General features: G+C 42.4%; 2 protein-coding genes across 2 annotated transcripts in view; one reads left to right on the top strand and one right to left on the bottom strand.

The window, feature by feature from the left end:
- Window positions 1-16,221: 16,221 nt before the first annotated feature.
- Window positions 16,222-48,897, bottom strand: UTP6 (UTP6 small subunit processome component). The gene is made up of 19 exons (XM_063453397.1): window positions 48,742-48,897; window positions 45,711-45,795; window positions 45,136-45,177; window positions 43,508-43,600; window positions 42,659-42,706; window positions 41,957-42,020; window positions 41,482-41,600; window positions 40,094-40,171; window positions 28,932-29,013; window positions 28,246-28,327; window positions 26,147-26,328; window positions 25,855-25,934; window positions 23,479-23,556; window positions 22,698-22,877; window positions 22,397-22,480; window positions 21,097-21,206; window positions 20,509-20,575; window positions 19,233-19,305; window positions 16,222-16,443 (listed from the first exon to the last, which is right to left on the bottom strand). Exons 1-19 carry the CDS (start codon window positions 48,831-48,833, stop codon window positions 16,286-16,288), a joined length of 1,797 nt encoding a protein of 598 aa, XP_063309467.1. The 5' UTR covers window positions 48,834-48,897; the 3' UTR covers window positions 16,222-16,285.
- Window positions 48,898-61,539: 12,642 nt separating this feature from the next.
- Window positions 61,540-72,089, top strand: part of SUZ12 (SUZ12 polycomb repressive complex 2 subunit) — a 57,001-nt gene continuing 46,451 nt past the window's right edge. Inside the window, exon 1 of the mRNA XM_063456179.1 lies at window positions 61,540-61,778. Coding sequence (XP_063312249.1) covers window positions 61,658-61,778 — 121 coding nt within the window. The 5' untranslated portion in view covers window positions 61,540-61,657. The remainder of the gene's footprint in view (window positions 61,779-72,089) is intronic.

Below are 72,089 nucleotides of genomic sequence, written 5' to 3'. Positions count from 1 at the left end.
TGGACAGGTGATCATATATATAACATGATCAGTGGTACATGTGATGTAATGTGGTATTTTGATTTTCAAGCCACTGTGAGGATGGGCAAAAAGTTGTTTTTCTCTGATGCCCTGGGAGAGATGCACTCGCGTTTTATCAATTGTTTCACTGGTTTCCTAGCAACCGCGGGGCACGTCAGCACGCACGAATCACGGCCAATCACGGCATGTCACATGATCGCGAGTACACTTCCGGGTATACACGGCGGAGGTGAGGGAACTGCATCACTATTGCTGAGTACATTATTTATTTCTCTATATATTGGTTATATTTATGGGGGTACATTGATCCTGAGGAAGACCCTGAGGGGTCAGTGCTGTGGAGATACATGGGCCCATGTCTATCACTGCTTACATTTTAAATAACTGGATTAAATATTTCCAGATCATCGTGTATGACTTTACTTTTTTAATTTATACTTTTCTTATCAATAGTTACAACCAATATTCTAAACAGATACTATAGTTTCCAGTATCATTTCTGCTTTATTTTCCTTGCTTTTCAGGAATAGAAATAACGATGACACTAGCGAGGAGAATAATCAGCTCTTTCACGATGTTGCTCTTCTGTCATTAGAAAATAAAGAGATGGAAGAGAAAAACAAACGTTTAGAGGAAGAAAACATGAATTTGAAGAAAAGTCTGGACATTCTGGGGTATATGGTGTTTAGATTATGAGGCATTGTAACAATTTGCAAAATATAGTGTGTACATTATGAGGAATAATGTTAGAATGTACAGCATAATGCTTCAGACTAATCTGCATAATGACATAATAACACGCAGAACTTTGTTTAAAGGGACACTGTAGTCACCAGAACAAATATAGCTTAATGTAGTTGTTCTGGTGAGTATAGTCAGTTCCTGCAGGCTTTTTGCATTAAACATTGTCTTTTCAGAGAAAAGGCAGTGTTTACATTAAAGCCTAGGGACACCTTCACTAGAGGTGCTTACTTGGTCAGTGCAGTACAGTGTACATATCTGCCGTTCAGCGTCTCCACTCTAAGCATGGAGATGCTGAAATTTTCTCATAGAGATGCATTGATTCAATGCATCTCTATGAGAAGATGCTGATTGGCCAGTCCAACGTTTGGCCCTGCCCCCACAAATATGGGAAAGCATTGGTTTGGCTGAGATAATTAAGTCTGATGATGTCGGCCAAAGAGGTGGATCTTGCGCTGTGCCAGCCCTGGAGGACCCGCGCAGCGCTGGAAAAAAGGTATGGTTTAACCCTTTCTAACATATTTGTGTTCCTGACCCTATAGTGTTTCTTTAAAGTACCAATATAAAGTGCGGAATACAGATGTACAGGATGACTTATAGAAATATTGTGCAAAATGTAACTGAGTGTACAGTATGAGGTATCAAAATAATGTGTAGAAGTACAGTATTAGATATCAGAATAATATATAGAGTGAACAATTAGATATCCGAATAATGCACAGAATAAATTGTATGATATGTGACATCAAAATAATGTATAATCGGGGGGCGGGGCCGGGCCGCCGAGCTGAGCGGTCGCAGGGCAGATCAGCTCCTGCTAAATATGTCCTTTTTGGCCTGGAAACCATGCTTTAGGAGGGAGTGACAGGCCCGCGACTGCGACCCCCGACGTCCTTGGGCTACCGGAGCTAGGAGAGGCTTGCTCCTGCAGTTTTAGTCCCTCAGGGGAGAGGTCCCTGCGGCCACAGGCGAGACCTTACCCGGCGGTGAGTGGAGTGGACGGCCGCCGCACCACTATCCTGCCCACTGGAGCCCGACAAGCACGGATACCACCGGCGGACCCGTTCCCGATTCCCCCCCCTCTGGACCGGGGGGGTGATCCCGGTCCTCACCCTGAAGCTGCACTCGGAGACACCACAGCGCACGCCCCAGGCCTAGATCTAAGATGGCGGAGGCCATGTGCGCAGACACAGAGCTGCAGAGCCTGATGCAGACACCATTTGGTCCGACGCGCACAGCAACGAGCACTAAACGACCTCGGACTAGGAGGACAGGGCAAACCCCAAACACGGGGCCGACCGCGGGAATAAGGAAGCGGGCAACAAATGAAGGCAATTACCGGAACAACCACCGACATGCACACTGACCGACTGGAGAAGCTCCCGCGCAAACCCGCTGGCGGCACCTACCGGAAAAAGAACACGCTGGATAGCAGCCCTCAGACCTGGGCTATATGTGTGCCCTGGTGAGACAGAGCTCCACTTTATGGCTATGAAGGAGAAGCTAATCGTGCCACCCAAAGGAAGGACTATCTGCTTGAGCACATGAGTGGCATCGGGTGAGGACTTTTGCAACCATAGGGACTCTTTTCACCACAGCTGAACATGGTCCTTAATCACATTCATTTTACATCCCCTGACTTGTGGTTCCCTGCAGCACTGTATCGTTTTGTTTTTTCATTGTTGTCTCTGTCCTATTTCAACAGCCTTATAATACAAGCAAGGCAAGTGCCCTGTAGGTAGTCAGACTACTGACATGTCTCCCAAGCGCTTAATATGTCACATAGGTGCAGCACTACAAATCACCTAGATACCTCTCTCATGTAGTCAGCCAGCGCAATGTATGTCTCACGTTTACTAGGTGAATGTACCCGCAATGTTAACTTTACTGTAACCCTTATCTTAAACTCGTAACCCACATTTGTAAAACAGCTAGACTAAGCCAGCTCAAACTTTGCTGAATAAAACTGCCAGCGATGCTACCTTAAGTTCAGAGACACATTCAGCTGTTTAGACCCTCTACTGTTTATTGCTTGAAATACCTCTAAACAAAAATTGTGCTAGATTTCCCATGTACCCATATGCTGAAATGTTTATAATGCGTTGGAGGAATGCCTTTGGGGTACCTCACGACCATATGTTATAAGCTTATGCACTACAAAAAATAAAGAATTAAAAAAAAAAAAAAAAAATAATGTATAATCTGGAGCGGTGGTAGGCAACTTTTGGCTCTCCAGATGTTGTGGACTACATTACCCATAATGCTCTAACAGCCATACTGCTGGCAAAGCTTCAAGTTAGATGTAGTCCACAACAAATGGAGTGTTGATGGTTGTCTACTCCTGATCTAGAGCAAGGATCTCAAACTCTGGCTCTCCAGCCGTTGATGGTCTACAACTCACAGAATTCTTTGAATGAAACAAGCAGCCAGAGAACTATGGGAATTTTAGTTCAGCAACATCTGGTGGGGCCACCGTTTAAGATGCCTGATCAAGAGTCTACAGCATGTGTCGGAATAATGTTCAAAATGTAGAGTATAGAGTATATGTGGTATCAGAATAATACCGGAGTTTGAAGAAAGGCTAAGGTATTCTGAGGTATATAGAGTTCATACTGGACACTCTGCCTTTTGTATTATTCCTTATAATGTACACTCCACAATGTAAAGTTCCAACATGTGCAGCGTGAAGATATAAAGTAAGAGGATTTGAGATGATGTGCAGAATGCAGAGCGGACAGTATTTGTCAGAATAATGACTGGAAAATAATAATAATTTTGAAAAATCAATGGCACAGCTCAAAAAAATCCATTACCAAGTGTTTAATCGCTACAAACATGACTTTACCATAAATATACAGGAGATGTTAGTTAGAATAAGGCTGGTAGAAAGTCAAAATAAAAAAGGATATAACAGATCATAGTCTATAAATGTAATAACATAAAAAATATACACAAAAAAATCACTCACAAACCATAAGCACAGCAATCTGTGCTACAAGAATATTGGCCTCACACCTCCTGTCCAATCCAACGTCTAACCAGATCAAATCCTTTCTTCCTTAAATAGAACAAATTAATGTTAGTAGACTAGGTAGCTTGAGGACATTCAGTGTCTTTACACAGAGTTAAACTATGTCTGGGAGACAGGCTGTGTGGGAAACAGGCAATAGAAGCAGCCATTACCCTGCAATGTAAACATTGCCATTTCAGTGAAATGGCAATGGTTTAAAATTGTAGGGTTAAGGGGACAGGGACACTGCACCAAGACCACTTTATTTAGAAAAAGTGGTCTAGGTTCCTATAGTATCCCTTTAACTATCACTTTAAATGAATTGTCCTCCATGCCTTCAGACTTCTTCAGAAGTGGATCCCACCAAAAGTCCAGTTCTCCCCAGCAGGTAGTGCTGTGACGATCTCCATCATCTCTACAACTATAGCCTTGTCCTAATCACTGCATTCACGAAGCTTGTGTAAATTCCTTCAGGAAACAATAGTGTAAACAAATATTTATATATGTATTTTGTATCTTTTTTCCCCAGGAACAGAAACACTGAGTGGTCCGATGACGATTATGTTCAACTGCTTCAGAGTTATCATACACTTATGAATGAAAACGAAAACCTTAAAGACAAAGGGGCAAAACTGATGCAGCAGCAGAATATGGGACATGGCAGTAGGCAAAATATATCAAATGATTGTATTATTTCATAACCAGGCATTCAACTGTTCTACAGCACCAACAAACTGTATTCTCCCCTCCCCCCCAAATTTTAAATAGATAAAAAAAATAAAACAAACTATAACAATTTATACAAATCAAAGGTATCCCTCTTGCACAGAGGGGTGTGTGTAACAATAAAAAGTGCTGAAACGTGAATTAAAATAAGCAGCTCTATACACTTATGTGGAAATATCCTCTTATCCACAGAACAATCCTGAAAATGATAAATCGTTGTAAGAGAGAGAACCTACACCTATAAGTCGAGCGCTAAGACAAATTAAAACTTACCACATGTTACTTGGTTAAAAGTTTGGTGTGGAATACATGTAAAAGAGTAAAAAAAACAAAGGATACAAAATAGTGTAATCCAGTGTATAGTATGACAGACAGGCTTCCAGTTCAACAGGCTACACATTGGTTTGTCTCGCTTATGTTTTAAACATGAGAATCACTCCACAACGAAGTGGAAGAGTGGTGCTGCCATGAAAGCACATCGGCTTGATTACAAAGCCAGTATTCAAACACAGGCTTCTTTAAATGTGAGCGCCCGGTCTTTCATACTATACACTGAATTACACTATTTTGTATCCTTTGTTTTTTTTACTCTTTTACATGTATTCCACACCAAACTTTTAACCAAGTAACATGTGGTAAGTTTTAATTTGTCTTAGCGCTCCACTTATAGGTGTAGGTTCTCTCTCTTACACCGATTTATCATTTTCAAAACCTATAACAATTTAATTGGAAGGATTGTAGAATTCCAGTAGGAAATATGCGAAACAGAATTTCTACATGTTCCATTCTGAACATTAAAAGGGAATGTTGAGGGTTTCCAGGTTTATAATACAGCAATTGTAAGAGACCTAGCCATTCATTACTCGTAGGTTTATTTACTAAATACCGAATTATAGCAAATTAAAAGCAGAATTCTAAAATGTAGGCAAAAAATCTAGAAAAGGTCTCCTACTCCTGCTATAGTTGCAGCTGGACTATGTTAGGCTACATTTTGCCGGTCAGATTTGAATTTGCTACATTAGGAGTTTACTGAATAACCCTGTCAAAGTTTAAAATGCTAGAACTCATCCACGTAGTCGTGCTCTTTAGACAAAGCATTACATTTCACCTATAAATATCATGATATGCTATCATGTGATAATAATCACATTAATATATATAATTATTATTAATCCCATCTGCAGATTGGGATGCTATAACCATATATATTCTTTAGTAACTAAGATTTCTAAATTTCGAAATCTGATCGTGATTTATCCAGTCATATATCATGCTATTAGAAAATTTTAATTAATTTAAATTAATTAAATGAAACCAGTATATTTACCAGTTAAAGAGATGTTCTCACCAGATGTTCTCAGGTAGCTAAGTGTCAAGGAATGTTTCTTTCTCGCTCTGACTCTGCTTTTCTTTCTGAGCCTGCTTCCGACTTTCTCTGCATTCCCCTCTCTCTTCCCTTTGTCTTAACTTTTAAAGGGAAAAATTCTCTGTTCGTAGACCAATAGAAAAATTGGAGGTGTGGTTACCTTCTAGATAACCATTTATGTATTTGGTCTATAGAGGGCAGTCTCGTCCCACTAAACATACCTATCCAGGAAAGAGTTAACTTTTCCTGGTGGCTATTTTGACGTCATTTTGGCTTATCTATATGGTTGCCATATTTTATATTTACTTGTCATTTCAAAGGTTTCTTTGGGATTTTTTCCAGACATTGTGTCGGCATTTTCTGTAGTAATTCCTAAAATGACAGTTCGTAAACTAATTTTGACCCCTGACTTACAATGGGACTTTGTTAGATATAGAAAGTAAAATTTAATTATTTAATCTTCTCTGTCACAAATGTCTGGGTTTAGAATTTGTTCTATTCCATTAGCAATTAGACAGTCTCTTATCACTTGGTTTGTTTATACTAAGCATTCCTTTAGCTCTGGCAAAGTGGTTAGTTTTACAGAAAGGATAGAAATTTCGTGTCACTTTGTTAACTTTGAAAATAACAAAATGGAGTCTGGTCTGTTCAGAGTGACTTCAGAATATACACTTTTAATTTCTATCATAGCACAAAATGTCTGCCGATATAAATACCCTGACAATAGTAACTGAACAAAGATACACGAGGTCTCTTGTCTCTCTCTCTTGGCTCTCTCTCGATGTAATGGTGCAATGATGTAACTCTCCCATCAGAAGTCCAGCAATTACCATCTGCTGTTGAATGTCTATTATCCTGTAACATCCTTTGTTGTTTTATTATGTATCAGTAACTAAGAACAAACCTGAAGAAACCGTAAGTCAGATTGCGTATTAGTACTTTTCATTAATATAGACATATATTAATGTGGCGAACGTTTGGCCCAAGACTATATATATACAATAGACGTATATATATCAATCAACTGACGACAAGAAGAAATTAAGAAGATTTAACATCAACGGTGACGATCCGATTCCAACCAGATTTTACAAGCACGTACTGGACCGACCATAGTGACCTGCACAGAATATATACCCAGAAACAGGCCCACACCAACTGCGTCTCCCCCCGCTGCCCCCTCGGTAAGTGGCCCAAATGACTATTCACACGCACGACGAACAGGGACACCCACATCCGCTCCTCAAACCCTTCTGCCCGGACCGCCCAAGACACCAAACAGGGCAGAAGGGTAAATGGGGACCAAGCAACACACACAAACCTACCCCACACGACCGACTAGCGCAGGAACCACCGGGACTAACCCCGGCTTTCAGAGGGGCACACTTGCCATAAGCACCCTGTTCAGCCCACATTATCAGGCTCAACAAGCCACATAATACCCACATTCACGATAATCATGTAGTGTCATACAGGCACCTCTCCATACAAACCCTCGAACCCAAACGAGACTGACCTACTACTCAGACTCCCGTAACAAACCAAAAAGTGCTATGATCTCACATGTCATAAAAATGTATATGCATATATGTTTAAGCTTGCTTGCTTGTGGCAACACAGATTAATGAGTTACTGAACCTATGCACGATGAACAAAAAAAATAATTACCCTGTCACGCTCTAGAAATTAATATTTTCAGAAATTAGTTACAAGGATCTGGGATTGCAATTTAATTATAATAAAAATACAAACATGCTTGTTGTTGCTGACCCAAGCAAAGGCACAGAATATCAGATCTTTTTTAAGATGTTAAAGGGCCACTACATCTTAAAGTGACCACACACCCTTTTTAACATTCCAAAAACCTGCAAAAGACTAATTTAGAAGCAACAGGCAGGTTACTGCCAGACCAGGAAGGATCGACTAATCAGAAACCTCTCATTCTTTTTTTTTTGCCATAGAAGACAAAAGACATTGGTTTTGTGAACATCATGGTGTGCACAATAATCCGCTGCGCATGCTCATGGCTCAGACTCTCTCTAGAACTGAAGATTGAAGAGATATCAGAGACGTGTTCCCTTAGTCCACACAATGTCAAGCATCTTTGATGGGAAGAAAGACGGAAAACCTTATTCGAGGGATTATTGTTAAAGCTGCAGCTATTTTCTGTGTGTTTGTATAAATTGCATTAATTATTAGAATGTGTGCAGCGACAGGGGAACTAAACCTCTATCACCAATACAGGAAGAGTTAGCAGTCATGGTGCTTAGTGACCTATTTAATGTGATTGTTATTGCTGTAAATAACCGTTTTCTTCTGCTTCTGTGGGTGAAATATGTCATATAGTTCCCTCGGGTCTCGATGGATGCATTCTTTGATTTGTGTTTGCTTGTTTGTTAACTAGACCTGCCAGTGAACAGGACACCAGAATGATCTTTGCATTGGTCCTGTATATCATTTTATAATGTTTATATTCTAAGATGTCTTGTTTCAAATGAAACTCATCTGGCTTTTAACAACAACAAAAAAATAGCAAAAGATCTGGAGAAAAAAACAAAACAAAAGGCAGAACCCAAATCTTCAGTTTTCCTATTCATTGTGTAGTTTGCTCTTTTTTCAACCGGTGTCTACTCCAAATGCAAAGCAAGGCGTTGCCAGTCATTTCTAAACAAGGTAACTATATTTACATAGTGTGAGGCAAGACCCATTGTCAGAATCAACCCTTACAGCGTATATATATGGGCACAGGCCAACATTCAATGCTGTAACCAAGTCCATTGTCTACAATTATTTCGGCCTTTCGTTTTTCCTTCCGAATGTTAATCTATGTGGAATCCTATTTAACACTCGCCTGCCCAGTCTATTCTATTTCTTCTGCAGTGAAGGTTCTATTCAGGCCTTTCCATACTTCATTATTTTTGCAACTTGCAACACGGACACAGGATTTTTATCGTTTACTGGAAGAACGTTTATCAATATAAGAACATTATCCAGAACAAAAACTATAGGTATGTTGCATTGCTTGGAACTTTTGTCAAACTTGATAATATTGGATATTTTGTAATCAGATTTACTTTGATCATTTTGATAATTTTGCATTACAAATACATTTTATAAAATTGCATTCCCTCTTGTTGTTTCTTTATTAACCCCTTAAGGACACAGCTTCAGAAGCTGGACATACCCTTAAGGACACAAGCATTTTTTGCTGTTTGTGTTCAACTGCAATTTGCATCTCTCTTATTTAATGTACCAACACGTATTATATACCGGTTTTAGACGTCAAAAAAGGGCTTAAATTTGATGACATAGACATAGATAAATTCTCATTTATTACAAAACAATTGCTAAATAATGGGGGGGGGGGGAACAAATATTTTTTTCCAAGTTTTGTCAATAAAGTGTGCATAATATGTCCAGCTTAGGAAAAGTAATTCAAAATCAATTCATTTATTTGTCTTGATTTACAAAGTACATAATATGTGTAGGATTTCAGTTTATTTTGAAAGTTACAGGTCACAAACTACAAGGTCTAAAATAAAATTTCAATGGGAAACAATTTTAGAAGTTGGTATGTTAGTCTTGGAAGTTTAATACCCGTCACAGTGTTATTTTGACACGTAGCCATTTCACTGCCAATCTCTGCTTAATATTGGAGTAAAATTGTGTTTTTTGTCTATTTTGACATATACACATATAACAAGGTATTTGTAATGTGTATTTCGTAAAGCTGGTGTGTGCTATCCCTGTACAGAATATTGTGATCGGCTGCATCTGCTGAGTAAAACTATAACCCCATTGTATGCCTTTGCCACTATTCTGTGAAGCTACAATGCCATATAGGAGACCATGCTATTTCAGTTTCTATAGTTGGCGTTTTCGGAGATGGTCCTATGTCTGATTTTGTGGCATTATAGCCATTTGACTGTTCAAATTACCTCACAAAGGCCTTCCATTTGAGAAAGCAGACACTCCAGGGTATCTTATTAGCCATTTATTATACCTTAACTTGCCACCATTTTTCAGCCAATTTATTTAAAATGTTGTGGTGAGAAAAAAAGTTTTTTTTTTTTTTTTTTTTTAAACATACATGTTGCATTTTTGCTGGGTATTTCGTACATTTGATAAGTGCCACTGTCATAAATTCCCCCTAAGTATGCTCAGTTACCTCTTCTGAGCAAAACAATATTCCCAATGCATGACCTAGACACTATTTTGTGAAGTTACAGTGCTGTAAAAGAGACCCATCAATTTCAGATTTTTAAGTGTGAAATTTCATACATGGTTTTGATGGGTCAGTATTTTATTTTGAAATATTTTAGCAGGCTGCTTTTTCCAACATTTAAGACACAGCCATTTAAGTTTTTTCAAACTTTGAATTTTTACGCTAGGTTCATACCCCACCTTGGAGTGTTTTTAGTAGGTTGATTATTTCAACTACCCCCACAAAGGCATACCATTTCTTTTTTTTTTGTAAATCTTTCTTTTATTATGGCATATACGTCATGGGATACATAAGAGAAAGAGGAGGCATTGTGGGGTAACATGAGTTGATAATATCAAGATGGTGTGCAATGCACCTCAAAGAAAGATTGACATGTTTTTTTTGTGTGAAACATTCAAGTAAACAGAGTGATACAAGCTTGGATAAGAAACAAGAGTAATCAAAATAGTGTAGATAGGCTTTATATACAAGTTGGTGTTCATAGCTAAACAGGATATGAAAAGTTGGTCTAAGGTGTGATAATGCTTATGCCTATACTTTAAATGGAAGCATCGACAGAGTTAAAGTAAAGGAGACAAACGCTAGACAGAAGAATCATCGTATGACATCCATTACTTAATAAGGCAGACTCTTAGTAGTTACAGTCTCAATTTTTACGAAAGTTAAACATGGGTGTAAACAGGCTGGGTATTAGTGCCATGCTTAATAACAAGAATATAACTAGGTTTATCTTAGGGATAGCTGTCCCGGCCCAGATATGTTACAAAATAAGAGATATCGGATGGGCATATTTAGTGATAGTATTGGTGGGATTACATTTCTTAGTTTTCTCGGTAATGTTAAACAATCAGACTATGTGTAGGAGCGGTCCGTACGCTCTCATTGCTAAAGAGAGACATGCTTAGTTAGTCTAGTACGTAGATTCATTAATCTAGCTAGGGGAAGGGGTGCATAGATCCGCTCGCTGATGGTTAGAACCGTCGGGTCAGCATGTAGACAGCGTGGTATCTGGTGGCTCACAACTATGGCTGCAGAACATACATAAAAGCGACAACCATGTTAACATGGCAATTTGGGGTATGGCTCACGTTATAGGTAGTTATGCTGTGACTTAACTTTTAATACTTTACACAATTTAAATACTGTTAAAGTTCAATGCTGCCTAGTCACAGCATAGTATATCCCTCATACGATGCATTACATGTATGTATACATTTCTATGGGCACAATTGTATGGCTTATTTTCATCATAAGGAACCTTTCTATGCATAAGTTAATAGGCACCAGGATCACTAGGAAGGCAGGTAGTGAGAGAGAGGTTAAGGTCCCGTCTCGTGTCTCAGTCCTGGTTCCCAGGTTACCCTATGCCGGCTAAGGGTATTAAGCGGTCCCGTCTCGAGCGGTCTCTCTTAGGTTGTGAGGGGACTATGTGTCCAGTTGGGTGCTTTTAAGGCAACCAGACTTAGTGGTAGTATAACTCAAGTAACGTCAGCGGAGTAATCCGTCCTACAGGTAACGATATAGTAACTTAAAATAAAAGGCATAATAAACATAATAAAACATAAAGTCCATCGTAAGTAAATCTTGTGTTTTATCAACCGGTTAGTGTTCATGTGCCCAGTGCCTCCAGTTCACTTGTTCCCGGGGTATCAGGAGAGGCGGTCATGCGTTCCGTGCGTTCTCCTTGGTGTTTCGGGGTCTGGTGCTGCAAGCCGAGGGTTTTCAAAAATTTGGAGGCTTCCTCAGGCGATGAGAGGACGTGTGTTGTCCCTGCGCGGGTGACTTCAATAGACCCTCCTGCTCCCCACTTGTAGGCTATGCCTGCGGCACGTAGCTGTGTTGCTGTTGGGCCGTATGATTTGCGCCACAGTAGTGTGGCCCTAGATAAGTCCTGATAGAAGGTTAGCTCTGTGCCTTCAAAGGGCAGTGGCGTTCGGTCTTTAAGCGCTGCCATAATATGGAGCTTGTCCTGAACCGTGACGCACCTTAAGATGACGTCTCGTGCTGCCGGTGTTTTCAGATGAGTGTATGTCGGGAGCCGGTAGATGCCGTCTATGGCGATTTTCTTTGCAGCTGCGTGGGGGAGTATGCTGGCTAGAAGACGCCTTACGTAATGAGGCAGTTCTTCTGCAGTGATTGCATTTGAAATTCCCCTGATTTTGATGTGCATTCTCCTTTGTCTGTCTTCTATGGTCGCCATTTTAAGTGCCATACGTTTTTGGTGATGCTGTATAGTGAGGACTTGTTCATCTAGTGTTGTCAGGTGTGTTTTAACCTCCCCTACTTGTTGCTCTGTGGTAGTTACCCTATCTGTAACCAGTTGTACCTCTGTCTTGAGGAGGGCAGTGTCAGCTGCTAAAAGCTTGTGGATGTCAGCAAGCAGGAGTTTAAGGTCCCCCTTAGTGGCTGGTGCTGCATCTTCAGGGGATTCAGGCTGCTGTACCTGCGCTGTCCGTGTGGCCTGGGGGGTCTCCTGTCCCCTCCGCTCCTGGTGGGGAGCGTGAGCTGGCTCCTGTTCTCCGCCCGCGGGCATGGGAGTGGGGCGCGGTGGCGCCGGGCGTTGCAGCAGCGCGCCGATATCCCCTCCATCAGGTGCTGGTTTTTGGGATCTGCGTCCCATTGCAGGTATGAGCGCTGGCGTTTCAGTGGGTGAGGGGGGTGGTGGAGGTCCTACCCTCTCTGCTCGCGGCCGGAACAGAAATTCCTCCAGGTCCCGGATCACCGGCGAGGTGTAGGCCCCGGTTTTGCGTTTCCGCTTGGGGAGCTTGTGGGGCTGCAAAAAAGGCATCTGCCGGTGCCTCTTGCCTTGCTGGTTCCGATTATGTGGGTTGTAGGGCTGGATGGGTGCCCGTTTCGCGGATTTTGCCTGGATTAAGTTGTAGGTTCGGGAGAGATGGAAAATGGCGTCTGGTGCCGTGTGCTAGCAGGCTCCGCCCCCCATTTATTTTAGTTTTTAAAATTTAAAAACAATTTTTTAGCTTTTAACAACTTTTTTTTTACTATTTTAAAACTTGTTAAAAGTTTTTTTTTTTTTTACTGTTAACCCGTAACTAGCCTAACAGTAAATCCCCCAATTTCCCCACTAACTTCTTACCACCCTAGCTAAATAAATAAATATTTTAGAAATATTTAAGTAACTAAATAAATTTAACCGCCGAGTATTAAAAAAAAGAAACAAAAAAATTAACCCTCAGGGGTTTAAAAAAAAAAAATCAGATGAAAGTGAAATACTGTTATCTGTATTTTGATCACTGCAGACAGTGATCAAAAAGCAGGGAAGGGGGGGGCGGGGCCGGGCGGCCATGCCAGTAGGCTGCAGATCACAAGGGCTCCCGAAGAACTGGCATAAACCTAGGGTATATGCCCACCGTACCTGGCATAAACCAACCCGGGGGTCCATGGCCTGAGGCTCCGAAGTGTCCCGGTGTAGCTGGAGCGCCCGACGCCGGGCAGCTCTAGGTCCTGGAGAGAGATTCTGGGGCCCGGGGAGTGGGGCGGACGGCCGCTGCCTCGCTCTCCCCACAATGCACTATAACTTGCCTGACGCCTCCCTGGTCCAGTTTCCCCCCCCTGTGGGCCGGGGGGGTCATCCCGGTCCCCACCAGGCGGGCAGCCACCTATGCATCTTACCTAGGCAGCCCACAGCCGCGGAAGAAAGGCTCCCACGCGGTCTCGACAAGATGGCCGACGGCTGCACAGCAACTTAAGAAGCAGAGACAGTGATCCCTCTAAGATACACCGACACAATACTGTAAAGCCTCAGCTGCTACCGAGAGAGGTCCCTGAGGGCTCTCGAGCGCCCACGCAACAAACCTGGAACACACGAGGAGACAGGCGGGAACCGTTCCAGCATACATTCCCTCCATCTGCCCATGTTAAAGCGGCAATCCCCGAGGCACACTATGGGCCACCTGAGACCGAGCATGCATCATTCAGGACCAGGGCGGTAAGAACAAACGGGACAATCATCTCCATCCACTGACCGCAAGGTGCTACAGCCCTTGACGGACCACCAAGGCTGGCGAAACAAGGCACCTAAACCTACCCAGCAACAAGGAAGCTATGGCAGGACAGGAGGTCCCAGCGGATCTCGTGGAGTAACCTCCAGGGACTCTCCCCAGGTTTAGGCATGGACTGGAATACCACTGCCTCATAATTTATGCCCGGTTGGAGCTCTGTTTACTATCTTGTCTCTCTCCCTATCTTTAAAGTTAATTTCTGCTTAAGCCCAATACTTAGTGAGGGAGATAGCAGAATGTGAGTCGCACTACCTGGTGGCAACCAGCTTTAAGGAGAATCCTTACCAAGCCTCTATTACCAGAATAGGTATATTCTATTAAGCAAGCAAATCGTAAATAAAAAAATAGTACATGTATGTAACTTTCTCTTGTAACTCACTAATCCTACTACATAGGATACTCAAGCATCAGACATATCAGACAAGATACATATGTGATTTTATAACTGAAATGTGCAATTTTACCGTGCCACTGTTTAATGTAACTACGTTTATATATACCTTTACGCTGTTGTGGCGTTTGTAGATGCTACTAGAAATGTCTATTTTGCTTCTCTTAATTACCAGCCTGAATGAACCTAAAGCTACAGATTGTTTTACCTAGCCTGACTTCTCTTGTTTTAAAAAACAAAAAATGTGCTGATAATGATTGCCATGTTATTGATATTCTTGTTTCATTCCATCGGCTTGTATTTGCTGTTGTGGCAATATAAGCGTGTTTTTTGTTATTCTAAGCACAATAAAAATAAATTTAAAAAAAAAAAAAGCAGGGAAGGGGTTAAATTTATTTTAAAGAGGTGGAATTTTATTACAAACACTTTTTTTTTTTTTTTACTGTCTCTCTGCACTTCACAGCTCACACGGAGCTGCAGGGAGACAGATCGGGTTTCACTGCAGCACGTGTGATCACTGACTCACGGTCAGAGCGATCACATAGGCTGTGAAAGTTATGTTACAGCTATGTTACAATGCTGCCGCCCATCCCATGTGTTCCCTATTAAGTGTTAATAAGTATATAGGGGTTTATATTAAAAATACCCCTCTCTGTCTTATTAGAGATATCTTTGCCAGAACCTCAATGAAGCAAGGTGAAAGGTCAGTGTAGGACCCACCTGAGGGGGTCTGCCTTGACGTTGGCAGGCGGGCATTCCGTCCAATGGCCATTGGAGTAACTAAATTACCTCCATTTGTTTAAATATACATAGGGATTTAGGAGAGAGCGCAGGTAACTTTTTCTTTGGTTTTTACTGTATGTATTGGGGCTGATGTGTACTGTGGTCATTGCTGCTGCCCAGGAGTGATGGGAGTGAGCGCAGGACTTTTTTTATTAATGTGAAAGTGAAACTGCCTACAGACACGGAGACACACTGCAAGAACATTTACTCCACGATTGTGGCAATCTGGGATTAATTTTAGTATTGGACGGAAATTTTCAGTCCTGCGTCCTTAAGGGGAGGACTACAATGACGAAAAATTCCCATCCAGCTTCCTTAAGTAATAGGATTGTAGGTTTGATGGGATATATAGAGAGTTAAAAAAAACTATTCAAAGTGGCTCTGTCACATTCTGGGGTCTTGGCATATTTCAGCAGTGAGGTGACCGTTTTGGTGGAGGGAGAGGCAAGTTTTACTAAACCTGTCCCTCACGGCTGCCGTCATCATCTTCTGCAGTGTCCTCTTCGACTCCTGGTGCTTCATCTGCCAGAAGCCAATGGCAGTGCTGTATAGCAGGGGTGCCCAAAAGGTAGATCTCCAGATGTTGTAGAACTACAACTCCCATGATGCTCTGTCCGCCTTTGGAATGCCTTTAGAATGACAAAGCATCATGGAAGCTGTAGTTTTAAAACATCTGGGGATCAGCCTTTTGGGCACCCCTACTGTGCAGAGTACAACAATGATGTCTATGTAGGATGCTGCATAGAAAAAGCCCTTTTCCCCCCATCAGCCGTCACTAGTGACAGCTAAGGGCTTTACAGCGGTAGCTCCGCCTTTTTCTCAAGCGTAGGAATCATAATACAAAAAAAATTCCCTACAGTGTCTCATATCTCGTCGGCTTTGGGTGGAGGGGCGATGACAGCGGCTTTAACTTTTTGAATAATAAATACACAAAACCGGTGAATGTAAACGAATAACATTTAATATTACAAAACCAGATAGGAAGCAATTTCACAGCGACAGTTTATAAATCTCCTGTTTGTAACAGCGTGTACTTGTTAACAAATTCTTCCACGTTGTCACCCTGCAGCATTTTCATCGCTCTCCAGTGAAGCGTCCCACAGTTTTCAGGTTTCCCCTCGGAATGGCTGAGTTCTTCTTTAATGTAATCCAACCACAGATCTAGGATAACAGACATTACACCCGCATTAACAAATGTAGCGAGAATTACACCGTGTTTTTGGAAAAATATCGGATATTTTGTAATCACAGAAACATAGAATGTGACGGCAGATAAGAACCAATCGGCCCATCTAGATTGTCCAACAGGTTTACTTTGTGAACACAAACAACACACACCCACACCGACAGAGTCAGAAAGCTCATTATCGTTGATTTGAAGACAAACTGTCCCTTTAGGGGCATTTGCACAATCCAATAATTAGGAAAAAGATATATAATTAATGTAATGTTTTATAATTCAAAAGGAAGACGGTTAATGCATAGTCCAACATAGACTATAATACAAAACCAGAATATCACCACAGTGAATATCAGTGAATTATAAGTATAGACAATACTTAGCTTCACGATTACAAAGCAGCCTCCCCAGGTCGTTACCCAAAACCGACCTTTACACAGAATAGACAACCAACAGCGGATTTAGGGATACGGCTGATTTAATCTAAAACAGAGGGAAATAGCCAAAAAATAGTGCAATACAGTAAAAATACAATATGTCATGCGCCACATGAAATGCACTCACAGAATGATGACGGACACAGCGCTCATAGGGTGCCTCCCCCGAAATAGTTGGGGGGCTAGTATTCCCACTCTCCACTCCACAGTGCCGGCTGATAAAACAGGACTCCAGATGGATGAAGGTTAAAAAGGATAGTGTTTTTATAAAAAAGTTAGACAATCACCATAATCATAAATATACAGTTGCAAGAAAAAGTATGTGAACCCTTTGGAATGATTTGGATTTCTGCACAAATTGGTCATAAAATGTGATCTGATCATCATCTAAGTCACAACAATAGACAATCACAGTCTGCTTAAACTAATAACACACAAAGAATGAAATGTTGCCATATTTTTATTGAACACACCATGTAAACATTCACAGTGCAAGTGGAAAAAGTAAGTGAACCCTTGGATTTAATAACTGGTTGAACCTCCTTTGGCAGCAATAACTTCAACCAAATGTTTCCTGTAGTGGCAGATCACACAACGGTCAGGAGTAATTCTTGACCATTCCTCTTTACAGAACGGTTTCAGTTCAGCAATATTCTTGGGATGTCTGGTGTGAATCGCTTTCTTGAGGTCATGCCACAGCATCTCAATCGGGTTGAGGTCAGGGCTCTGACTGGGCCACTTCAGAAAGTGTATTTTCTTCTGTTTAAGCCATTCTGTTGTTGATTTACTTCTATGCTTTGGGTTTGGGTTATTGTCCTGTTGCAACACCCATCTTCTGTTGAGCTTTAGCTGGTAGATAGAGGGCCTTAAGTTCTCCTGCAAAATGTCTTGATACGGTCTTCTGAGAGCTCTTTTGTGCGAGGCATCATTCACATCAGGCAATGCTTCTTGTGAAAAGCAAACCCAGAACTAGTGTGTGTTTTTTATAGGGCAGGGCAGCTGTAACCAACACCTCCAATCTCATCTCATTGATTGGACTCCAGTTGGCTGACATCTCATTCCAATTAGCTCTTTGACATGTCATTAGTCTAGGTGTTCACATACTTTTTCCACCTGCACTGTGAATGTTTACATGGTGTGTTCAATAAAAACATGGCAACATTTCATTCTTTGTGTGTTATTAGTTTAAGCAGACTGTGATTGTCTATTGTTGTGACGTAGATGATGATCAGATCTCATTTTATGACCAATTTGTGCAGAAATCCATATCATTCCAAAGGGTTCACATACTTTTTCTTGCAACTGTAAATGTAGGAATAAAAGAAACGGTCCCAAAAATTATTTAATTCCTACATTTATATTTATGCTTATGGTGATTGTCTCACCTTTTTATAAATAAACTATCCTTTTTAACCTTCATCCATCTGGAGTCCTGTTTTATCAGCCGGTACTGTGGAGTGGAGAGTGGGAATACTAGCCCCCCAACTATTTCGGGGGAAGGCACCCTTTGAGCACTGTGTCCGTCATCATTTCATGTTGCACATGACATTGATCGTTTACTGTAGTGCACTATTTTTTGTCTATTTCCCTCTGTTTTAGATTAATTCAGCCGTACCCCTAAATCAGCTGTTGGTTGTCTATAGCCCAACATAGATTGTAAATCAAAGCAATCCCCTATGCTGCCGTGCTTACTGTCCCCTGGAGGCACATGTGGAGTGCCTGAGCATGCAACAGATTATATGGCATTATGGAAGAAATGCCCAAGCGAGCACACACATTGTTGGAACACACTCCTGTAGACATGTGAAATGGCAATGGAGGAAAGTGTACGTTTTATTTAATTCAGTTTTCTGCAATCTTCAACCCTGGTAAACGCTGAAAAGTGACAATTCCTCTTTAAGTACATTCTACTGAGTAGCAGGAAAAGATAGATGACAAAATTACATAATATGAAAAAAGTTTGTGAAATGAGTATATTTCGAAGGATGCAAAATACTACAACAAGGGGTTATAGTCTAAAACGTCTCTGTCAAATGATTTAAACTTTGCTGACTAGGTGGGAAGTTAAAGCACTGGAAACAATTTGACTAAATTATAATGGGGGGAAGGGGGAGAGGTACCAAGTGTTTCACAGTGAAAGCAGGCTTTCCGGTCACGTAGACTTCATTCAAATGGAACATTATCTGGAAGGAAGTTTGGTACACTGCACGAGTCATTGTCACTCTGGTTTTTTCAAGCAAAATTATTTTCATGCATTTGAAGTTGTTTGGCTTTAATGACATGGATACCAGCAGTATGAGCAGAATGGGTTTCATAAAACGAGTGTAAAATACCTGGGTGTGTGGCGCCAAACTCTCTCAATGCACGCTCGTAGTACTCCCGCAGGTTCTGCACATTACAGTGTTCCTGGAAAAAATGAAATGTTTATTTTGCCGGTTTCCAACACGGAACTTAGTTCAGTAAGAGGTTTCATGTTACTTCTTTGAACCCACCAATCATTTACGTTAAAGCATTTTCTTTAGGTTTTCTTAACAACACACCTTTTGCAGACTCTCGCTCAGATTTCCCTATATAGCTTGGTTGCTATTGCACTCCTCTCGTTATGCATTGCAGACAAAATGGTCATTCACCAGTGACATTATTACAAACCACGAAATGGCTGAGGTCTCCCAGCCAATCCTGGTCCCCTCAAAGCATTATACAAAGTACAGCTCTTATTATGGCAGACCCATTCTGCACACGCGCTTTAGGTCCCCCATCGAATGACGGAGGAGGTGGACCGTGGGGGCTGAGGAACATGTTAATGTTAGGAATCCTAACAATAAAGAGTTTTCCTTTCAGCTGAAGTTGCTTTAGTGCCTATAGTGTCCCATTTAAGTTTCCTAGTTCAATAGTCTTACCCCAACATAAAGTGCTGCCTGTTAATATGTAATTTAGTCTTCAGTCTGCAACAAGAAATTATTAGTACTGGCAAATAGTTTAGTTATAAAGATTTTATTTTCACAAAAAGCAGGTAAATGATAAACCCAAAAAAATTACATAAAAGGGCAAGGCACACCGGCAAATGGCACTACAAGAATCGCAGCTAAGACACTTTGAGACTCAAAAAAAAAAAAAAGCCCCTGGCCTCAAAGTAAATAAATAAATACAAGTGCACTGCCTCACAATAAAATAAAATAGCACGTTACTCATAATCCATGAGTAAAGGGAAACTAAACAGAAACGCCATGTTCGACCTGTTACAGTGAAACCGCATACCTTATAAGCAACAGTGTTTTGAAACTTTTTTTTGGTTATGGCACGATTTAATGAGAGATCGAGCGAGTCAATGAATGGCTGCCAGGATTTTTTTTTTTTTTTTTTTGTGAGGTTCTCCTTATGAGAACAAGTTACAAGCCAGTCCATATGAAAGGCATGATTCAATCTGGCTTGGAATATATCAGCAGATCCAGTGTTGGAGAGTGGATTTCCTGACTATCTCTGCTAGGATTAACTGTAGTTTAGAATTAGGAGTGGCAGAACCCTTCGTTCAGCACTACACCGTCATCTTTTAGATTGTGTGTGTTCGCGGTTAAACATGTGGAAATCGTCATTAAACACAACCCTTACCTGTTCCTTTTCTATTTCAATCATCTTTAGGAAAAACTCTTCAGAGAATGGACGGTTCTCGTGCAAACTAAAGGAGAGAAGAAGTGAATTCTTTGTACATTGCGCTCCATCCTAAAACCCCTCTCTTGATAGCACCTTGACGATCTCATCGTCATACTTTATACTTGTGAAATAACGTATATTACAGATATAGCCTTCTGTTATAAATCTCAGTCAGATTGCACCAATTCTAAAAGTATTCTATTCAGTACTGAATATTTTATACACAGATTAATTCCTAAATCATATATGTAGACAGCCATGTATGTACTTCCTTTGGAACAATGGGGGCACACAAGGCTGTAAAAGCCACAGAGCGTAGTTGGCACAATGCCTGCCATTTGTGGAACCTTTTAATCCAATTTATTAATTAGCACACCCTACACCCTCCATCTTTGCATTATCAATTTTCTAAAAGGAGGGTGCAACAGACAAGGTCTACACTGTGACAGATTACTGAAGTTAAGTCATCAAGGGATACCTGGGCAATAGGATTTCATCTACAATCTCTGCTGCAACTGGTAGACTTGGGGTGGGGTCTCGGCTCACCTTGTGAAGATTTTCTTGGCTTTCTTGTACCCCTTGGTCCTGTAAGCCCAGTCTAGATATTTCTCCTTCATAGCCGTGGATACAGCTGGGTTCTGAACTAGAATGGCTTTCTGTGGATATTGATATCGGATTATTAGCTTTTACATGCATCTTCTCTTTGGGCACTGTATCAATAAGACAATTTCTTCCTTTAGCCATCACTTCCAAATTCCCCCTGCTACCTCTTATTTCAAAGTCCCATTATATCCTTTAGATCAGGGGTCCTCAAACTCCGGCCCCCCAGATGTTGCTGAACTACAACTCCCATGATTCTCTGGCTACCTATGTAATTCAAAGAATCATGGGAGTTGTAGTTCAGCAACATCTGGAGGGCCACAGTTTGAGGACCCCTGCTTTAGATTGTAAGCTCATGGCCTATCCAACCCAGCACAAAGGATAAAAGAGTTCAATGGTGAGATCTCGGCTCTTTACCGTTTGTATTTGTCTGTGTATAATTGTACGTTTCCCCCCTAATTAAACAGCGCTGCAGAATATGTTGGCGCTTTATAAATGCCCGTAATACATAAATGGAACAATGAGAGCATATGTGTTATCTCTGTAAGGTAACAGACCACTCAGCTAGAATGTGTGCCATTCATTTCATGCAACCTCGTTCAAATAGCTACATTACAGAACGCAAGGCCAGACCCTCAGCCTGATTTTTCTCATGGATTATTGTTTTAATGGAAAAGTTATCCAACTCTAGTTATCAATCTCAGAGTGGTAATGTGTACAATTATTTAAATATATCTCTAAAACAAACAGAGCCCAAGCTATTTAATTTGGATTACAAGACTGGACGTGTTTTTTTTACATTGCAGTTACAAGAAAAGGGTAAAGATCTGCCAATTTGTCATGTCTAGAGAATTGTATGAGCTTTATAATTTGTATATATTGACAATGGTTCTCTATTAATTTTCTACTTGTATGTATAAGTTAAATGTTTTGTCTAAATCTTCATGAATTATCATAATCCAATTTCCTTCAATACATTAAAAAGATTCATTCTGATAATATCGAATCCAGACACATACAGATTCATTGATGATCATCGGTTTCAGAAGACATTCTTCCATCAACGTTCTCATTTCCATTTAGTTAGCTTTTCTCTGAATGAATGAAGTGTATATGGATTTTTTTGTGATGTATATTTTTATTTGCGTATTTTCACAGTACACAGAAATTAAACAAACCAGTAGCCCCTCAATTCGAACCGTTACTCTATCCTACATGGCTGACAGCCTGGACATGGAATGCTCACCTGAAAGAGAGATTCTGTTTTGTCTGAATTGTTTTCTCTTTTTTCGCTCCACTCAACCATCAAATTCCATAAAGGCAGGCTTCCCTGCGGGTTAAACACCAGGAAAATATCATTAGATTGCCTCCATTCTTCTGTATTCATCCTCATAGATATACAATACACATCTGTTTCTCAAACAGCTACTTCCATGAATTCACTACTTGGGCCAAGTAAGTAGCTTTGACTCCCAGCATTATCAATACCAAAGTCATAAATAAACTGGTCTGTTCCATAAATACAACAAGAAAGACAAACTGCATACCTGGGCTTTCACGTGTTTAAATGCTTCGTCAAAAACTGAACCGACATCTGCGCTCTCCAGAGAGATTAGAACTTCCAAACGCAACAGCCACAGAGCCACGGAGCCACCATATCGTTCTGTGGCAGCAATAGAAATGTCCACCGCAGGCTCAGCCTGACCCAAAGTCACAAGCTGGGATATCTGTAAAATATCACAGGACTTGATAAACACTCGCGTAAGTGAAGCATTTTATATTATAAAATGAGAAACCTTTAAAAATGAAGTAATTTCAAATTAATTGTGTTGGTTTTCGAAATTCAATCAAAAAGATTGGTTGAAGACGCTCTTAGGGAGCATCAATGTTAAAGGGGCACACCGGGCATCTAAATGAAGTTGTTATGGTGCCTGGAAAGTAAGTAAGAGTGACTCCAGCACCAATCTCAACTCACCCTCAGATGGCATCCGGCTTCTGAAGTCTCAGTTTCATGAAGCGCTGAGTGCTGCCGGGCAGGACTCCGATTGGCTGAGAGTGGTCAGCTGGTGCTCTCAGCCAATCAATGACTACCCCTATTTACAAAACAGGTTTGAAAAGAAACCTACCCTTTTTAAGCCAGATTTGTGAATGGGAAAATCAATGATTGGCTGAGAGTGTCAGCTAGAGGCAACTTTGGGGTTAAATAATTAGAGAATGTTTTAACCCCTAAAGGTAATAGCGCATCCGGGGGATCCGTGCACCATAACAACTTTATTTGACTCAAGTTCTTATGTGCCTAAAATGGCCCTTACTCTAAGTAGATCTTACCCATTCTGTGTATTTCTGTTCAGGCAACATATTTGCTTCATGAGCCTCTTTGAAGGCAGTAAATAACCGCTCTTGTCTCTGAAATAAAACTTGAAATTAGTTGCAAGAATAATACATAGAGGGCACTGAGATCCATTGGACCGGAACCCTCTATACCACGAGATTCTTTTCTGGTTCGGGTCTTCTCACAGTACGACTAAACTATGCAATCTTTAGTGTCTTATAAAACCCATTTAATTCCTTACAATAAATTCTCCCGTATTTACTTTTCATTTTATTTTTTTAAACTAATGATCAGTGCCAGTACTAAACTAAGTGCCAGTAGTGCCGTCCCATAGTAAGTAGTCAAACTGTTTAAGAACAGTTTGACAACTTACCTGGGAGCTTCCGGGATAGGGGCTGTAGAATGGGATAGGGGCAATACTGTGCTGTGCGTGTGAGGGGTGGAGTGTGTGTGTATGGGGGAGGCAGTGTGTGTGTGTGTATGGGGGGGGGGGGGGGGACAGTGTGTGTATGGGGGGGGGACAGAGTGTGTATGGGGGGGGACAGAGTGTGTGTGTATGGGGGGGACAGTGTGTGTGTGGGGGGGGACAGAGTGTGTGTGTATGGGGGGGGACAGTGTGTGTGTGGGGGGGACAGAGTGTGTGTGTATGGAGGGGGACAGAGTGTGTGTGTATGGAGGGGGACAGAGTGTGTGTGTATGGAGGGGGACAGAGTGTGTGTGTATGGAGGGGGACAGAGTGTGTGTGTATGGGGGGGGACAGAGTGTGTGTGTATGGGGGGGGACAGAGTGTGTGTGAATGGGGGGGACAGAGTGTGTGTGAATGGGGGGGACAGAGTGTGTGTGTGTGGGGGACAGAGTGTGTGTGGGGGACAGTGTGTGTGTGTGTGTATGGGGGGGCAGTGTGTGTGTGTATGGGGGGGAACAGTGTGTGTGTATGGGGGGGACAGTGTGTGTTTGTATGGGGGAGGGCAGTGTGTGTGTGTGTGTGTGTGTGTGTGTGTATGGGGGGGACAGTGTGTGTTAGCAGGCCGGAGAGGGAGGCACAGTTCCCAGTGCTATGATCATGCGGCTCCCCTGTGTGCCCGTCGTGGCGCACTGTTATAAAGGAATGATCTCCTATAATACCTCCATTTTATAAAGGAATGAGCTCCCATAATACATCTATATTATAAACTAATGAGCTCCCATAATACATCTATATTATAAACTAATGAGCTCCCATAATACATCTATATTATAAACTCATTGGAGCATGATCTCCCATAATACTTCTATAATTTAAAGGAACACAATGGTGTCAGGAACACAACATGCATTACTGACACTATAGTTCTAATAGTGCCATTTAGGAGTCTGGTCCCCCTTGTCCCCTATTAAAAAGTGATTTACCCACATAGTTTGGAATGTTCAAATTATGCCACCTACAACCTGTAAGGAATTTACACTTCACATACAATCTCATCTCTAACATATAGCATACTAGATCGCTCTCTCACTGCATAATCTGTTAGAACTATCACTCTATGTTTTGAGGTATCTCTTCCCATCACAAAAAAAGGTGTGTAAGGGAAGCGCATGCCACGATGGCCAATTAACTAAAATGGCATGTGCTAACATCTGTCAATGTGGCATCGTCTCTTTGCATGTTATCTTGATTTACACTACAAAAATAAAGATTGTAAAAAAATAAAAAATGAAAAAAAAAAGGTGATTTACTCACCTTTTTCCAGAGCTGCGCAGGACTTCTCGTGGCTGGCTCCGCTCCCTTGGCTGAGATCATTAAACATTACGATCTCAGCCAATCCGATACTTTCCCATAGAAAAGCATTGGGAGGCTATCGCACATGAGTGGCAAAACGCTATGCTGCACCAATTAGCATCTCTATGGGGCACGTAAAGCGCCTCCATGGACAGCGTTGACACTCTGAATGTCAGTGCTGCACAACACAGGAAGCATCTCTAGTGGCCATCTAAAGGTGTACTTAGCCAGCAATGTAAACACTGCCTTTTCTCTTTAAAAAAAAAAAAAAAAAAAAAAAAAAAGGTAGTGTCTTAATTAAAAAGCCTGCAGGGACAGACTATAGACACCAGAACCACTACATTAAGCTGTATACTATATATTAAACTGTAGTTGTTCTGGTGGCCATTGGAATACGATCTGTCATAGTAACTCCATGCTGAAGACACAGGTATTTATTATATTGGAAAGTATGGCTGTCTAACAAAGGAATAAAGAGTTTAGGACTAATTTGGCAATCTGGAACAGTCGCTGAATTAGAATCTTTTTCCAACCATGCTGCTATGGCCGCTGATAAATGACATTATTAACAGATGGTTTATGTTTTATAATACGTGTATATTATTACACTTACCTTGTGCTGCAGCTCCTTGCTGTTGGTCTTTCGTTTAAATCTTTCCAAGCAGAAAGTGATATACAAATCCCACATGGCCTCTGGAACAAAACAAAAAACAAACACATCTGGTTTAAACAAAAAACAGCACAAGGCTAAATTAACCCTACACATCCCATAATATCTGCCCTGTTCCATCAGGTTCTGTGCTTGATAACAAATGGAAAACGTCCGTCGTCTTAAACATTAAGAAAGGTGTTGATATCATTTCACTGAATAAACGGAAAAATAAAAAATCTTTGTTTTCCGAAACCTGTTTGCACCGACGTCAGGGAGTTTTTATAGACATTGCTGCAACGCTCCTCTTTGCATTCCAGATCGAGCGCTTTTGCCTTCTTTGACGCATATTCTGATGAAGATGGAGATTTCGCTTCCAGCTCCTGCCGGGCCATGAAGTCCCACGTTAAAGGATCCTGGGCATGAAGGACTTTCAAGCTGGGCAGAAAAAATATATATATATATAAAATATAATATCCAGCACTATATGGCACTTTATTCCCAATAAAAGCTACAAGATAATCCTATATTTAACTCACAGCTTTTCCTGACTTCATATTGCAGACTACATATTGCAGTCATCTTTTAAAGGGGTATAATATATTAGAAACAGGGAATGCCAAACGCAGTAGGAATTCCGATCTGGTAGGAGATAGATAGGAAATAATAAATAAAATGCTAACTAATGTATCTACAATAACTTGGTAGGATCTATACAAATAGTTCCTCCAATGTGCTGACTCGGAACAAAGTATCTAAATTGAAAGTTCTAAGCTTTATTGCCGTCACGAGATAAAAATATACAATAGAACCAAGGAAGTTCAGCAAAGGAACAAAGGCTGTAACCCCTAAATATGTGGGTAAAATACTCCTGGGAAGGAACCTTAGCAGTGCATTGCCCATGGATTCTACTAAGTTAGAACATCCGAGTACAGAATTGATACTGCATTGAAAAGTGATACCATTCCACAAGGGGATTGCTCACTAAGTAGTGAACTCTATGTCATCCACCAGGAGGGACACTGTACACTAATGGTGTAGAGGACATGAAGGTACAAGGGTAGAGATAAACCCGGATAGGATATTGAGAAAGTTCTCCAAGTACAGAAGTCAAGGTGGTCACTACCAGTGTATAGATCAAATGCTGTAAACCCACCAGCTGTGTATAGGTAAAGCAGCTAATAGGAGACGTCTTGTATGGTATTCAGCGCCACGGAGATAAAACGGACCTTGTATCTATCTGCCTACTGACTCTGAACACTGCAGCTCCTGTGAAACACCTTCGTGGGTGTTATAAGCTAGTGTAGCCAAGTGGGGATACTGTCTGTCCCTTTCTAGTACCTAGAGGCGAAAACTCCTAAACATCACCTTCATGGGTGTTCTAAGCTGGAAGTTAACCCAAAGTTGTAAGTTGTCCACCCCTCAGACTCCTACCAAGATTAAAGAAAAGCCAAAAATAAAATACATTAGTTAGCATTTTATTTATTATTTTCTATTTATATCCTACCATATCGGAATTCCCACTTCGTTTGGGATTCCCTCTTTCTATTCTATTCTACTATTTGCAGGGTTCAAGCCCAGGGTGGATCTGGTACCACCGACACGTTCTATTCGGACTCCGTAACATTGTTTGTTCTCTATTTGGATTATTATTCTTTTAAAGGGGCACTACACTGCCCAAATAAAAAAACTAAACAAAACACACATAAAATAAATATAAAAATGATCACTGTTTAGTATATGAACCTCCAATGAAAACATGCACGCCTTATACCTTACAAATAGCTTGCATAAACTGCAGATCTCTTGTCTGAAGCCGTTTAACCCCTTCCCTTTTAACCCCGCCCAGGCTTTCTGTGGCTGTCCAATCACAGCTCAATGCAGGAAACACTATTCACACATGCAGTATTCCAGCTGAAGCGCTTTAGCAGTCTGGAGTGTTCTTTAACAATATATAGCCCAGCATTCTATGGTAATTCCAAACTCAATCAACACATTCTTTGTGCCCTCGGGTAACCAATCAAAATGAAAGCACTCAGAGGCCACACGACAATCTTCAGGAAGTTCGTATTTCAGGTAAATTGAAACTGAATGAGACTTTTCCTATTCTCATGAAGTCACTTTCACTAACTGCATACCTCCCAAGTGTCCCTATTTAATAGTGACAGTCCCTATTTTGGGCCCAAATCCCGCTGTTCCTCTTTTCGATCCTAGTTCCCCAGTTTTCTAGGAGCTCTGTATTGCTGATGTGCCCCAGTGTATAACATAGCTCCACAGGAATAATTCTCATAGATGCACAGAATTGCATGAAGACAATAAGGAGACCCTCTGTATGTTCCTGTCACTCTAACTCACTCGTCAAGGATTTCCTTTTGCAGGTCCTGCGTGAAATCAAACAATTTGGCAATGGATAGGAGATTTAGATGGAACCGTGCACCTGCATGGGGAAGACAGACATTTTTAGTAACTTTTATGGCATGCAAAAACTTTATTCATTCTATACCAACCATAAAAATATCAATTAAAAAAACAAACAAACAATAAAAACCTTATTACCTTTAGTATAATGACAGTAGCTGTCAGACACATAAAAACACTTTTGGTCAAACTGTGTTTTAAAAAATGACAGTCTCTGATTTTAGACTATAGACACTGTCTGTCCCATGGTGAAAGTTGTATATGGCCGACCGCGCCTGTCCTATTCTAAAGTTAAGGAAGGTTTTTTTTTTTAACTTACACCGCATTAAAAAAAAAAAATTCTTTAAAAACTTTACTGGATTTTAAAAAAAGTTAAAGGTGACAGCTGTCCTATACTAAAGGTAGGGAAGAAGTTTTTTTTTTCTTTGTTTGTTTGTTTTTTTTACACTTCATTTAAAAAAAAAATATATTTTCTTTAAAAACGCGATGAAAGGAATTATTATATATAAAAAAAAGTTTACGGTGACAGCTGTCTTTTAAGGTAGAAAAACATGTTGGCATAGATTAATTTCTTTAAAATGTGCATCAGAAAAACACGTAACACGCATATTTCCACATATCACCTTTTATTTTCTGGACAGCAGTCTTGTAAACTACCCGAGACAACTGACCATTAAGGATATCTTCGGAATACTCTGCTTCGCCCTGCCAAAGATTAAATACAAACAAATCAGTGTTTGGATGCTGAGAACCACCAGGGGGCGCTGGGAGAGCCTACTTATCTCAAACAGTAATCAGATACAATATGGCGGCTAGATCGATGGCTCCTACAGGCTCCTTAATGAACTGCAGCATCCCATAATAACCTGCAATATCACGTAGAACAAGCCAATATGAGACCTATTGTCATCCTTTATTTCGTTTATTATTACAAAGTGGTGGATGTTATACGGAAGCGCTGGCATTTCATTTACTATGGAATGCAGCTCCCATCATGCAGATCTATGTCTGATATGTTTTTATTTGTTGTTTGGGACTATACTAATTATTCCAAAATAAAGAATTATTTTGTTTCTTTATCGCCGCCTAGTTAACAGTTTCGCTGTTCAAACATAAATACAATATGCATGTCACAACATCCTGCAGTTACAATCTACTTTTATACCATGACTGGGGGATAGATTATTTAGGCCCAAGCGCAGGGCATGGGATTTGTAATAAAAGGGCATACCAACTGTGCCAATGCTGCTTGGCATCTCAGGATAGGTTTGTCAATGGCAGGGATAGAAATGTATCAACGTATTAGGGGAAGGAAGTATCTCTGAAACTAGTTAACCAATTATAAGATATGTTAGGAAGTCAGTTTGTATAGAAGATATCAGAGTCTAACATTGCTCACTCTAGTCTAATAATGGCTCTTAAAGGGATTATTGAAGTAGTTATGGTGCCAGAGTGCTATCATTTCTTTACTTCTATTAAACCATTTTTGTCAAAACAGGACTTTAACGTAAAGTGGACCTCACAGCTCCTCCTCATACTAATGAGTTAGTAGAGCAACATACAGTGTGTCGACATGCGAGGGAATTGCTGGTGCCTGCGAGCTCAATGAGTGTACCTGACTAAGTGATAAAAAAAAAAAGTAAAGTATTTAACAGAAATAAAGCAGGGATAATATTCTAACACTATAAATACTTTAAAAAGATAAAGTGGTGGGGGCGGAGCTAGCTCGCAAGCTGCACACAGCCTGAGCTCCGACACAACGTCAGCAAATGGCCACGACGACAAAATCTCCCCCAATGAGGTCCCAAAAGAGAGGAGAGGACATGGGGAAGCATTCCCGTAAGTCTCTGGGTCCGAGCGGAGGTCCAACCTGAGATATCGGCCTTTTGCTCTCGCAGCCCTTCAAGCCCAAAATGGCGGACATGCTTCCTGACTCACCTCGCGGCTCCTCAGTCTCGGAGGACGGGGACTTTGATCCAGAAGAGTTCCTGGCTCAGCCCCGCGGCGGCAAAGCCTTCTCCTAGAGGCAGCCGGACCCACAGCGGGCCACAAAAGCAGATATCACAACAATGGTGACAGACCTAAAAGCCTTCTTTGCCTCAGAAATGGCGACCCTGAAGACAGACCTGAGCACCTTAACGGGCAGGATCAAGGCCACAGAGGAGGAGGTCCAAAGCCTCGGACTCAAACAGGCCTCAACCAACACACACCTGCATGAGGTATCAGACACATGTGCGGCACTAAGTGCTAAGGTAGAACACCTAGAGGACAACACGGCAGCTCAATCTAAAAATACGGGGAATACAGGAGTCTACAGACAATGGAGAACTACCACAATTCCTCAGACGACCATTTCATGATTATGTATAGCTTTGATATTATTGCTTGCTTATGCTATTGGGGCATCGTAAGCTCTTGTGTTATCTTTATGCACAAAAAAAATAAAGAATTAAAAAAAAAAAAAAGATAAAGTGGTTATGGCGCCTAGAGCCTTGATATATTATACAGCATGACTACTCAACTCATATACAGTCTTCATACATGGCTCATATTCATTTATTATTATCCAGTATGGCCACTTCATTAATATACAGGGCTCATATTAATTCATTATTATACAGTATGGCCACTCGATTCATACGCAGGGCTCATATTAATTCATTATTATACAGTATGGCCACTCGATTCATATACAGGGCTCATTAATTCATTATTATACAGTATGGCCACTCCATTCATATACAGGACTCATTAATTCATTATTATACAGTATGGCCACTCGATTCATATACAGGACTCATTAATACATTATTATACAGTACGGCCACTATTCATATACAGGGCTCATGAATTCATTATTATACAGTATGGCCACTCTATTCATATACAGGGCTCATGAATTCATTATTATACAGTATGGCCACTCCATTCATATTCAGGGCTCATTAATTCATTATTATACAGTATGGCCACTCCATTCATATACCGGACTCATTAATTCATTATTATACAGTACGGCCACTCTATTCATATACAGGGCTCATGAATTCATTATTATACAGTATGGCCACTCCATTCATATTCAGGGCTCATTAATTCATTATTATACAGTATGGCCACTCCATTCATATACCGGACTCATTAATTCATTATTATACAGTATGGCCACTCAATTCATATTCAGGGCTCATGAATTCATTATTATACAGTATGGCCACTCCATTCATATACCGGACTCATTCATTCATTATTATACAGTATGGCCACTCGATTCATATACCGGACTCATTAATTCATTATTATACAGTATGGCCACTCCATTTATATACCGGACTCATTAATTCATTATTATACAGTATGGCCACTCCATTCATATACCGGACTCATTAATTCATTATTATACAGTATGGCCACTCCATTCATATACCGGACTCATTAATTCATTATTATACAGTATGGCCACTCCATTCATATACCGGACTCATTAATTCATTATTATACAGTATGGCCACTCCATTCATATTCAGGGCTCATTAATTCATTATTATATAGTATGGCCACTCCATTCATATACAGGGCTCATTAATTCATTATTATACAGTATGGCCACTCCATTCATATACAGGACTCATTAATTCATTATTATACAGTATGGCCACTCCATTCATATACAGGGCTCATTAATTCATTATTATCCAGTATGGCCACTCCATTCATATACAGGGCTCATTAATTCATTATTATATAGTATGGCCACTCCATTCATATACAGGACTCATTCATTCTACAGTATGGCCACTCCATTCATATACAGGACTCATTAATACATTATTATACAGTATGGCCACTCCATTCATATACAGGACTCATTAATACATTATTATACAGTATGGCCACTCCATTCATATACCGGACTCATTAATACATTATTATACAGTATGGCCACTCCATTCATATACCGGACTCATTAATTCATTATTATACAGTATGGCCACTCCATTCATATACAGGACTCATTAATTCATTATTATACAGTATGGCCACTCCATTCATATACAGGGCTCATATTTAAACTGTGACCCTTGTTTTCTTACTGAGGGCTCATAATTATACATTATACAGTATTAACTCAACAAATCATAAGAGTCTTTTAATTGCACAGTATGACCAGTTAATAGAAAGGGCTTTTCATTACACAGTAATGTTTTTTTTTCTACCAAAACTGGATGCGACCGGGGCGGAGCTTAACCGCCGACGAAGATGGCCGCAGTCTGAGTGAGCTCCGAGGCGGCAAACGGCACAACAGCCTATAATACGGGCACCGGAACCGAAACACTAGCCCTGGACCGACTCCCACAGCACTGACCCACACCAGGCAACAGCACAATGGGCGGAGGACGAAAATCGAAGACCGGAGCGGCCGTGGCTCCGATATTCAAATCAAGGTCAGAGAAGGAGGCACCATGCTCTCACAGCCAGCAGGCCTCAGATTCAGACTCTGATACAAGCATAGCTAGCCACAAAAGGGAATCATCTCCCCTTACCAAAAAAGACTTAAAGGACTTGCTGACTGACATGAAGTCCTTAGTGGCAGAAGAACTCTCCAAACACCTAACCCCACTCAAAGAAGGACTGACCGACCTCTCTAAACGCACACACGCGCTCGAAAACAAAATGGATGAGGTTACCGCCACCACCTCCACTCACGAGGCCTCCCTCAAAGACTTACAAGAACAAATTACATACTTGGAAGAAACACAAGAAGATCTGAACAACAGATCAAGGCGTAATAACATTCGCATACGAGGTCTGCCAGAATCCTCAGCACCAGAGGCACTCACCGCCATACTACACGAGGCCTTCAGCAGCTTGCTGCCTGACGCCCCGCCGTCAGACCTCCTCCTCGACAGAGCACATAGGGCCCTCCGCCCTCCATCCACAAACACCACGCAGCCTCGAGACATCATTATCCGATGCCACTACTTCCACATTAAAGAGGCGATTATGCGCGCAACAAGGGAGACCCCACTACAAATCGAAGGCCATACAGTACAACTGTACCAGGACCTGGCACCCACTACTCTCCGTAAACGCAGGGAACTAAGACCACTGACCCAGGCACTGCAAGCGCGGAGAATACGCTACTCCTGGGGTCACCCCTTCAAACTAGTGGTGAGACACGACAACCACACATACACACTCCACAGGCCATCTGAAGCCCGAGAATTCGCCGCACAACTAGGCCTCCGAGACCTCACCCAAGAACTGGCTGTAACTATACAGCAGCCTTCCACCCAACACCGAACATGGGACCCACAGCCTCAAAGAGATCGAGACAGGCGACAACGCCCGTCACAAGCCCACGCTTAAACACGACGAGCCCCGCTGCCGCACCCCGACACGAACAATGCCTCAGCAACTGACCGGCTTCACGGCGCAACCTCAGGCCCTAGCAAGCGGTCACACCGTGTGAAGCACCCAGCTTAAAGACCACAACGAGACCTGGACACAAACTTTAAACAGCATCGAACAAACAACAGCAACTTCAAGCACTTTTCCCGCCCTCGGCTTCGGGAAATACTCGACAGCCCTGGGACCCGACCGAGCTTCTCCACGCCTGTTCGAGCCCCTGGAACCCCGCACCAAGGACACATGGCGAACCCAAGCACGCGGCCCAACGCCCCATGGCCGCTTATGACAGAGACTCCGCATGGCCGATGAATACACGGATCGACGCCCCGCCACCTGCATGGTGGTGACAGAACTGTAAGAACTTTATTGACTCTGGAAAACCGTAAGAACACAATGGGGCCACTCACTTTGCCTACCACAGGGCTGGGGGGGAGATTGGGGGGGCTGCGGTTCGGGGCCCTGGCGGCCGGCCCCCTCCCCCCTCTGCGGAGCGGGGAGGCGGCGGGCAGCGATGGCACCGGGCCCAGCGGGGAGAGTCTACACTTTGAATATTGCACATGTACTGTTTGATCGCTCCTGATGAACGGCTTGCTAACACATGCATTGGGGTCACTCTGTGGGGTTGGGGGGGGGGGCGACCCGGGGCCCTGGCGGCCTTCCCCCCACCCCCCCTCCGTCGGGGCGGGGGGGGGCGCCGTGACGGCCTCGGAGTCGGGAGGGTAGTGGCTCCTCAACGACCACAGTTAAACAGCCATCACACTGGCGGCTCCCGTTGGGGGTGGCCGGGTGGGGGGGATGTTAAATGTTAGCTGCCGGGGGCCCTGGCGGCCTTCCCCCCCCCCCTCCGAGGAGGCGGGGGGGCGGCGGGCCGTGATGGTCCCGGGACCGAAAGGGAAGTGGCTCCTCTACGACCACAAACCAGCAATTTACTGCACCAACAACCCCCATTGACTGGGGCCGGGGGGGGAGAAATGTTAAATGACTCGGGGCCCTGGCGGCCCTCCCCCTCCTCCCCCCTCCGGGGGCGGGGGGGGCGGATGGCCGCGATGGTCCCGACGCCGGTGCAACCAGCGCACCCAGATGAATATGTCACTCTTATGCCGCTGTTAACACCCACGACAACACCCCGCCATAGGATTAGTCCTGAGGGGACCCGGCCTCCGGGCCAACCTGGGACTCCCGAACCGAGGGCCCCCATAGCGATCCACTCCAACAGACCATCCACCGTGCCGGGGTGCGGCACAACACCATTACACACACCCATGTATATAGTTTCAGGACGACCCACAGGCTTGGCCCTCTCCTTTCGCCAGCGCATATACCCAAGTCCTCTTACAGGACCTCAAGCGCCACCGAAGGGACACCAGACTAGAGACGCCCTGACTCACAACAGTTACCTCCCAAGTTACACTTACTCAGGTTCTATGTTAAATTGAAACTGCCCGCAAGATACTGCACACTGTTTGCCGCCCGCTCCCAGAAAGACGACCACTTCCCCCCCACACACGACTTGATAAGTGCCGACGGTCTCCGACCACTCAGGCCAGAGAGACCCCCGGCAACCAAGTCTACCCTCGCTGGCAATAAAAGTAAGCCCAGCACATTAACAACCCAACCCACCCTTCACAAAACACCAAGTTCCTCTGCTGCCTCCTCGGTACCACCCAGACCCCGGTACCCCCCCCCCCCCCTAACGCCCCCCCACACCCCCCACTGTAGCAAGAGTTTACCCTCTCCCAGGCCATGCCGCTAAAACTACACTGCACTTCCATCAACGCGAAGGGCCTAAACAGCCCCAAAAAACGACACTCCCTACTACGATGGGCCCACAGCCTAAAAGCAGACATCCTTATGATTCAAGAAACCCACTTCACCCATCACAAACACTTCCCGCTCAAGAACAAACATTACAACCGCAGCTTCTTCGCCCACTCGCCAGATGCCAAATCCAAAGGGGTGGCCATCATACTCAAATCATCCTGCCCATTGACAGATATCCAAGCTTTCCCAGACAAACAAGGGAGATTTCTAACACTCACGGGCAAAATAGGCCCTACCACCTACTCCATCACATCACTATACGCCCCCACTACCCCGGACTCACTATTCTGGCAAACATTCTCGACCCACTTATCAGCACTTCACACAACATTCACCATTATAGGCGGCGACTGCAATGCCACTCACCACCCAGTCCTGGACCGTACCACCAAATCCCAGAAGGACTCAAGACCGTCACAAAATGATGCCCTTTTCTCCCAATTCTTAAACACTCAAAACCTACTGGATATCTGGAGAGCCCAACACCCCTCAACCCTTGACTACACATTCTATTCCCACCCTCACAACACATACTCCCGCATCGACTACTTCCTCATCTCCCCCAACATCACGACAAGAATCACACACTCCTCCATCGGACACATAACCTGGTCAGACCATGCCGACATATCCCTAACCCTCTCAATCCCTAACATGACACGCCCATGGACATGGAAACTCAACTCACAACTCCTACACGACAAACAAACGACCATGTCCCTCGCCAACGACATCAAAGAATACTTCACCCTCAACGACCCGTCCGTATCCTCCCCAATCACCGTCTGGGCAGCACACAAACCGGTAATACGGGGTAGACTGATAGCTATTGCAACTGCCCGCAAAAAACAACACAACAAACAGCTGCTAGACACCATTGCCGAAATAGGCCGCCTAGAAACCCTACACAAACTAAATCCAACCCCCTTTCTCCTCGAACAGCTTACAACAGCTAGAGCCCTACTCAAACGCTTATCACTCTCAGCCACGACAAAAGCACTCACGTGGACCAAACAGAAATATTACGAGAAGGGTAACAAAGCAGACGCAATGCTGGCAAAACGCCTCAAACACCTAACCGAAACTAAACGAATCTCCCAAATTCGCAATACGGACGGCACAATGAGCAATGACCCACACACGATAGGGAAAATCTTCCAACAATACTTCACAACCCTCTACAACCATACCCCTGACCCAGACACTGACATAACCCGATCCCTAACTGACGCCTTCCTCGAGAAGCTTTCCCTCCCCTCCCTCACGGACACAGCCAGATCGCTAATCTCATCAGACATCTCCCCAGAAGAACTATCAGCAGCAATCAAAACCTTAAAACCCAATAAAAGCCCGGGACCCGACGGTCTAACGGCCATCTACTACAAATCATTCAGCGACATTCTCATCCCAAGACTATGCAAAGTCTTTAACACAATGCTCAAAGGCAACCCACTACCCCCAGACATGACTCAAGCCAACATCACCCTCCTACCCAAACCAGGCAAAACCCATGACGAACCAGGCCACTACCGCCCCATCTCACTCCTAAACATCGACTTAAAACTCCTGACCAAAGTTATGACGATGAGACTTAACCCCCTCTTACCGAAACTCATTAAGCCGGACCAAGTAGGCTTTATCCCACAAAGGCAAGCACAAGACAACACGAGAAGAACAATAGACCTAATCTGGTACGCCAACTACAAACACCTCCCGACAACTATACTCTCCCTAGATGCCGAGAAGGCATTCGACCGCCTTCTCTGGCCTTACCTCTTTGCAGTGCTTCACAAGTTTGGATTCCCACAAGAACTCACACACTTTTTACAAGCAATGTACCACACACCGGCCGCACAACTCCTGATCCCCAACATTACCCCCCCCTCCTTTCCTATTCTGAACGGCACCCGTCAGGGCTGCCCCCTTTCCCCCCTCTTATTCGCCTTATCCCTCGAACCCCTCCTAGAGACTATACGAACCAACCCACACATCACAGGACTCCACATCAGAGACGAAACATTCACCGTTGCCGCATACGCTGACGACATCCTCCTCACCCTAACCAACCCCATCCCAACCCTGACTGCCCTCCTATCCATCCTCCAAGACTATTCAGCAATCTCAGGATATCAATTAAACGCCACAAAATCAGACCTCATGCCGCTCCACCTTACTGACTCCACCATCCACACTCTGAAACAAAAATTCCCTTTCCGCATCCGCCCAACAAAAATCACATATCTAGGTGTCCAAATTACCAGCGATACCACCGCCCTCTATTCAGCCAATTACCCCCCCCTTTTCCAAAAAGCATTCTCAGACCTCGAACGATGGAAACCGATGGCTATCTCCTGGCTCGGGAGAATAGCTTCGATCAAAATGAATCTCCTACCAAAGTTCCTGTACGCATTCCAAGCATTACCCATCCCTTGTAGGAAAAACGACCTTAAACTCCTACAAACAGCTATAGACAGATTCATTTGGAACGGGAAGAAACCCCGAGTCCGGAGAGCCACCTTATACGTACCTACACCATATGGAGGCCTGGGCCTTCCCAACCTCACACACTATCTAAATGCAGCCCACCTGGCGCAAATCCAACACTGGCATCTCCCCCCCGCACACAAACGGTGGGTGGACCTAGAACACTCTATATTTGGCAAGGACCACCCCTCCCAATACATGTGGCTCCCGAGACAGCACAGACCATTACCGCCCCCCACATCCCCAACGATCACCCACTCCCTGGACCTCTGGGACCGACTTAGCGACAAATTCGATTTATCCACAGGCATATCCCCCCTCACCCCAATACTTCGCAACAAAATGTTCCCACCTGGTCTCACACCACAACACTACACCCATTTCGAAGACAGGGACATAGTTAGACTAGGCCACCTTTATCCCAATGGCAAACTCCTGCAATACGCAGAAATCCCCGACCCAGAAACCCTAACCACATTCGATTATTTCAGATACCTTCAACTCCGTAGCTTCGCCACAACAGACACAGTTCGAATTGCAGCCACCTCGACCCTGACCGGGTTCGAAAGAGACACCCTCCGCTCACCGACCAGGAAAAGCCAAATATCGGCCCTCTACATGACACTAACCACACACCACACTCAAGTAGCCCTCCCATACATCACAGCATGGGAGTCCGACTTGGGACCCCCAGCAGATTCAACCGACTGGACGGACATCTGGTCATCCATCAAATCCATCTCCACCTGCGTCACTCACAAAGAGCAGGCATATAAGATGCTCTTCAGATGGTACCTCACCCCCTGCCGCCTAAAGGCAATGAAACAAATCCCCACTAACCTCTGCTGGAAGCTGTGTGGCGACACCGGCACCTTCCTCCACTGCTGGTGGACATGCCCCAAACTCTCCCCCCTATGGACAACAATCACAACACTACTATCCAGAATTCTCACCAAACCTGTACCCCTAGACCCATGGGCCCTACTACTCTCTAAACCCTTGGACACCTTCACCCGTAACGAAAACAAACTTATCGCAAGAGTGGCCTTAGCCACTCGGAGAGCAATCGCTGAAGTCTGGTCCACACAACACATCCCCACCCATCCCCAAATACACACTAAAATAATTGACAGCATCGACATGGATAGGCTCACAGCACAAATACACGACACCCCAAAATCATTTCACAAAGTCTGGGACCCATGGCTGGAAGGACACAGCTCTCTTCCATGGTAACATACCATGATCCCATACAGCTAAACCACCACCCCTGATGCAGCGACCATCATCTAGTCCCCACCCCTCCCACCCTACTGGGGGTCTGGTTGGGTCCCGAGGAGGCAGCCCCACCCCATCCCCCCCACCCGACAGGCACCCACCACTACCACCTACCCAACTACCCCTTGACCTCTGCACCATGCCCAACTGCCGGGCCTTGCCGACGCCACCACACTCACCAAATATTATTACAAAGGCAACCCCTACACCAGAAACCCCCCATACACGACCACCATCAAAACCTCTGACATCACTAACTTATGAGCCATACTACAACGCGCAACAACAGAAAGACCGGTTGCACGGCCCGCTACACAGTAGGGAACCGTACGTCTCCACCGAGACCCACCATTCAGATACACAGACACTCAACCTGTAATAAGAGGTCGGACACACGACCGCGAAACAATCCCAATCTACTATAGATGGTATAACACAAAACAACAAAACTGAATGTCAGATTAATCCAAAGATAACACAAGGTCGTACTTTACCATTGTTACCCCTGTTTTTATCATTACTAACCCCGTATCTCTCACTTCTGTACAACTGTTCATATGGTTTAATGTTTAAAAGTGAAAAATACTGATTCTTTAAAAATGTGCACATCTACTCAAAGCCACTGCTTAATATATTTCCATTTCTGTATTGACAAACGCTGTTGTGGCGCAAGAATATATTCTGCAACCACCTGCACTGCAAAAATAAAGAATTTATAAAAAAAAAAAAAACTGGATGCGACTGAGAGGCTATACCCATGGAATTTAACCAAACAATAAAATATTCTTACAATGTCCATTTTGGCTTGCTCCAGTTCATCTTTCTCTTTTCTTTGTTTCTCTGCATTCATCAGCTCCATTCGAAAATACTACAAAACAGAAATTCAAGATCTAAATTTAGAGCCGCTGCCCACAGAGCAATGTTTGATTTCCACGGCACAGGGTACACTCACATTCTGGATACAAGGGTTAGCAATTATGGAAATAGTGCCCTCTAGATCCCATTTATTTAGGGGGGGGAGGGGGGTCTGGGAATTCAGCAGAGGGGGGTGGGCAGAGGTCCGTGTCACTTCCAAGAGCGGACTGGTGGTGGCCTATCGTGTTGCCTATAACAGGACACCAGACTGATTCAGTTATTGGGATATAGGCAGCCAAGGACTCATCTAATCGTTATATTTATAGCAAAACAAAGAATGGCCAGAACACATCAATAGATGAAAGATCACCTCAGATTTATTGAGGTCTCCACCGCAAGCTGAACAACGTTTCCACGTAGTAGCAGCCTCACTGTTGGATCGAAACGTTGTTTATCTTGCTGTGGAGACTGTAACAAAATCTGGAGTGCTCTCACACGCATTGATGTGTGCTGGACATTCGGCTTCTTGGACACCAATTTAAATGGTCCATGATTGTACCTTCAAGGACTGAGTGCTGGTGGCCTTTATTTTGTATGTCCTGTGAGATTTTTTATATTTTAGCGCAAAAATACTAAAATCGCTAAGAATCTTGGGAACATGGTTAATTAATATTAAAGGAACACTATAGCGTTAAGAATACAAACATGTATTCCTAACACTGTAGAGCCCTAGCCACCTAAATGGTGACTAGGGCCCTGTTCCGCAGCAAATAATTGATTAACCATTTATTTGCTTACCTTAATCTAGCGCCGGGCTCCCTCTGCACTGGTGACCTCTCCTCCTCCATCGACGTCAGCTCCCGAGTGGAGTCGAATGCGCATGCGCGGTTAGAGCCACGGGTGCATTCAAACCTGCCCATAGGAAAGCATTACTCAATGCTTTCCTTAGGGGATCTTTTTTTGACGCTGGAGGTCCATGAGGATGTCCAGCATCAAATAAATGTGATTTACTCAGTGTGAATTGCGGAAGCGGCCTCTAGTGGCTGTCAGGGAGAATGCCGCTAGAGGCTGGATTAACCCAGCAGTGTAAACATAGCAGTTTATCTGAAACTGCTATGTTTTCAGCTGCAGGGTTAAAACTAGGGGGACCTAGCACCCAGACCACTTCATTAAGCTGAAGTGGTCTGGGTGCCTATAGTGGTCCTTTAAACTCTTCATAGCCATGGAAAATGCACTCTAAGTTACATATTCAATTTAACTGCTTCTACGCTGGTGTTTACAAAGTATAATACAGTGCACAAGAATGTCAAGATGGAGGTTTACTTCTTCATAAACTTTGGGTGAATCTGGGTGGTAGCGCAATGCTCGTAGGAAGAGATGTCGCGCACTCTCGGAGGAAAGCTGATCTTCCATTTCCCATTTGGCTGCCATGATCCATAACGCTGCGGAGGAAAAAGGATTTAAAGTGAGGATAATATGCCGTGATACCCATCAGCTGCTCCAGAGTGGAATACCGATTCTGGTTAAAATATAAAAACATCCCCATCTATAGTGTGCAACACTACGCCAGGGTCCCCAAAATATTGTGTTTATTTTAACCCAAGTTTTGAAAATAAATAAATAAAATCCCAAAATGCAAACAGCAAAGAACAAACAAAACAAAAACAATAACAAGTATAGCAACAGCACTGTGTTCTGACTGGTAGTTCCTATAATGGAGGCGCTAGTTTTTATTCCCTGTGGTAACGACCCAAGCCAATTCCATTACAAAACAAACAGCGGCAGGACATTGCTTTACCTGGCTTGTCTGGATGAACAGCGAGCAGGGCAGAAAAGATCTTGCTGAGCTGTGACGAGCAATTCTGAAAGTAAGCCAGAGGATGTTATTATTTATGTATCAAAAACCAAGATCTGTGAACAGACAGAAACCCGTCTAGAGGAATTTTGCTGATGCGCATGCCAAGCATTTCTAAAGGCACAGTGTAGTGTAGGAATACAAACATGTATTACTGACCCGATCATGTTAAAAGAACTATTTTGGTGTCCCGTGTAGAAATAAGGTGTTTAAACTCAACTTTTCTCCCATGCCTAGCAATCACGATGATCTCAAAAGCACTGGGAGGATATTGCGCATGCTCAGAAAAATGCAGCGCTGCGCCAATCAGAATCTCCTCATTGAGATGCATTGAATCAATACATCTCTACGGAGCATGTTAAGCGACTCCATGCAGAGCGTGGAGACACCGAAGCAGGAAGCCCCTCTAATGGCAGTCTGAGTGAGGTGCTCCTAGAGGGACACTATTGTGTTAGGAATACCGCTTTATATTACCAACACTATAAAATTCATTTAAGCATTCAACCCACTTATCTGTAGTTAATGAAAAAAAACAAAAAAACATTTAAACCTAATAGTTATAGTAACAGATTTCTATTTCACATGATTAGGACTAAACAACCACAACTCTAGCTCCTGTGACGATAAACCTCTAGAAAAACTCACCCATTTCCTGCAAAATGCCACATGGGACATCCAGAGTTGCAGATCGTTCTTAAAAAAAACAAGGGAATGAACAAGTTAATGATACAAGCATTTAATCCTTCAGCCAGTAGAGAGACAGGGACATGTTGCTAAATGCTGAGCGCACGTTTCTTTAGAATCATTGGACCGGATCAGCAGCCGTTAAGAACCTGCGTGGTCTGCAGGGAACACATAATGCACTACACGGGCACTGAAAGGCAAAGCTGGGGAAACCTGCTAAAGCTATGTAACCCAATTCCTAAAATTCTACAACTGGCGCAAATGGCAGCTTGTACTGTATACTGAAATCTAAGGAGAATTATTCCTGCCATAAATAAGTAGCAGTGCTGCTTTAAATAACGTTTAATGGGTGACAATTTCTTTCCACCCTATACCCAGTGGCTATCAGGATAGTAAGTTAAAGGAACTAACCAAACACCATAGTAACTACATGCCGCTGTCATGGTAATTTTGCCAGGATTGCCCTGGCAGTGTAAGTAGGGAAACCGTTTAAGAATGATGTGACAGCCTGACCTAGGGTTGTCTGGGTGCTTTCCCCTGCCTACTTCCTCCACTGCTGGACAGAAGGAGATGGCAGCTGGAACCTGGCAGACCTCATGTAACTTGGAAATGTATCAGGGCACTCCTAGCAAAATAACCACTACTGTAGTGGAGTGTACCTTTAATAAAAATGAACAATTGCCTTTTTGTTTTATCAAGCGTGCAATTAGTTAGAGGACGATAACCAGTGATTCTTTGAATTTAAGATTTAAAAAAAAAAAAAAGGGGGTAGCGACTCCATCCTTACTGTTAAAAGAATATAGCACTTACCTTCCACTTGTTTGTGGCTCGACTGAAAAGCTCATGGATTCTTTGAACAATGGTATAATCAATTTCTTCCTTCTTAAAAAAATAACCAATTCGCTGCAAAGCAAAACAGGTACGAATTGGTGCCATGAAAATATTATAATCATCTTTAAACACATCTAAATAAATCAAATCAAGTAAAAATGGATACAATGAATACAAGTGAGCAAATCAAGTACAATGGGTAGAAAGTATGAGAGCAATTAAAAAGATCATATTTATTGGCACATGTAAAATCTGAGCCTTTACAATACAATTATAAAGGCTACGGTTTCAAATGTGCATGCCCAGCCATGATTATACCATTTTAACCAATGTATACTGAATCTCGCTGTAATTACCATCTGGCAGATTTTAAGAGTGAACATGCTGTCCTCCAGCTCGCTATTTTTCACGAACACTTAACGTTTTATTCTTTTATAAACATGCATAAAAACGGAGAACTCGGAGATGGTAAAACTTCCAATTGTGTAAGAATGAGCTAAACAGCGCTTGGATTCAGTTACCACTTCACTAGCGAGCACTTTTTGTTGGAAAAAAAAATAAATATTAACATAACGTTTATTTGAAGCAAGGGGTGTATAGTTTGCATATAAACAAATTAAACAGCAATTTTGTGTGCTGATTGCTTTTCAAACAAACTTAATTATTTTTTTTTAACCTCTTAAGGACACATGACATGTGTGACATGTCATGATTCCCTTTTATTCCAGAAGTTTGGTCCTTAAGGGGTTAAATATTAAATGTACACAATTTTTACCTTTTACTTATTCATTCAGCCTTTCTATAAATATTTGGGAAATGTAAGGCTTTAGACAGTATACAGTACCATCTATTTTGCAATATTTCATACAAGGTCTGAAATGTTAGTATAAAAACAAATTGTATTTTTTTTTTCTCATATACAATAGGTGTGACAACAATGAATAGATAAAAATAGTAAAACACCTTGCTTACTGGTATTTACAAGGACCCTGAAGACATCACTAGCAGTAGAGCTTACTGAAAATAGTATAAATGTAAAAGAAAAATGTCTGCATTTCAGTATAATGTCCACATATCGTAAATACAGCCAAATCATGTATCTAGCCATCTTTATCGATCTCTGGAGTGCTAACCGTGAAATAATACAGTCCATTAACTCATCCCCCCTCTCTGACAGTAGGGATAATATGACCAATTGAAACTTGCTGTACTGTTTGAAAGCATGGGGTGAGCAGACATTTTCAGTAAACTAGAAGGCAGTATATCAGTCAACAGTGACTTCTGGCAAATAAATTTGTTCCTCTACAGGCTGGTCATCATAACTGAATTATAAATGAGGATGAGTAAGGCTTTATGGACTCAATTTCATCCTTCTTGAAATTAATACAAAATTGTACTCCATTTTGGTAGTGAAGGGGTTAAGGATTTTCTGAAATTGACAGTCTCTTATTTCCATACGTTGGTAAAATGGGGAACCAGTGCAAAAAACGCAAGTAAAAACAAACCAAAACAACCGTTAACGGATGATGTTTAGTTAATTATTGGGTTGTGCAAAATTGTCAAGATTTCGCTTTACGTTATTAAAGAGCTACAAATGTCAGACTCACCACCCTTCTTCTCTTCAGTAGCTCTAGAAAGTTTATTTCATACTAGGAAGAAAAAAAAACATTGAGATAATGATTAAAAACCAAGAAAAGAATATTCTACATTTCAGATCTCTTTGTCCTCTGTCATGTCATGCCCCCCCCCCCACCTTTTCTAGTCACATGATTACAAATATGAAATCAGCCTTTTCATCTCTGCAGATTTGAGCTGCATAACGACCCAGCGTCCTTTGAGCATTCATTATGTTCTTTCTCCAAATTTTGTTTTATATTTCTTTAAATACAGCAGTAGAAATGTATTTTTGGTAGAAGACATTGGAGGCGAGCATCAAACATCCGGCGTGATTAAAAGAAGCTCCAGATGCTAGATTAGATCTATATCACATTGTATTTAAAATTTCTTAGGAAAGGCTTCATGCTGTACGTTGTTTCCTGCAGCCATAAGAAAAACGGGGAGCAGGAGGGATTAAAATAACAAAGGGGCTCCTCTGCTACGTTAGTTAACACTGACCTAGATCTAGGTTTACAACCAAGTCTCATTTTCCACGTGGATAAGACATTGAATGTCATATAATCACCTGGACATAGTTGATAAAATCTTCCTTGGCAACTGATCTCCGTTTTATTTTGTATTCTAAAGCCGTAACCTTCTTAACGACAGATCTGCAAAAGAAAAGAAATAAAATAAACATGAATGGTTATATAATTTGAAAGAAAAACAAAACATGACAGCTTGAGAAAATTGTTTGGTATCTACATACGGCCCAGCTTTGGTGAAAAGATTGATTTACTAAAGACTAGATTTATATAGAAAATGGTTTAAATATCACTAATAATATAATGTGATCAACAATGTAGAGGACACATAATTAAAGGGACACTATAGTCACCAAAACAACTTTTGCTTAATGAAGCAGTTTTGGTGTATAGATCATGCCCCTGAAGTCTCACTGCTCAATTCTCTGTCATTTATAAGTTAAATCACTTTTGTTTCTGTCCATGCAGCCCTAGCCAGACCTCCCGTGACTGTGATCCACACCGCCTGCATGGAAAAAAAAAATGGTTTCATTTTCAAGAGCCAGGCTATAATTTTAACAGTTGTAAAGTTTCCTAGGCCAAATTTAACTATTTTCACTTTGGTGTTATAAAAGCAGGACAGAGACGGAAATGGACTTCCTCAACCACTTCAGTTAGCTGAAGTGCTCTAGGGGTTTGGATTGTCGCTTTCATGGATATTAGTGTTTTCTTTCCACCTGGTACTATGAACCACTAGGAGAGTTAGAGGGGACAAAATATGTCTCTCTTTGTTTTATCATGGGGGCGGAGATGGTATTTATGTTCTCAAGCTCTGGTTCACATGTTCTTAACATATCTGTATCCAAGCAGAATACCTGTGATTGTGTTCACTTGAAGGGTCACTATAGTCACCAAAACAACTTTAGCTTAGTGATTCAGTTTTGGTGTATAGATCATGCACCTGCAGCCTCAATGCTCAATTCTCTGTCATTTTGTTTCTATTTATGCAGCCCTAGCCACACCTCCCCTGGCTGTGACTGACACAGCCTGCATAAAAAAACCCCACAAAAAACGGTTTCATTTTAAAAAAAATGGGAAAGCACAGTGTATTTACAACAGATGTTGTGGACCACATCTCCCTGATGCGTTGCCAGCATTATGGCTGTAAGAGCATTATTAGAGATGTAGTCCACAATATTGGGAGTGCCAAAGGTTGCCTACTCTTTGTACTCTTACTATTTCTGCTCTTTTTTGTTGGAAGGTCATCAAGATAATCAGAGCAGCCACAACTGAACCCCAGTGAAAGGATCCACTCAAGCTCTCCCAAATGTAGGGAGGCTGGGTGGCCTTAAAATAAAAAAAAGTTAGTGTGCGCCAAATAAGTAAATGTGTCTGTTTAGGTGACAGTCCCTCCACCGATTGCATGGGAAGCGTTTTTACTCACCTTCTTACCCACGGCGTGCTGGTCTTGCAGCTGCTGACCTCGCCTCCATGGCTGAGATAATCAATCTTGATGATAGGAAATCAGTGGGAGGCAAAATGCTGCACCAATCAGCATCTCCCCATAGAGATGCGTTGAATCAATGCACCTCTATGGCGAACCTGCAGAGACTCCATGCAGAGCATGGAGACCCTGAATGTAGGCAGTTCTGGACTAAGAAGAACCCCTCTAGTAGCCGTGTGAGTAACGGTCACTAGAGGTGTTACTAGGCAGCTATGTAAACACTGCCTTTTCCCTGAAAAAGCAGTGCTTACATTACAAGGCTGCAGGGACAGGCTACAGACACCAGAACCACTATATTAAGCTTTAGTGGTTCTGGTAACTATAGTATTCCTTTAAGAATAGTATTTTTGTCATAACCAAAGCTTTGTTAGTTTAAACCTACCATGTTGGCTCCTAGATTCAAAGATGTCAAGCCCTGATAGTTTATCCATCAACCACATATGTTTAAATAGAGTGTACTCTTGAGACAAGGGGAAGGGAATCTTGTAACCAATATAAGGCAATAGCTTTCCGTAATATAGTTGGGATTGTATATCCCAAAATAGCATGTTCTAACATTGCACCTGGTAACCAACACAGAGAAACTGGTGATGGGTGCCCGTCAATCCTCCAAATCTGAGCCATCCTCAGTATATTAAGAGGGACAAATGACATGTACCTTTATGTATTGTAATGTTTTTTCTTTATTAGAGAAAACATCTACAAAATGAGACGTACATTCAAAACAAATTGCATTTGATTTAACAGGTATTTTAAAATATAACCTGAATGTTACATACAATAGCAGTTTACATCAAAGACCATGAAACGTAATCTTTACGTTATGCTATATTAGAATCTGTTCATCTGCAAATTACTTGTTGGCATAGTGGTGTATTTCAACAATAGCTTGACAAATGAGAGAAGGGGAACCCTCCTAATAGTGATTTCCCCTTCTCTCGGTTACGGACCTATTTCCCCAGCAAATACTTCTCTTGCGTACTATGGTAAAATAAGAACAGTTAGTTACTGATGTCATTCCATTCTGATAGCAACATACTTTCCCACTCTAATCAACAGGTTGGTGTCATTAGGAAGGCTATCTTCAGCTTCCGTTTTACTAGAACGCATCTGCCTTATCCCCCAAATCACAATGTGCTCGTACCCAGGGCTCAATTTACCCTTGCATCCTTCCACGCAAGCGCTTGGCTAAAAATCAGAGCCTTCTGAATGAGAAGTCTCCAACTGGGGAGGCTTGCAAAGGCTGCAGAGACAAATCTGCAGCTTTTTCAAACTGTTTTTAAGACATAACCCTAATTTAAAATAAATTAAATTATTCAGGAATAAACTAGTCTACTAAATAATGATTTTCATTTAATTTTTTGTTGTTGCTTTTTCAATGTAGTGCTCCTTGAAAAAAGTATTTTTTTTAAATTCCCAGTAAGTCCCAGGTTAGAGGAGAACCCTGACTGACTCCCCACATTGTACAACTTTCAGATAATGCCTCATTTTTCATGTGGTGGCCATCAGCATGCAGAGACAAGTGATGTGTCCCCAGGAAACCAGGGGTGGTTTGGCTACTGGAATGGCAGGGGCCATGAATAATTCACCTGATCTCCTTCCGGGTGAACAACCCCACTCTCTCGAGCTGCTCTAATTCGGGGATCCTGTCCTCAATCCGCCGCTGGACGAACTCAGCCATCACTGCTTCCTACTGCTCACACTCAGCTCCCACAGACACACGTGAGCTGCTCTTCCGCTTCCGGTACGCGCTTCCCCAATGCTGCGAGACGCAGCACTATGGTTCCGGGCACATTTCGTTCCCCCTGTCATCTGCATGATTCTATCAGCACCTTAATAATAAACCCCACTACAGTAATACTGCTCCAAAACCATGGCAGGGGCTGTTTTCTAAAAATATATAAGGCAATTAATTTTAGTTTTTTTTTTTTCCTTTTTATCTTTAATAAGAATTAGTTTGTTGCAATGACACAGGTATATTTAAACATCAGTGGTTATTCCAACATCACATTTTGTGTTCATGAGATCTCAGCCTCCTGGCTCTCTGTGCTCCAATTCCTGATTTAAATGCAGATCGGTGTCCGGTTGGACTGATCGCTTTTAGTATCCCAATCCACTACGTCTTGGTTGGCGTTAACACCACTCCACCCCTGCGGTGTCTTCTTATTTATTGTAACATTTATTCTAGGCAATGACTTCCTGTTGCCATTTCAGAATGGATAATGGTATGCAGTATACTCTAGATTAAGGATGCCAACCTTCGACACTCCAGGTGGCTTTAAGTTCATCTCTCATATTGTTCTTACAGCCGTAATGCTGGCAAAGCATAAGGGAAGATGTAGTCCACAACATCTGGAATGCCCAAGGCTGCCTACACCTGCTCTAGCAGATATTAAAACTGCACAGCCAAGCATATATTGGCCCAATCATCATGGCGGTATCTCAAATGACCACTAAATATTTCCTGGCTTCGTATCCTTACCTGGACCTCTTGGTGCCCTGATTTTTACGGTTTAAGATTGCCAAGATGCGTGGTCAGAATCTGAGGCACACAACCAGATTCTCAAATTATACATTTAGAAGATCATCTATGGATTCATCTCTGGAATATCGGGGTTCTTGGAAAGATTTTCGTGGTCCCGTATCACAAATCCAGAGTATAAGGTGGCATGATTATTAAAATGCCTGAAGGACTGATTCTCAGAATCCAAAAGTGAACGTGCAAGGAATTTCAGATTCATAAAGGTGAATGGTTAGTCAGGGATGTGTTTATAACTCAGGAGTCTGTAGGTGCAGAATTTTGACCCCTTACCTCCAACCTCAGCAAAGTGCTGTGGATGCTTAGGAATAGGATAGCATGGGAATGTTGTGTGAATGCTTTGTGTAGTCTAGGAATGCTGTTGGCAGGTTCTGAAGGTAGAGTACAGGTTATCAATGCAGTGTGTGCATAGTGGGAAGGCTTTGTACAAGGTCTGAATCCCATGTGTAGGTTCAGAATACAGTGTATGAGTGTTGTGTTTCAAATAGAAACAATGACCAAATATTACAGTGCACCGTTAGCGAAATTAAAATAAAAAACTGTTATTATCCTTGTGAGTGTAAAACATGTGACAATATTGGCAGATAAATAGTAAAAATTAGCAAACTGTATATGAAAAATAGGAAGGATAAATACATGACTTGCACCAGATGGAACTGAACCGGTTCTGCAGCTACACCACATGCTTTGTCAACAGTTACTGTATCTCTGATGGTGGAGTGCAACATTCGTTCATATTGTTTCTTTTTGATATTGTATTCATTGAGGTTCTCCCAATGGAATATATAAACACCTTCACCAATATGTATTAGTTTGTTTCATATACAGGTGATACTCAAAAAATTAGAATACCATGCAAAAGTTCATTTATTTCAGTAATGCAATGTAACAGGGGAGACTAATATAGGAGATAATTCATTCAACAGCGTATCTCAAGCTTTCACAATAGTCAGACAGTGGCATGTTAACCCCTTAAGACCGGAGGGCGTACAATTACGTCCTTTTTAAAGCGGCTCTAAACGCCGCCGGGCATAATTGTACGCCCTCCAGTTTTTTTTCACTTACCCGGTCGCCGGCGATCCCACGATGTGTTTAATAACAGCGATGTGTTTCAAAACAGTAAAATGTATTACAACGATGATATCGCCAGTAAAAGTGAAGTTTTTTGCATTTTTCACGCACAAACAGCACTTACACGGACAATATTATTCCTGCAATACTTTTTACTGTTTTGAAACACATATATTTGTGTTCAGCGAAGTCTCCCGAGTACAACATTACCCCTCATGTACAGGTTTTATGGTGTTTTCAAAAATTACAGCATCAAATATAAGGCTTGTGTTTCATTTTTTTCACATTAAAATTCGCCAGATTGCTTACGTTGCCTTTGTGACCCTATGGTAGCCCAAGAATGAAAATTACCCCTATGATGGCATACTATTTGCAATAGTAGACAACCCAATGTATTGCAAATGAGGGATGTCCAGTCTTTTTTAGTAGCCACTTAATCACAAACACTGGCCAAAATTGGCGTTTTTTGCATTTTTCACACACAAACAAATACTAACGCTAACTTTGGCCAGTGTTTGTGACCAAATGGCTACTAAAAAAGACTGGACATACCCCATTTGCAATACATTGGGTTGTCTACTATTGCAAATGGTATGCCATTATGGGTGTAAATTTATTTCCTGGGCTACTATACAGTGCCCTCCCTTAACCTTAACATTTAACTACCACTTAGGCAGTCAAGCGAGATATATCACTTCTTAGCCACTCAGCCAAGCAGGAGCACACTGGTGTAATCTTGTTCATATAATCTTGTGTAAGGTCTCTGAATAATGCCAACTACAAGACACACTATGATGCTTCCCATGTTTTCGTGTTACCTAGTTTATCTCCTCATAGTGTTTGAAGCTTGCTATTGTAATTCATGTTTGATCCTGTTTATACTTAAAAATTGTGCCTGATATGCATGTGTCCCGTATGTAAAGCGGAAGAAAAGCCTGAGGACTGCCTTTGGGGCACCACAGGCCTGCCTGTATCATTTTCATGCACTGCAAAAATAAAAAATTCAACAAAAAAAAAAAAATAGCACAATGGGAAAATTATCTTAGTCATCTATGCTTTTAGGTCGGCTACTGTGACCTTAAATTTTAAATTTGCTTTGAATTCTCACTTTAGTAACTATCTCTGTGTGCGGTAACACTCCAAGTGGTAATAATTCTGTCCAAACAGTACGAAATAGTTTGTTTTGTTTATATTGCGGATCATGCAATATTAAAAAAGGCAAAGAACATAATGAGAGGTACCAATATAATATAGTTAATGTAATGCACATACAATTAAAAAAGAAAGTACATTATTATTATTATTATTATTATTGCCATTTATATAGCACCAACAGATTCCATAGCGCTTTACAATATTTTAAGAGGGGGGATTTAACTATAAATAGAACAATTACAAGAAAACTTACAGGAACGATAGGTTGAAGAGGACCCTGCTCAAACGAGCTTACAGTCTATAGGACATGGTTCCCTTCCCTGCCACCAGGTTAAACGAAAACATTATTTTTTTCCCCCAAAAATATATTGTTTACTTATACTATTCCTGGTACAGAAACGAAACCTAGCTAGATATAGTGTGCAATGCAATAGTAGTGCCAATGTTAGCTCATTTAATTGAAGTTGGTGTGTACAAATCATTCTATTTACAGATAACAGGCCTGAGACACAGAGCTTACAATTGTTCCCTTTGTTCCTGGTAAATAAAACACAGGATCACAGGATTACCACCACGTGCATTCTTTTTTTTTTTTTTGACATTCTTTATTTATTTATTTTTCGTGGTTGTAAGGGTACATCGTTTATGCGTTGTAACTTTGAACAAGGTTGTCTATTCAGGCATAGAGAAACAATACAATTGGTTGTTTGCTCTGATCACAGGCAATAACATCATTATTTAGTTACTAGATTAGGGTTTTGTCACCATGGGATTTAATAAGGAGTGGAATCAGCCTTATCCCACGTGTTGGCTTATCCGTATGTGTGTCAACTATTGGGGAGATTGGGGGGGTGGTAACTCAGGTGGGTGTTGAGATGTCCCCCGCCCAGTTTGTGTGGGTGGCTTCAGGTTTGAGGATAGCTTAGGTCTCTTTGTCTAGCTATGATGTGGTCTAGCGTTACCGGGGGGTGTTTGTAGCTCTGTTACCTACGTTGGTTTCCTTGTTAGGTTTCTACGTTTGTCGTTGGTACATTGTACTTATTGCTTCTTGCGTGCCTCTCCCCAGTCGGGTCCTTCGTTAGTTGCGTCGGTGGCTTTTTGAGTGTGTGTGACTGAGATTTAGGTGTATGTGGATTTTAGGGCTGATTCTGGGTGTGATGTTGTCTTGGTCTATTCGTGTTGTATAGCATGCCTAGACAGAGTCCAGTCCGGTTTAGACGGGTTTTGGTCACCATCAGTGTTGCTTGTATTTGGTGGCTTTGTGTACACGTTGCGTGTCTGCGTGTGTTCGCTGGTTGCTTTCCAAATTGTGATGGGGTGACAGGGTCGGTGGTATATTATCGTGTCCGTAGTGTTTGTGTAAGCGCTAGTTTTGTGGCTGTCCGTGTCGTGTTCTTCTGTGTTAGTCGTCTCTCCCCGTGTGTTGGGTTGTCCCAGTCCTATTTCAGGTAGCTTGTTGCTGTATTTGGTAACGCTCTCTCCCCATCCCTGGGGAGTCCTTGCAAGATTAATTTGTGGCGGCTTCTCCAAGGATATCTTGTGAGTCCCCACCTATCCTTTTTGTACTGTCGAGGGGTGTCTATTCTGATTCAGGTCCTGTCAAGTCTTTCCTGTGCCTTTCAGTAGCTAGCCTCTGTCGGGCATCTGTGAGTCCTGGGGAAGGGATCGGGATGGGGTGGGATGTGGGAGGTGTCCGGCTTATGGGGTTTAGTCAAGAGTGTTGGCTCTGGTGGGTGCGTGTCCTTCTGTCGGGTAGGTTTGTGCCGCCGCGGTGGCGCCCCCGTCTCCCTCCGTGTCGGCTCCCGCTGCTCTCTTAGATATGTAGTCCATCCACGGGAACCATGTCAGGGCACATTTGTCTGAGCGTCCCTGCAGGGAGGCCGTCATCATTTCCACCCTATCAATCCATTGTTGGAATGAGGGTACTGTCAGGCTTTTCCACATCGTTGGTACGAGTGTTTTCGCCGCTGTAAGCAGGTGTATGATAAGGCCTCTCTTGTATACCTTCAGGGGCGTGTGGGTATGGTTTAGCAGCATTGGTAGTGGCTGGAAGGGGACCTCTGTTCCTGTGATTTCTTTTATCGTTCGGTGAATCATTCGCCAGTATGGTATGATGTGCGAGCACTTCCACCAAATGTGTGTTCCCGTGCCCTCTTCTGTGCCGCACCGCCAGCATTCACCTGGGAGCAAATTGTGTATGTGCCGTAGGACATCTGGTGTCCTGTACCAGCGCGTCAACATTTTGTAGTTACACTCTTGGAATTTGGTGCTTATGGACCCCTTGTGTGTCAGTTGGAATATTTTTTCCCATTCGCTGTCTGTGAGCACTACGTCCGTGTCCCCATCGTTCCGTAAAACCCAATGGTTTTTTGTCTCCGTTGTTTTGAAGCATGGCATATAGGTTCGAGACCCCATGTGTGAGGTGACGCCTATCCGTGCAGAGTTTTTCCAGGTGGAGCAATTGGCGATGTAGGTGGTCTCTGCCTTTTATGGCGGCAACGTACGTTTTTACCTGATGGTACCGGAATTCGTCCAGTCTGCTCGGTCTGCGTTCCTGTAGTAGCTCTGCCAATGTCTTTAGATTCGGTCCGTCGCACCATTGGTTTATGTATACCCAGTCCTTGGCCCCGAGGTTCCTCAGGTCGGCTGGGCCGAGCCCCCCTGCTAGTTTCGGGTTGTTAGTGATGGGTGTGAGCGGGTTGGGGGACGTCGTGAGTTTCTTGGTGTAGCGCGCTCTGCACCAGACCCGCAGCGTGGCGTCTATCATTGGGTTATCTGTGCGCAGGTCCCCGTGTGATGCTTTGCCTAGCCACAGCTGGGCGGGGATTTTGCCTTGTGCCTGTTGTAGCTCTATATGGACCCATTGTTTTGTATTCGGGCTGGCGTGCCAGTCGACCAGCCGATGTAGATGGGTTGCTTAATAATACGTGACAATCGACGGCAGTCCCGCACCACCCTCGCTCTTTGGTAGCTCTAAGGTTGACCGCTTCACGTGTGACGGTTTGTAGTTCCAGACGAACTGCCGGATGGTTGTCTTTATCGATTGAAAGAACCCTCTTGGGATGGTCGTTGGTAATGTCTGGAATAGGTATAAAATACGAGGCATGACATTCATTTTTATTGCATTTATTCGACCAAACCATGAGATGTATTGTGTCGTCCACCGTTTTATGTCTTGTTGCAGGGTAGCTAAAAGGGGCGCAAAGTTCAGTTGGTATATGTGCGACGTGTCTTTCGGTAGCCAGATGCCAAGGTAGCGCAGTTTGGTGGTGCATATTCTGAAGGGGTATTGCGTTCGGATGTGTTGCTGGAGTGCCGCGTCCCTCGTGAGTGGCATCGCCTCAGATTTATTCAGATTGAGTTTTAAGTTGGGTACCTCATTGTATTTTCAGAATGCCTCCAGGAGGTTCGGCGTCGATATTTTGGGCTGCTCTAGGAAGAAGAGCATGTCGTCGGCGTATGCTGCCACTCAATGTTCCGTCCCGCCTATGCGATGTCCCGTGATCCCCCCGTTTTGCCTAACCGCTTCGAGGAAGGGTTCGAGAGTGAGGGCGAATAGAAGAGGGGACAGGGGGCATCCTTGTCTTGTACCATTGCTTATGTCAAACGAGTCAGTCAGCGCTCCGTTGACCCGTATGCGTGCTGACGGTGTGGTGTATAGCGCGGCTACCCAGGTTCGCAGTCGCGGACCAAACCCCTTGTGTCTCAAGGTGTCTGCCATAAAGATCCAGTCTACCCGGTCGAACGCCTTTTCGGCGTCGGTGGATAGTAGCACCATATCTCGTTTGCTGGCCACTGTAGTATGTATGATGTTAAGGGCTCGGATGGTATTGTCCCTGGCCTCTCTCCCGGGTATGAACCCGACCTGGTCCGAGTGTATCAGGTCTGGGAGCGTCCGCGCTACTCTGGTGGCCATGGCTTTGGTAAAGAGTTTTAAGTCTGCGTTTAGCAGCGAGATTGGCCGGTAGCTGGCGCAGTTGGTTGGGTCTTTTCCTTCTTTCGGTATGATCGCGATCGTCGCTCTCAGGCTGTCTTTGTGAAAGCGCCCTCCTTCTTGAATGGAATTGATTCCCGTCAGGAGTCTGGGCAAGAGAATGTCCTTGAATGTTCGTATGTACGTGACAGGGAGTCCGTCGGGTCCTGGTGCCCTGTGTGGTTTGGATGTTTTCAGTGCTTCTGCTAGTTCTTCGATCGTCAGGGGTAATTCCAGTTCGGCCTCTTGTTCTGGGGTCAGTTTACGGGCTACGTGTTCTTCTAGGTATGTTGCAATCCAGTCTTGGTGGAGTCTCGCAGTTATTCCCCTTTTGTTTTGTGTTTGGTCGTACAGCGCCTTGTAATATTCTCGGAACGCTGTTAGAATGCCCTCAGGGAGCCGTGCGATGGCTCCTTCGCTCGTGTGAACCTTGTGGACGTGTCGGGATCTCCGCTTTTCTTGGAGCAGCCGGGTTAGTGGTCTGAGTGCTCGGCGAGCGTCTAGGGTAATTGTGGACAGGTCTTTAGAGAGGGAGACTTGGGAGTCCATGAATGTTATCCTTTGTTGCGCTCTTGCTGCTTGCATTATAGCTTCCTTTAGTTGGAAGGATTCTAGCGAGCATATGATGTCTCGTGGGAGGCCGTCTCTTCTAGGCGCCCCCAGGGCTCTGTGCGCCCTCTCTATTCCGAAGTCGCTGGGGGCCGCTTCTCCCATGAGGTGTGTGAACAGGCCTGTTAGGGCCTCCTGGGGAATTTCTCCCTCCGTTTCTGGGAGGCCTCGGATCCTTATGTTTTTGCGGCGGCCTCTATTATCGAGGTCTTCCACTTGGCGGCGGATGTCCAGGAGGATGTTACCTTGCCTCCCTGTCGCTAGCTCAGCTGCTTGCCTCGATTGGGCACTCTGCAGGCGGTCCTCTTCCAGGCTGTCCACACGTCCAGCGTGGGGATCGCCGGTGAGGTCCGGTCCGGGTGCGCCATGCTGGAGGCCGGTGAGGACGGTGTCGGTGAGGCTGCGCCATCTGAGCCCCGCGGGCCCTGTGATGCCATTAAAAATTCGTCCATCAGGCCGTGGTTATGCTTTGCTGGAGTCACACCGGAGGTGCCCGCTGCGCTTATTTTCTTGGCTTTCCCCATTTTCAGCGTTTTGCGATGCTATTTTACAGGGTTTAACAGGTTGGGGCCTAGGAGCTTAGGAGTAGTGCGTCTCACTCCATCGGCAGTCAGGCCACGCCCCCCCACGTGCATTCTAATCTATACGTTAATGAGATGTAACAATTTATTTTGTTTTATGTCCTAGTAGACGCTCCTGGGTAATTCTATACTCAGACATCTGTTAGGAAATGTGTGATTCAATTCTCCTAACACATCCACAACATGATTCACAAACAAAACAATGGACTGGCCACAGGTATGATATCTAAAGCCAGGTTCACTGGATGGTATGAAACATTGTTTTGTCTCAAAAGGTTCCTTTATCAAGCTTGCTGTATGCTGTCCAATAAATCTGCCCATGGACCTCATACCCTGTGCCTAGTCATATTATAGTTTTTCTGTTATTGCCAGAATAATAATAATAATGGTTGCTTCTGGGTTGGGCGATACTGCCATTCTGTACCTGTTACTCTGTATCACAATACTGCCAGTATGTCCCTGTTACTCTCTATCACAATACTGCCAGTCTGTCCCCGTTACCCTCTATCACAATACTGCCAGTCTGTCCCCGTTACCCTCTATCACAATACTGCCAGTCTGTCCCCGTTACCCTCTATCACAATACTGCCAGTCTGTCCCCGTTACCCTCTATCACAATACTGCCAGTCTGTCCCCGTTACCCTCTATCACAATACTGCCAGTCTGTCCCCGTTACTCTCTACCACAATACTGCCAGTCTATCCCATTACCCTCTATCACAATACTGCCAGTCTGTCTGTTACTCTGTATTACAATACTGCCAGTATGTCCCTGTTACTCTCTATCATAATACTGCCAGTCTGTCCCCATTACTGTGTATCACAATACTGCCAGTCTATCCCATTACCCTCTATCACAATACTGCCAGTCTGTCCCTGTTACTCTCTATCACAATACTGCCAGTCTGTATGTTATTCTCTATCAGAATACTGCCAGTCTATCCCTGTTACTCTCTATCATAATACTGCCAGTTTGCCCCCGTTACTTTGTATCACAATACTGCCAGTCTATCCTATTACCCTCTATCATAATACTGCCAGTCTGTCCCCGTTACTTTGTATCACAATACTGCCAGTCTGTCACTGTTACGCTCTATCACAATACTGCCAGTCTGTCACTGTCACGATTACTGTGTGACCCAACACGCAGAACTATATTAACACAAACAACGTATACCGGACCTTAGGATGGCCGGACTTAACGTAAAAGAGAACGGTCAATGAACTAGCCAAGGTCATGGATACAGAATGAGACAATATGAATAACTAGCTAAGGGTCGGGATAGCAGAAGAAGGGAAAGTCAAAAATAATAGCCAAAGTCAATAACCAGAAAAATATACCAAGAACGCGCTCTCTGACAACCAACAAGTGGAAACCACGACAGGACACTTAGAAAAAGCATTAATCTATACGTTAATGAAATGTTACAATTTATTTTGTTTTATGTCCCAGTAGACGCTCCTGGGTAATTCTATACTCAGACATCTGTTAGGAAATGTGTGATTCAATTCTCCTAACACATCCACAACATGATTCACAAACAAAACAATGGACTGGCCACAGGTATGATATCTAAAGCCAGGTTCACTGGATGGTATGAAACATTGTTTTGTCTCAAAAGGTTCCTTTATCAAGCTTGCTGTATGCTGTCCAATAAATCTGCCCATGGACCTCATACCCTGTGCCCAGTCATATTATAGTTTTTCTGTTATTGCCATAATAATAATAATAATGGTTGCTTCTGGGTTGGGAGATACTGCCATTCTGTACCTGTTACTCTGTATCACAATACTGCCAGTATGTCCCTGTTACTCTCTATCACAATACTGCCAGTCTGTCCCCGTTACCCTCTATCACAATACTGCCAGTCTGTCCCCGTTACCCTCTATCACAATACTGCCAGTCTGTCCCCGTTACCCTCTATCACGATACTGCCAGTCTGTCCCTGTTACCCTCTATCACAATACTGCCAGTCTGTCCCCGTTACCCTCTATCACAATACTGCCAGTCTGTCCCCGTTACCCTCTATCACAATACTGCCAGTCTGTCCCCGTTACTCTCTATCACAATACTGCCAGTCTATCCCATTACCCTCTATCACAATACTGCCAGTCTGTCTGTTACTCTGTATTACAATACTACCAGTCTGTCCCTGTTACTCTCTATCATAATACTGCCAGTCTGTCCCCGTTACTTTGTATCACAATACTGCCAGTCTGTCACTGTTACGCTCTATCACAATACTGCCAGTCTGTCACTGTCACGATTACGGTGTGACCCAACACGCAGAACTATATTAACACAAACAACGTATACCGGACCTTAGGATGGCCGGACTTAACGGAAAAGAGAACGGTCAATGAACTAGCCAAGGTCATGGATACAGAATGAGACAATATGAATAACTAGCCAAGGGTCAGGATAGCAGAAGAAGGGAAAGTCAAAAATAATAGCCAAAGTCAATAACCAGAAAAATATACCAAGAACGCGCTCTCTGACAACCAACAAGTGGAAACCACGACAGGACACTTAGAAAAAGCATTAATCTATACGTTAATGAAATGTTACAATTTATTTTGTTTTATGTCCTAGTAGACGCTCCTGGGTAATTCTATACTCAGACATCTGTTAGGATGTGTGATTCAATTCTCGTAACACATCCACAACATGATTCACAAACAAAACAATGGACTGCCCACAGGTATGATATCTAAAGCCAGGTTTACTGGATGGTATGAAACATTGTTAGTGTGTGTGTGTATCTGTGTCAGTGTGGGTATCTATGTGTAAGTGTCAGTATGGGTATCTGTGTGTCAGTGTGGGTATATGTGTGTATGTGTCAGTAAGGGTATTGGTGTGTACGTGTGGGTATATGTGTGTATGTGTCAGTAAGGGTATTGGTGTGTACGTGTGGGTATCTGTGTGTATGTGTCAGTGTGGGTATCTATGTGTAAGTGTCAGTATGGGTATCTGTGTGTCAGTGTGGATATATGTGTGTATGTGTCAGTAAGGGTATTGGTGTGTATGTGTGGGTATCTGTGTGTATGTGTCAGTGTGGGTATCTGTGTGTCAGTGTGGGTATGTGTCAGTATGGGTATTATGTGTATGTGTCAGTATGGGTGTCTGTGTTTATTTGTCAGTGTGTGTATCTGGGTGTATGTGTCAGTAAGGGTATCTGTGTGTATGTGTATGTCTCAGTGTGTGTATCTGTATATCAGTGTGGGTATCTGTGTGTATTTGTCATTGTGTGTATCTGTGTGGGTGTCTGTGTGTGTATCTGTGTCAGTGTGTGTATCTGTGTGTTTGTGTCAATGTATGTGTCAGTGTGGATATCTGTGTGTTTGTGTCAGTGTGGGTATCAGTGTGTCAGTGTGTGTGTATGTGTCAATGTGGGTATCAGTGTGTATGTGTCAGTGTGTATCTGTCAGTGTGGGTATCAATGTGTCAATGTGTGTTTGTGTCATTGTGCGTATCTGTGTGTTTTTGTCAGTGTGTGTATGTGTCAGTGTGGGTATCTGTGTGTATGTGTCGGTGTGGGTATTTGACGGTGTGTTTGAGTCGTGGTGTGTTTGTGTGGGTATGTGTCAGTGTGTGTATGTGTCGGGGTGTGTATGTGGCAGTGTGTGTGTCGGTGTGGGTATGTGTGTGTGTGTTTGTGTGGGTGTCGGTGTGTTTGTGTGGGTATGTGTCTGTGTGTGTATTTGTCTGTGTGTTTGTGTGGGTATCTGTCTGTGTGTGTATGTGTCGGTGTGTTTGTGTGTCGGTGTGGTTATGTGTGTGTGTGTCGGTGTGGTTATGTGTGTGTGTGTCTGTGTGTATGTGTCGGTGTGTGTTTGTGTGGGTATGTGTCTGTGTGTGTTTGTGTGGGTATGTGTGTTTGTGTGGGTATGTGTCTGTGTGTGTTTGTGTGGGTATGTGTCTGTGTGTGTATTTGTCGGTGTGTGTTTGTGTGTGTCTGTGTGTGTATGTGTCGGTGTATATGTGTCGGTGTGTGTTTGTGTGGGTATGTGTCTGTGTGTGTATGTGTCGGTGTGTGTTTGTGTGGGTATGTGTCGGTGTGTATGTGTCGGTGTGGGTATGTGTCGGTGTGTATGTGGAGGGGGGCAGTAGCCCTGGAATTAGGTTTTGCATGTTTGGATGTCTCTGTTACAGTATTCCCAATCTGTCCCCCTCTCTCTCTCTCTCCCAGAATTCCCCTCTCCTGCAGCCAAGCCCTAGCTGTCCTCTTTTCCTCCTGTTTTCCCCCTGGCTGCCCCCCTTTCCCAGCATGCCCCGAGGCCCCGCCTCCCTACGTGCTCTCCCTCCTCTCTCCGTTCCCATCATGCCCCGCGCCGCCTTCCCGCGGTTTCAGTTGAAGGAGGGAGAGGGGTCTCGGACCAACCAGGCCATTCAGTATCCTGAGTCTGAGTGACAGGACGGGCAGCCAATCAGCGCGCGCCGTGCCGCCCGGATCACTTCCTCGGCCGCCAATCAGGGCGCAGCGGGGGCGGGGCCGACTCGAGCCGAGCACGGTGAGCAGCCGAGGGGCCAGCGAGACTATCCGCCGGGTTTTACCGCACATGGCCCCCCGATAACGGATGGCACCCCAGAAACAGGGCGGCTCGGCTCCAAGCACCGTCTGCCTCCCCCAGCCCGTCCGGAAACCAAAAATGGAGCAAATCCAGGCGGACCACGAGCTCTTCCTGCAGGCCTTCGAGAGTGAGTGACAAAAATATATAATATAATAATCTATATCACCTCATAAATCATATAATATACCGTGTAATATAATATATACAGTCTGTAATATAATATATATAGTATCCAGGGGGACCACGAGCTCTTCCTGCAGGCCTTCGAGAGTGAGTGGCCAAATATATAATATAATAATCTATATCACCTCATAAATCATATAATATACTGTGTAATATAATGTATACAGTCTGTAATATAATATATATAGTATCCAGGGGGAACACAAGCTCTTCCTGCAGGCCTTCGAGAGTGAGTGGCCAAATATATAATATAATAATCTATATCACCTCATAAATCATATAATATACCATGTTATATAATGTATGCAGTCTGTAATATAATATATATAGTATCCAGGGGGAACACAAGCTCTTCCTGCAGGCCTTCGAGAGTCAGTGGCCGAATATATAATATAATAATCTATATTACCTCATAAATCATATAATATATACAGTCTGTAATATAATATATATAGTATCCAGGAGGACCACGAGCTCTTCCTGCAGGCCTTCGAGAGTGATTGACAGAATATATAATATAATAATCTATATTACCTCATAAATCATATAATATACCGTGTAATATAATATATACAGCCTGTAATATAATATATATAGTATCCAGGGGGACCACAAGCTCTTCCTGCAGGCCTTCGAGAGTGAGTGATAAAAATATATAATATAATAATCTATATTACCTCATAAATCATATAATATACCGTGTAATATAATGTATACAGTCTGTAATATAATATATATAGTATCCAGGAGGACCACGAGCTCTTCCTGATGGCCTTCGAGAGTGAGTGACCGAATATGTAATATAATAATCTATATTACCTCATAAATCATATAATATACAGTGTAATATAATATATACAGCCTGTAATATAATATATATAGTATCCAGGAGGACCACGAGCTCTTCCTGATGGCCTTCGAGAGTGAGTGACCGAATATGTAATATAATAATCTATATTACCTCATAAATCATATAATATACAGTGTAATATAATATATACAGCCTGTAATATAATATATATAGTATCCAGGGGGAACACAAGCTCTTCCTGCAGGCCTTCGAGAGTCAGTGGCCGAATATATAATATAATAATCTATATTACCTCATAAATCATATAATATACAGTGTAATATAATATATATAGTATCCAGGGGGAACACAAGCTCTTCCTGCAGGCCTTCGAGAGTGAGTGACAGAATATATAATATAATAATCTATATTACCTCATAAATCATATAATATATACAGTCTGTAATATAATATATATAGTATCCAGGAGGACCACGAGCTCTTCCTGCAGGCCTTCGAGAGTCAGTGGCCGAATATATAATATAATAATCTATATTACCTCATAAATCATATAATATACAGTGTAATATAATATATACAGCCTGTAATATAATATATATAGTATCCAGGGGGACCACAAGCTCTTCCTGCAGGCCTTCGAGAGTGAGTGATAAAAATATATAATATAATAATCTATATTACCTCATAAATCATATAATATATACAGTCTGTAATATAATATATATAGTATCCAGGAGGACCACGAGCTCTTCCTGCAGGCCTTCGAGAGTGAGTGACAGAATATATAATATAATAATCTATATTACCTCATAAATCATATAATATACAGTGTAATATAATGTATACAGTCTGTATGTTAATATATATATAGTATCCAGGGGGAACACGAGCTCTTCCTGCAGGCCTTCGAGAGTGAGTGGCCGAATATATAATATAATAATCTATATTACCTCATAAATCATATAATATACCGTGTAATATAATGTATGCAGTCTGTAATATAATATATATAGTATCCAGGGGGACCACAAGCTCTTCCTGCAGGCCTTCGAGAGTGAGTGGCCGAATATATAATATAATAATCTATATTACCTCATAAATCATATAATATACCGTGTACTATAATATTTACAGTCTGTAATATAATATATATAGTATCCAGGGGGAACACGAGCTCTTCCTGCAGGCCTTCGAGAGTGAGTGGCCGAATATATAATATTATAATCTATATCACCTCATAAATCATATAATATACTGTGTAATATAATGTATACAGTCTGTAATATAATATATATAGTATCCAGGGGGAACATGAGCTCTTCCTGCAGGCCTTCGAGAGTGAGTGGCCGAATATATAATATAATAATCTAGATTACCTCATAAATCATATAATATACTGTGTAATATAATATATACAGTCTGTAATATATATAGTATCCAGGGGGAACACGAGCTCTTCCTGCAGGCCTTCGAGAGTGAGTGACAGAATATATAATATAATAATCTATATTACCTCATAAATCATATAATATACCATGTTATATAATGTATACAGTCTGTAATATAATATATATAGTATCCAGGGGGAACACGAGCTCTTCCTGCAGGCCTTCGAGAGTGAGTGGCCGAATATATAATATAATAATCTATATTACCTCATAAATCATATAATATACCATGTTATATAATGTATGCAGTCTGTAATATAATATATATAGTATCCAGGGGGAACACGAGCTCTTCCTGCAGGCCTTCGAGAGTGAGTGACCGAATATGTAATATAATAATCTATATTACCTCATAAATCATATAATATACCGTGTAATATAATGTATGCAGTCTGTAATATAATATATATAGTATCCAGGGGGAACACGAGCTCTTCCTGCAGGCCTTTGAGAGTGAGTGGCCGAATATATAATATAATAATCTATATTACCTCATAAATCATATAGAATACCGTGTAATATAATGGATACAGTCTGTAATATAATATATATAGTATCCAGGGGGAACACGAGCTCTTCCTGCAGGCCTTCGAGAGTGAGTGGCCGAATATATAATATAATCTATATTACCTCATAAATCATATAATATACCATGTAATATAATGGATACAGTCTGTAATATAATATATATAGTATCCAGGGGGACCACAAGCTCTTCCTGCAGGCCTTCTAGAGTGAGTGGCCGAATATATAATATAATAATCTATATTACCTCATAAATCATATAATATACCGTGTAATATAATGTATACAGTCTGTAATATAATATATATAGTATCCAGGGGGACCACAAGCTCTTCCTGCAGGCCTTCGAGAGTGAGTGGCCGAATATATAATATAATAATCTATATTACCTCATAAATCATATAATATACCGTGTAATATAATGTATACAGTCTGTAATATAATATATATAGTATCCAGGGGGACCACAAGCTCTTCCTGCAGGCCTTCGAGAGTGAGTGGCCGAATATATAATATAATCTATATCACCTCATAAATCATATAATATACCATGTTATATAATGTATGCAGTCTGTAATATAATATATATAGTATCCAGGGGGAACACAAGCTCTTCCTGCAGGCCTTTGAGAGTGAGTGGCCGAATATATAATATAATAATCTATATTACCTCATAAATCATATAATATACCGTGTAATATAATGTATACAGTCTGTAATATAATATATATATAGTATCCAGGAGGACCACGAGCTCTTCCTGATGGCCTTCGAGAGTGAGTGACCGAATATGTAATATAATAATCTATATTACCTCATAAATCATATAATATACAGTGTAATATATACTGTCTGATATTATCCAGGGGGACCACAGGCTATTCCCGCAGGCCTTTGAGAGTGATTGCTGTAAACGTCATATAAACAATGTATAAGTAATGTTATATATACAGTTTGTAATATAGTATCCAGGGGGACCATGAGCTCTTCCTGCAGGCCTTCTACAGTAAATGCCCAAAATATCATGTAATATGTAAATAATAGAATATATAAGCAAGCATTAGGCTGCTAGTAGGATAGGACCTGCCGAATATGGGGTACTTTGACGTAGTTGGCAGGCTTATGCAATGTATGATCATATAATATAACTAAACCCCCATCATTTTTTTTCCTAGGTGAGGAGTTTTTAAATAAAACTATTACAATCGCTAAGATTTGAAATCACTGTTTAGTTAATAAGCGAGTGCGCTGGATTCTGTATTTTGTATATTTTGGTCCCAGCAGCACCCTATAATGTATGCATGTTCGGTGAGTGCAGCCCTCTTGGTTTTATATGTGTGTATAAATAATCCAGGTGGACCCATAAGATCTACCTGCGGGCCTTCCAGAGTGAGTGCCTTTCATAAAATGTGATATATCATAGAATATCCAGGCGGTCTACAAGCTCTGCCTGCCAGCCCTCAACATTGAGTCCACTGTAGAACCCAAAATATTATTTATAATATAACATTTATATACATTCTGTAGTATATAATACAACAGTACTCAATTTCTTTATGCCACTGGCCATTGACGAGTAAAAATTTAGCGCAGGGAGTAGAAATTCACCTCTGGTGTGTATGCCATGGTTTGACTAGTAGCATAGGACTTAAAAGTTTAAGGCATGTAATACAATATACTGGTGAATCGTGAGCTTCGGGAGTATATCCTTAGAAATGCATAAACCCCACAGTTTCCTTAGAAACAGTGTAATAGAAATGCTTCAATAGCCACTGGAATTCTAATTCCCACATTAAATATATCTGAAATTGTCCTGTGAAATAACACAATTGGTCCCACAATGTGCACTGTAGCAACGTGTAATTTAGATTCCATACTGTCCAGCTTAATGACTGGACTCCCACAGTGTAACTGTTCCTACGGTTCCTGTAATATCAAATGCAATAACAGATACCACAATGTCTGTGGCATAATGTAATCTAAATCCCACATTGTGCCGTATTAAAACATAATTTAGATCACACAATGACTTGTGTAAAACCAGTGAATCACACATTTTTTCAATACTACTTAGTATAAACCTATATATCACTTAATATATGTTCTGATATATGTATCATAATTTACTCAAGCTTTCAGCATTTGTTATGTATAATAATACAATGTAATATATAAACAACTCTAGCATCTACAACATTTGTTTTCCGTAAACCACTGATATCCAGTGAAGTAATTTAATATCTATCATGAATTCTGGGATACCCAGTTTAATATAATGCACTGCTTTATACAGGGTAACATAACATAACATTTTATGTTATCCATTGCTGTAATGTAATATAATAATAGGCATTTTAAAAGGTGTAAGTGTAATCTGTGTGTAAATTCTGGAATATTGTCAGACTTTGTTGCATTGTAGAAAAAGGGACTCTACACATATACAAAAATGTGTGGTTTAAAAAAAATACGTTTTATTGAATAAAAAATGTGCTGTTCAGGGGGAAAAAAGAAGGCAAAAACCCACGTGCATTCACGAAATAAGTGATGTCACTAGCAGATGAAAGACAAAGGTAGGAGGAAAGACTTTTACAATTTTTCCTTCCTGCTAAATTTTCAGTGCTTTATTTATTTATTTTTTCCTTCTTCTTCTTGAAAATGTCTCTGAGAGCCATTACCAGTGTTGTCAGCAGTTTGCAGATCAGGGAAAATGTCCAGTTTTACTTTATCAAGAGCACATGTAGAGAAATTCTAGATTGTATGTAAATGTGTATCTATCTACCTTAACACCAGATAGTCTTCAGCTTTATATCTGACTGAGCTACCAGTAGTTAATATCCTTGGCATTTTTTGGTCACTGACCATGATTTGCTCAAATACATCCTATTAGAAAGCAGATGTTTAGTTTTTCAGTATGTGTCTGGGTGTAGTCTCCTATTCTTGTATCACTACTGATCTCACCTTTGTATTCTTGCAATTATGTAGAATATAGAATGTTCCTCTGTAAAAGTTTGTGAAATGGCTAAAATTCGCTCTGTAGATTTAAATAGGGGTGTGACAAATGTTAAAACAGGTTACCAGAGGCAGTGTGATTTCGCCCTTCAGCTTATTAAATTTCAAATATTCTGGTCGCTTTATAGTATAGTAGAGTATAATTTTTCAACAGAAAGTTGTTTGAATGGGAAAGCCAAAAAAACAACAACTGTAATGCAGCTAATTACAGCCATCAGTCTGTTTTAAACTATATTGGACCCTCGAAGCAGAGTGGGTGGAACATTTCTCAATTTATCAGACTTTGCCAAATATATTTACAAAGAAATTTACAAAAAAAATATTTATTTACCCTTCCTGCCCTAGAACCTCCTCATGTATACAAATATTTTGCTCGGTTTACAGAAGATTTGCATGTGTTGTTTAGACTTATTTTGAAAAAAAATTTGTGGAAAATACTGACATTTTTGCATTTCACGTAACCCCTTAAAATGTACAGTGTTTTCATAATTTTATTCATTGAACAGAATGCAGTTTTTGTTTACTCAACCACTTAAATTTACAGCTTTAACCCCTTAAGGACCGGCCTGTTTTTGCGATGTTTGTACGTTAAGGACCAGAGCAGTTTTTTTTTTTTTTTTTTTATAAATTCTTTATTTATGTCAACGAAGAACATTACAATAATTGCATATCAAAACGAGCCGATACAGGATATTGTTACATTATATATGCATGGTTCACATCGTATTTGGAATGACCTTAAACTATCCCTCCTAGTAAACCTTCACTTCACCAACGTATCCTGGAATGCGGCTATCAGCTTTTAACCAGTCCTTCCCAGTTTTTTATTTTTAAAATTTTTAAACTTATAACATAGATGAGAGATAAGCAAAGGCAGTAATAAGACAAAAACAGAAACCAATAAGGCAGGTCAAACAGCACCATATATGTCATACTAGTATGTTCGCATGTTAAATATGTGTAGGACATGCCCTATTTTCCATCCTGTGTTTCCATGATAATCTAACAACTCGTTTGCTGTTTTATATTTTTTGTCAAACTCTTACAAAGTTCTATCCAATTGCACCAGTAAGCCCATGTCCCAATCCTTTCGTGGTACTAGTTATTTACAGTCTGCCTGGCTTTCGTGAAATAATTAAGAAGATCTCACAAGAGAGAAGGAAAGGAACAGAGAGATGAAAGTAGATATCAGAGTGTGAAAAAAGGAAAAACTAGGGGAGAGAAAAAAAAAAAAAAAAGGGGGGGGGGGGGGGGAGGGTGACGTCAGGAGGGTCCGGCCATCCCATGTCGTGTGAGCTAAACTCACGTATTGGCTGCGCTGGCCTCCCAAGGGCCCCAAATTTTTTCAAACTTTTTCGTCGTACCCCTAACTCGAGCTGTGAGGTCATCCATGAGGTAATTATCTTTAATTTTCCTGGTCACCATATCAATCCCTGGGGCCTCCTGTTTCAACCATCCCTGTGCCAGAGCTCTCCTAGCTGCCAGAGTCACCTTATTCAATAGGGTTAGTTGCGCTTTGGTCCAGTTATCTATAGGTCTGGCTAACAGGAACACCCATGGGTCTAGTTTAACCTCCCTCTCAAATATGTCTCGTAGCAATTGCGCAATTTGTCGCCAAAACACTTGTGCTATTGGGCATTCCCACCACATGTGGACATATGTGCCCTTGAGACCACATCCTCGCCAGCATAGGTCTGTAGTAATTTGATTCATACGGCTCAACTTTACCGGTGTGGTATACCACCTAAATAGCGTCTTATAGGACTGTTCCTGCAGGGAGACACACATAGAAGCCTGCGCGGCCGCCTCCCACATCTCCTGCCACTCCACTCCCTCTAATGTCTCTCCTAATTCCGCTTCCCATTGGGCTATGTATGTTAGTCCTCCCCATTCTGAAGTGTTGTGGCATAAATGTAAGTAGATAAGTGAAATCATTTTTCCTGGGAATCGTTCTTTTGCGCACATTCTCTCAAAGAACGTCATCTGTGCCTCTGCGGCTTGTTTAACCTGGATGTTACGGGCATAATCCCTGATCTGAAGGTACCTGAAATAGTCAAAGGGTCGCAGAGGTGTTTTATTTTGCAGATTGTCAAAAGTCACGATCGAGCCCCCCTCGTATAGCTGAAATAACCTTTGCAGTCCCGCCCTTTCCATGCCTCTAAACTCCCGGGCCGACATCCCTGGTAAGAATGCTTTGTTCCTCAATAGAGGGGTCATCGGTGAGGGGGAGGACGCCAAGCCATACTTGGGTGCAGCCGTGTCCCATATTTTCAGCGAGTTAGAGATCGCTGGACAAGTCACTGTTATGTTCGGTCTGTGCTCCTTCGGGGTCCACATATAGAACTGAGGCATATCCATCCCCATAAGGGATGCTTCCAGGTCAACCCATCTTCTTTCCTCAGGCGGGGAGTGCCACAGCGCCACCTGTGCCAGTTGGGCGGCAATGTAATAAAAGTGTAAATGTGGAAGGCCAAGTCCTCCTCTGCCCTTAGCTCGATAAAGAATGTTGCGTGATACCCTGTGTTTCCTGTTTTGCCATATAAATTTGCCTATGGCTTGCTGTAGCGGTCCTAGGTCTGATCTGGATACCCTTATCGGAAGTGCCTGGAACAAAAACAATATTCTGGGTAGCACATTCATCTTTACGGAGTGTATCCTGCCGATCCAAGAAATTGCCTTTTCCATCCATTTCTCCATATCCGTCATCAAGGTCTTAATCAGCGGAGTGTAATTCTGTTGGAATAATTTAGATGGATCCGCTGTCAATCGTATGCCTAGATATTTTATGTGATCTCTCGATATTCTTAACTTGTAGGTTCTCCCTATGTAGTCTGTGTCCAGCTCCGGCATCCCTATGGGTAACACACTGGATTTATCCATATTCACCTTGTATCCGGCCAATTCTCCAAATTCTCCCAAAACGTCTGCCAGTGCCGCCATAGATCCCCTCGGTTCAGTTAGCGTCAGTAACACGTCGTCGGCAAATGCCGACACCACGTATCGTTTCCCTCCGACATCTACCCCTTTGATATTCGGGGCTGCGCGTATTGCCTGAAGGAGCGGCTCTAAAGACAGGGCGAATAATAAGGGCGACAATGGGCATCCTTGTCTCGTGCCATTGCTAAGACCAAACGGTTTTATCTTTGCACCCGAAATGCGGATTTGGGCTCTGACGTTGGTATACATTGCTCGAACCGCAGTCGTGAACTGAACCGGGAATCCAAGGTGATCCAGCATTGTAAATAAGTAAGGCCATTGAACCCTGTCGAAAGCCTTTTCGGCATCCAACGATAGTAATATCGTCGGTATCTTCCTCGTGGTTTGTCTCCATATGAGGTCCACGTTACGTCGAGTATTCTCGAATAGTTGTCTAGTTGGTATAAACCCCACCTGGTCAGGGTGAATCAGCCGAGGTAGGATCAGATTTATCCTGGTAGCCAGGATCTTCGCTAGTATTTTTGAGTCGTGATTGATAAGGGAAATCGGGCGAAAGTTTTCTGGGGTCGACAAATCTCTGCCTGGTTTCGGCAGTAAAACGATGTCTGCTAGTGACATATCCCTATCAGGCGTTCCTCCATCTAATAATTCGTTAAGCCAATCAACCAGGTGTGGAACCAGTTCTTCCCTAAAGGTTTTATAATAAGAGCCATCGAATCCATCCGGTCCCGGAGCCTTATTACTTTTCAGAGTATAGATTGCCACTTCTACTTCCCCCTCTGTAATCGGTTTCCTCAAGGACTCCACTTCCGCCCCATTTAGTTTTGGTAAATCCAGCCCGGCAAGGAAGGCTTGTATCTTGTCCCTTTCGTCGCTGATTCTGGCGGGGTCTGTTGTGGAGTGGTTGTATAGTTTAGCGAAGAATTCCGTAAATACTGTAGCTATATCTGTGGGGTCTGTGCGGTATTGACCTAAGGCATCTCTGATTTTAGTAATGTGGGGTCGATGCTGTCGTGGCCGTAACGTTCTCGCCAGTAGGGTATCCATCTTGTTGCCCTTTTCAAAATAGGTCCGTTTAGATCTTACGATAGCCCGTGCTGTTTCGTCTATCATCGTTCCTTTAATCGAGGCTCTCAGTTCCCGCACCACCTGCAAGTTAGCAGGTGTAGCGTCGATCTTATGTTTCAGTTCGGCCTCACGCAAGGACTCCAGAAGGGAAGATAGCAGTTGGGTTTTGCGTTTTTTCTTCAGCGTTGCTGCACGAATCAAAACGCCCCTGATCACCGTTTTATGAGCCGACCACACCGTCACCTTTGATAAATCCGTGCCAGTTTCTCTAGCGAAGTAGTCAAGCAATTCCTTCCTAACCTCCTCAACTATTGCCGGATCACGCAGCAAAGAAGTGTTCAATTTCCATGACCATGGGGACGTAGCACTTAGTTTATCCAATGTTATGGAAATGTCAGCGTGATCAGACCAGGTTATGGATCCTACAGTCGATATCGATACTTTGGGCACTGAGTGA

Source organism: Pelobates fuscus, chromosome 5 (genome assembly GCF_036172605.1).
Source record: "Pelobates fuscus isolate aPelFus1 chromosome 5, aPelFus1.pri, whole genome shotgun sequence".
In the NCBI taxonomy this organism is placed as follows: Eukaryota; Metazoa; Chordata; class Amphibia; order Anura; family Pelobatidae; genus Pelobates; species Pelobates fuscus.
The sequence above is the reverse complement of the archived record's forward strand: the minus strand, read 5'-3'. Positions and strand labels throughout refer to the sequence as shown.

What these genes read in the sequence shown, in the direction of transcription:
- UTP6 (XM_063453397.1), bottom strand. Translation starts at nt 48,833, where the DNA reads ATGGCTGAGTTCGTCCAGCGGCGGATTGAGGACAGGATCCCCGAATTA. An exon ending in TACTGAAGAGAAGAAGGGTG is followed by an intron (nt 43,601 to 45,135) that starts GTGAGTCTGACA and finishes TTTGCTTTGCAG; the next exon opens with CGAATTGGTTATTTTTTTAA. An exon ending in GCCAAGAAAATCTTCACAAG is followed by an intron (nt 20,576 to 21,096) that starts GTGAGCCGAGAC and finishes TCTCTCCTTTAG; the next exon opens with TTTGCACGAGAACCGTCCAT.